Raw genomic sequence first — 72089 nt, forward strand, 5'->3', positions numbered from 1 at the left:
TTGAATAAGTTCACAAGCAACAGGCACCTTCCAGACACAGGAAGAAGGGCAGACAGAGAGGAAGCCACGCTCTATAGGCCCAGACACAGCCCTCTCGTCCTCCTTGCGTCGCCATGGCAACGCGGCACCGGGGCCGGCCCGGATTGGCCGGGCCCAACATGCGCGGGGCCTGCTGGGAGAGCATGTCCACGCTGCAGCGCTGCCGGTTTGAACTTGGCGGGCTAGATGCAGGATGTGTGGCAGTGGAGTGTTGCTTCTTCCCCTCCCGGCATCCTGTTCTCTCTGGACTGCAGTTCCGAGTCTGAGGCCTCCATGGCCTCCTTCTCCGTCCTCATGAAGGGTCCCCGGGGGCAGAGGCTGGGGTGGTGGCGACGTCTATCTGATGGTCGCCGCTGCCTCAGAGCTGCAGCAATTCCACCATGTCACTGTTGTCTCCCCTCGGCCACCAGAGCTTCTCGTTTGACGATAAACATGGTGACGGAGAGGATGACGAAGATGTGGACGAAGATGCCCATGACGTAGAGGCCGAGGTGTTGAGCCTGAGAGGAACGGAGTTACCAGGGCGCGCCAGGTAAACCTGAGACTGCCCGACCGATACAACCGGTCCCAAGGTTCCTTGGACCCTTCCAAGTACCTTCAGCAAACCAAAACAATCTCCTGTCTTCCACCTTAGAGGCTGAGCAGGCGCCTGCATCCTTAAATGCAGCCCTTTCTGCAGAGAGTCCTGGGCCATTTCTTAAAGATGACATGTTTTCTGATTCTTAGCCCTTTAATTGCTGCTATCTCAGTTTCCTTAAAAATGACCCGTATATAGTCTCCAACACACAAAACTGCTTCTATTTCAGGAGTTTTACGAATCCTCAAAAATCCAGATGGTGAACTGAAGAACTCTTGTCCATAATCTTAGTTCCAAAATGTGTTTTATGTAGTAGGTTGTAATAGTGTAAAGAGCTGAAGCACAGAGATTAGTCCACCACAGCATGCAGAGGCAGGGTTGTGTCTCATCTGAGGACGAACTTTCAGTGGAATAGTTATTGTTGTATCAAAGAATATTTGAAGCAAAGGGATTATTAAAAACCATCATAATGTTTATTTCTACAGAGATTCAGTCAGCAAACATCTATTTTTTGCCATATATTAGTTTAGGTACTGGGGACCATAAATAAAATATACAAGATTTTATTAAATTAAAGCCCAGCTCAGTCCACTCATTTTACATGTGATAAAACTGCATCACAGAACACAAATAAAAAGTCTGACTCAAAGGCATACACCAACTTATTAGCAGACCTGGGCCTAGTAGTGAGGTAAACTGATCAGGTTCCCTCTTATACAGCATGACTATTTTAGGGTGTATAGAAATAGAAGCAAAAGGCCTATCACTATAATAATGTAGGTCTATTTTGGGGTAAACATCATCTTCAGAAGCCAATTTACAAGTTTCTAATCATCAAACTATATAAGGAACAATACAGGAGATCTAAAAAAATGCAGACCAGAGAACCCATACTTTATGTGTAAGTGACAAGATGGCCCCTCTCTGTATAAGGAATGAATGAATGGAATGTGGAACCATCTGAAATGACCCATACATGGTTACAAAAGTTACTCTTTTAAAGATGAGAGGTATGTTGGTGGAAATGGAAACCAGGAAGAGTAACCATGCAGGCTGTCCAGGCTGCTTGAAAAAACAAGAAAGAGGCATCTCATATTAACCCCATAGACTCAGTGGTAAGAGGTAGGGTTTTAGGAGACCATTTTCAACTATGTTTTGTAGGGATTCTTTAGGACTTAGTGGGTATTAGATATTTTTAAAATGAATTTTAAAGATGTGTGAAATACCTTCTGAGGTATTAACAGGACTAAACAATGTAGACATAGTTTATCAGCCTGAGGAATAAATGCCATGAAAAACTGCAGCTCAACTACTGAGACCCTGCATTAGCTTCCACAAGCCAAAATGCTAATCAAACTGAACCTGCCAAGGGAGGAGCCAGACCTATCTATATCTCACCCAAAGCCTGAATGAGCTAATAGGGCTAAGGCTGCCTAAGCACATTTCATTCCCCATGAGTCAAAAGAATACTGAGGATGTGGGTCTAGAAAGAGAATTTGTTAGGTCTTGTGTGTGGCAAGTGTCAGATTCTAATTAGGTACTCAATAAATATGTGTTGAATGAATTCCTGTTTCTCCTTCTTGGAGAATAGTTAGATACCATGATTATTTTCAAATGGTTCAGAAAAACTAGCACTTCTTCTTTTTTTTTTAGATTACTGTGTTCCTTTAGTTGTTGTTCTGGATAGTTTGTATGGGATGAGATGAGGGAAGGCAGCCTGAGTCATAGCCCAGCCATTGTTTTGGGCTATCAGCATCCTCTGTAAAGAGAAACCAAGAGCTCTGGGATTTTATGCCTCTCTGTCCCTTACCAGCTACATCTAATTATGGCATACCATTAGAGTAAGGCTTCTTTGAGATAGACTCAGGCATTGGCTGCACATATCTCTATGTGCTCAGATTTGTGTGTGTGCTGGGCCTCATACATGCTAGGCAAGCATTATGCCACTCAGCCACACCCCAATCCCTCAAGATAATTTTCAGTACAAATAGACTTATGCTTAAAAGATGGATTGACCTTCAAGTGTATTGGCTGGGATTGAGAAGATGATCAAAGATGACCTCAAGACAAGATAATGAAAAGTATTTTTCTGGAGTCTTTTATAATATGCTTTGGGCCTACTGCTTATCTATTTAGTTCTTTTCTGACTTTCATATAACTACAGTTAGGAAAGTTGTGCCTTAATAAGTTTCTTGTCATAAATAGCTAATTATGAAGCCTTTCTTTATTATGGGTATACCTGTAGTTTATATGCTATACATTTTGAACATGTTTGCTAAAAATGTTAAGGCAGGAAGTAAAGTGTTATCTAAAAAAAAAAAAAAACTGATTTGACTAATTTCTTCTTTCAGCAGTGTTTCATAATCTAGACCCTCAGTCAAGACCTATTTGGTTTTCTTCTTTCCTTTTTTTTTTTTTTTTTTTTTCCAGTACTGGGGATTGAATCCAAGGTGCTTTAATCTATAGCCTACTAATCTACAGCCCTAAACCTTTTAATTTTTCCAGGCTGGCCTCAAGCTTACAATCCTCCTGTCTCAGCCTCCTACATTGCTGGGATTACAGGTCTAAGCTATCACAACCAGCCATGTTCTTATTTATTCATTCATTCATTCATTCATTCATTCATGTTCTTTTCTTTAAGGAACTCATGGCCTGTGGCAGAGGGAGATCAGTGACAGGAAACCCAAGGCAGTTAATCCAGAAGTTTTTAGAAAGTTTCCCAGACAATATAGTATCAGAATAAAATCTTGAAGGAAGAATAGGAGTTAGTTATAGTAATAATTATAATAAATGGCATACCATATACTTACTGAGGACCCAGAACTATACTAAATGCTTTAGCTTCTTCATGCAGCTACTCCTGTCATCTCCATTTTACAGATGAGATCTCTTTTTTAAAGAAATTTAAATATGTGCACAAGCTAGGAAGAAGCAGATACAGATTTTATCCCCAGGCTGTTTTACTCACAAAAGTAAACTCTTAATCTGGCCATATGTGGAGGTGAGGAAAGGCATTTCAGTTTTAGGCAAAAGCTGCAGAGCACAACACCATAATGCATTTACCAACCCACAGAAGTTCAACATGACTGAAATGTAGAGTCTGGATCACCCATTTATGAAAAGAAAGACAGGAGTCAATTTATGGATATCAGGCTAAGGAGTTTGGATTTCATCCTTTGCGCAAATGGGCCCCTGAAGAACTTTGAGATGAGAAGTTACATGTTAAAAGGATGCATTGGAGGGGCAAATCTGGCAATAGGTTTAGAGAATGATTTAAAAGGGAAGGCTAGAGACTGTTTATGTTTGGAGTGATTGAAAGGTTGGAGAAGAGAATCACTTGAGAAAATTGAAGGATGTAGAATTGACATGACCAGTGATTATATGGGCATGAGGGTAGGGGGAGTCAGACATGGAGGGGGGAGCGGGTGGAGTCAGATCTGGATTTCTGGATTAGGTAACTGGGTGGATGGTGGTAACATTCACTTAGGATTATAAGAGGAGTAAACTTTTTCTTAGTGGGGAAGAAAGAGGGGGGTGGATGCTGGAAAATGCTTAGATTTTTTTTTTTTTCAACTGACTGAGTTCAATATCATGGATCTGTCTATCAAATGGTTGGAAATAAGTCTAAAAAAATCTCTAAGATAGAGATCTGGCCCAGAATAGCTGATCCAGATATCACCAGCATATAGTGATAGTTGAAGCTGAGAACAGATGAGATCATAATGCAAGACTGAAAAGGAAAGATGTGCCTAAGAAATAATATATTAACAATGTCTCTTTTCCACTTAGAATACAAGTTCTGTAAAGACATGAATGGATGATTAAATAACATAAACCCCCCCCCAAAAAAATTAGGGAAACTGAATCTATGAGATAGAAAAAGTGGTACAAAGCAGTTGTAAGGCAATTATTTGTTAGAAGGAACAATGTTGAAGATAAACACACCTGAGTCTATATAATAAACTCGCCCCTGGAGCTGTGTTGGGTACTGAACAATCTTCCTATCCATGAGTGCTGATTGTTAAGTTTTCCATAAGTTTTGTGAGGCTTATGTATCCAGCCAAGTCCTTCTGTTCTTTATTTACTCATATAGTTAATTTTCTGTATACCCGGAAGAGTCAGACTGACAGAAGGTACAAAGTGGAAATGAGGACAATAAGAGATAACCAGATTGGAGAGTCTTGTATACTCTAAGAACTGGCAAAAGGTCGTCAAACAAAATATTAAATGTTGAAGGAGAGAAGGGCCACAGCAGTTGTGGGTGTAGCTCAGTTGGTACAGAGTATACTTAACATGCATGAGGCTCTGGCTTCGATTGCCAGCACTGAAAAAGAGAAGGGTATATTTTTTCTATAGCTTTCTATTTCAAAATAATTTCAAATTTAAAGAAAAAAGAATATAAAAAACTTCTATTCATCCTTTATCCAGAATTCCTAATTATTAAATTATTTGCTTTTTATCATTCTCTCGGTATATATGTACACATTACTTTTTTTTCTATGCTATATAAGGGAGGGAAAGGGAAAGGTCTGCCCCAGGATCTGATTAAAGTTATGTGTATATGTGTGTATGTGGTAGTGGGGCTGGAGATATAGTTCAGGGGCATGTCTAAGGCCCTGGGTTCAACCCCTGGTACCACACACACACCTACAAAAGATTATGTGTACTAGTAGTAATTAGTGATTACTTGTATAGATAGAATTTTTAGGAATAAAAAAAATAAAATTTTAGAAATAAATAATTTCCTCAAGTGACCTTGAGGCACATAGGCTGGGCTCAAGTTATTCCATTGGGTTTTTAAATAATTTGGTTTTTGAAGGGAGTGGCATAACTAAATGAGTAAAGTCATTCAAAATTAGATTTCCTTTTCCTGATTTTTCATATTTTTGCTTTATATAATTGATTCATGTTTTTAAAATAACAGTATCGAAAATATGATGTTAGATTTTGTTTTCATTGTATAGTTAAATGATTTTTGACTAGTAAGAGAAGTATTTCGTGTACAAGTTCTACAGTATCCTTTCTTTCATAGCAGTAAAGTTGAATCAGAAGATAACCAAGAAGAACAGAAACAGGTGCACTTAGGAGAAAGCAGCCTGACACCATGGGAGGTGTGGTTTGTTGGCAAAGAAAAAGAAGAACGTGACCGGCTGCAACAGAAAGCTCTGGAGGTACAACTAGACAGTATTCTTTCTATTTGATTCTGAGCTCACAGAGTAGAGTTGCTGTTGTAAATTAAAATGTTAATCTTATTGTTCCTGAAAACAATGTGTGTGCATTTGTTTGTATTTGTTTACTATATCAATTTTAATAAATCTAATTATAGAAGCAGTATGTTCATTAGAAGAACATTCAGAAAATATAGCTAAATATAATTAAGAAAATGAAAAGCTCTTTTAATTTCACCACCTAATAATAATCTTTGTTAATATTATGGAATATAGCCTTCTAGACTTTCTTCTACGTAAATTTTTTTAAAATAAAAACAGTCATCCTAAGTATCCAAGAGGTTTGGTTCCAGGACTTTCTTGGATTCCAAAATACTCAATGCTCAAGTCTTTCTATATAAAGGCATTTAACGTATATATATCTCCCCATCTACTTTTAATCTTTTCTAGATTACTTATATCACCTAACACAATGTGAACACTACCAAAGTAGTTATTATACTGTATTGCTTACAGCATAATGACAAGAAAACAATGTGTCCCTGCTCAGTATAGGCACAGTAATTTTTTTTGGCGTATTTTCAATCTAGGCTTGATTAAATCCATGGTTGCAGAACCCATGGATACAGAGGGCTGATTATATGTACAAATGTATATCTAGAATGTATACAATAGAATTTTGCACTTAGGTAAATTCAACTATATACTCAGGAAAAGTTTTAAGAAAGAAGAGAAAAATTGAAATAGAGACAGGAATCTATTCTACCTACCAAAGAGCATGTGCCCTAGCAAGTAAATAGATTTGTATAACTTGCCATGTCCTAAGCTCCCTATCCAGACTCACTCTCTGATTTCTTTTCATCACAGAAATGGTGAAAGATACTTCTTGTTTTTAATGAAATAGTTTCAATCTTTTTCAATCTGTTTTTTTTTTGCCTGTTATATTATTAATATATTTCCATGTCATTTTATGTTTTATTTTTTATTTTTTGGAGTGGCATTGGGGATCTAACCCAAGGCTTTGTGCTTGCTAGGAAAACACGATACCACTGAGCTATACCCCAGCCCTCATTAAATATTTTTCAACATCACTTTAAAATGATTGCTTATTATTGGCTGGGGATATAGCTCATTTGGTATAGTGCTTGCCTCTCATACACAATGCTCTGGGTTCAATCCCCAGCACCACAAAAAGAAAAAAAAAAAAAAAGAAAAAAGAAAAGCAAAGAAAAGAAAAAGACTGCTTATTATTAAAGTATATTTAACATGTATTAATGTATATTAAAATATACTAAACTGGTACACTATGGTTGGATATTTTAGTTTATTCTAGTCTGTTAGTAACCATGTTATTATAAAAAATCATGGGGACTAAAGCTTTGTACTTTCTTTGCCCTTTATGATCTTCCTTGAAATTTTTCATATTGCTTTTGAAACTAGTTGTTATTTTTGTGATGGGTTTCTACCAGGTAGGCAATCATCTGTTCAGGAGACTTGGAATGATTCAAATGATTGTGTAAATTAGTATATTCTAGCATTTCCCTTTTACATGATACTTTGTATTCTAGAATACAGATTTATTCCTGGAAATGTACACTGTGAGAGTAGTACTTATTTCCTCTTAGCAAGCACAGGGCTTGAAAAAGACTTTGTGGTTTGGTTTCAGCCAGGCTTAATAAAAGCTCTAGTTCTAGTCTTTTTACTTGCTGGGTGATCTTAGCCAAGTTATTTAGACTTTTATACTTCAGTTTCCCCATCTGGACAAGGTGGGAAAAATAGTACCTGTCATAGGATTTTTGTGAGGATTAAATGAAACAAAGTATAAAGATAGCTGATTTTGTTTTTTATTGGTATTAGCATTTCTATCATTGCTAGTCATAGCCTTTGGAAAAGGTTTTTTTTTTTTTTTAATTTGTTTTCAGAATTAATGTTTATTTTTGAGATCCCAGACTCTTCCCTTTACCTCAACTTTAGATTTTAACATTACTAATTCTTTTAACATTACTAGTTCCAATGTTTAGTGTGGCTTTTATTTTTCTTGCTTCTTTTTTTCTTGGAGTGCTAGGGATCAAACCCAGAGCCCTGCACATGCTAGGCAAGGGTTCTACCAATGTTCATCAGTCCTTGTGTAGTGTTTTTGAAAAATATTTGTTCACAGTGAGAAATCTATTTTTTTCATGTTGAACATAAATAGAAACCTATGCATAGATGTATATATACATATATATTTGAAAAAGTATCTTAATTTATTCAAAACATGGTATTCTTTTTTATGAAAGTCAATTATAATCTGTTAAATTGATTTTAGACTCACAACTTGGAAAACACTGGTAGAGTAAGTTAGTGGTAAAGCAGAGTTCATTTGCATTTTTTCTAGCTACTATAGAAGTCACTTGTAAGGAGAGTCACTTTATCAGTGAAAGGGGGAGAATAATATTTACCTCTTAGTGTTATTATGAGGTCTAAATGAATATCAGGATATGGCCTACTATATAGAAAGAACTCAATACGAGTTAGTTATTACATATGAAAGTATATAATAACTACTCTGAAGATTTGTTTCAAGAATGGATTAAAATAATAAATATAAAGCCCTTACCACAACCATTAAGCATATAGAACGGTATAATTATTTGTATGGATTAAAGCCTTTTCATGTTTTGAGTAATTTGACATTTCTTGGGACTACTTCATTACTTAACTTTGAAGCAATTAAGATATTTTTGAATGAATCTTGCCTATCAGTCATCAAGGAATTGTACCTATCAATCATAACATATGGGTCATCTACTCAATATTTTGTTAGCTTATTTTGAGCTGTTATGGTCTTTATATTTTATTTCTTTTGAGTGAAAACTTTATTTATTTATTTTTTTCTTTTAAAGAATACTGCTAAAAACTATCATAGCTTTCTGCAGAAATAATGTTTAACTTCTGTCATCCAGAAAGTTTAAATTGGAGGTACTTCCATTGGAAGTAGGATCAGTTTGCTTTTGCAGGATATACAAGAGACATTTCATGTTGGGGGACTGATGATATTGGTAGAAAACAATACAGAATTAGAAGATGGCTTATCATATAAACTTTAGCCAAAATCTATTTGGATTTTCATGCCTTTCTCTTTATTTCCTAAGTCATGCTTTCCCTTATTTTTCTGTCCTTATTTACTCTATTCCCTAATTTGCTTTCAAACCATGTCATTAAAAGCACAGATTTTTGACCATAAGGAATGGTTCATTTCAGATCCTTATAAAAGCTAAGAAGCATGAAGGCCAGAGAAGTAACTTTGCCAAGGTTTCGGTTAGTGGCAGAGCTGGAACTGGTATTAAGTTCTTTAGATTTCCAATTTATGTTCTTTTTCCACGATATCAAGAAATGTTTTAGAAATAAATAGATCAGACTTAGTATTTGCTTTTGAACTTATTCTTGCTTTCTTATTTTTTTCCTTTAACATTTAAAGGGAATTTTTTTTTTTCAGTACCACGCAGTGGCACTTAACCACTGAGTCACATCTCCAGTCCTTTTTTGTAGTTTATTTAGAAACAGGGTCTCACTAAATTACTGGGGGCCTCACTAAGTTGCTGATTGCTTTGAACTAGTAATCCTCCTGCCTCAGCCTCTTGAGCTGCTGGGATTACTGGCGAGTGCCACCATGCCCCACTTAAAGGAAAACTTAAAGGATAGTTGAATCATTAAAAAGCTCATTTCATTCATAAATTTGATTTCAGTAACAGACATTTAAATTTGTTTTAGACATCTCTGTGAGATTGAGTTAAAAAATTGTTTTAACCCTTTATAGTTACCCTATTAAAAATGTTATACATTTGTAATATTGTTGAAATGATAAACATGGTAAACACTGAAAATTAACATTGACATTATGCAAACTAGCATATTTGTTTTGTAGGTTATTAAATATATTTACATTTTTATTATTTAAAATAATTCTTTAATTCTTCTAAGTTCTCTGTGGTCTTTGGCTAATTCTAATTTTTAACATTTGTCTTAATATAATCTGTTCAAAATTATAAAAATTATTTATTTTGTGACTAGTCCAGGTACTTTTTTCCTTTTTTTTTTTTTTTTTTTTTTTTTTAACCTCACCATTTAATCTTCAGCTATTTAATTTATCAGCCCTTAAGGAAGGAATAGGGTAGGATATAGAGTTGGTGAAACTCAAAATTGTCAGTTTGTTTTTTGTTTTTGTTTTTGTTACCTTCAATAGTAAAATATTATTTGAAAATAGGCAAATGTATTGAAATAATGATGCATGTTTAGGACCCTCTTTGGAGTTTGGTTTTCCATAACCAAATGTTTACTCTATGGGAAAATAGCTAAAATCCTGTTGAAATTCAGTGGTGTACCAGAAGACCACGCAGGGGCTTTTGGAAAGAAGACTCCTGCTATATCCTGGAGGAGGCCTGCCCCGGTGGTGAACAGATGGAGCCATTCAGCATGGGAAATTCTAAGAGGAGCTAGCCTTGGAAGAGAGGGTAGTATCTGAGAATGTGATGTATATTCTAGGTAGGCAAATACTTAGACATTCTAAGAATACAGTACTATTCAGGTCAGTGGTAGCATTTTCTAGGTTCTTTTGGATCTTTTCTTTATTATCCCCTATATCAACATTAACTAAAATTTGGCATTCATAAAATAGTAATGCAACATCTTAATTTTCCACCTTTTGAGTTACCGGAAGACTCTTAAAAAGTATATAAATATAATCAATTATGCTTAATCATACATTTAAACTTTTCTTTAAAAGAAAATTTAGAACTAGTTTGGAAAATTTCAAATGTATAGTTGTCAGATTTATATCTAGCCTTTTACTATATGTATATTTATACACATGTATATACATATAATACACATGCGTATCTGCACACCCCCACACACTCTGTGTGTTTCTCCTTTTACTTGTTTTCTGGCACAAATCCAGACTGTCTTCCCCTTATAGAGTATATTGTAGTAACCTAGTCAATCTCCCTCAGAATAGTACTGATCATTTCAAACTCAGCCTTCAGTCTTAATAAGAGCTCTAAATCATCCCTTTTGACTTGTATTCTTCATCATAGTGTTCAATTTACTCTGTCTTCAAAAAACCTCTTTCTATCTAAAGAGGAAATTAGTACCACACTTTAAATTAATTATCATCCCCACCCACATCTTTCACTTCTTTTAAAGTCATCTTCTCTCACTATTTTAAGAAAGTGCTCATTTCTGACTATCCTGGTTCAAACCATTTCTCTTTGTCTTCCCTTTTCGTTCTTTTCTCCAAATTCCTGTTTTTATACCCAGTAACTCACAGTGTAGCACTTTATTCTTTGGTATATACAGAAAAGATTAGATGAGAGACTTCTAGGATTTCATCTTTCTGTGTGTGTATGTGTGTGTGTGTGTGTGTGTGTGTGTGTGTGTGTGTACACACACAGTTCTTGTTAGATCAATATCAGGCACTCAATTAAAGTGTATTGAGTGAGTAATGAAGGAATAATAGCTATGAGGTAGTGAAGAATCCTATCAAGGTGGATATTTGTTTTGTGGAATAGGGTATTTCAAAGTTTGAAGATTTTCTAAGCGAGATAGGGCAACTATTTTCTTTGCAGTGGAATTTTAAGATCAGAAGTCATGGTAAGCAAGTATCTTTTGATTAGTTTTTCTAAAGTGTAAAAAAAATATGTTCTTGGTGTAAAGTTTTATCTTCATTTAAGACCCTGGAATTAACCTGAGAGTTGGAAAATTGCCCATTGAGGTAAGTGTTTGGGGAGAAAGGAAAGATGGGAAGGAGAAAGGGGGACCAATGGAAGATTCATAAATGTATCTGATTATTAGTATCTAAGGAAGGAAGAAAACTAACCAGTAATTATGATTGTAGAGTCCTAGAGAAGTCTAGTTTGAACAGCTTTCTCAACTAATGCCATAATTTAGCTGATGAGTGACAGAGTGGTGGCATTCAACTTGTAGTTTTATTTGGCCATACCTTCCACATTCTTTCTCCTGAGGAAATGCCCAGACATGTAGATTCTGGTGACAGCAAGGCAGTTAAATAATCTGGGGTATGAATGTGGTTTTGTTTTATATCCCAGCAGCTATAAAATCTGTGAAGAAAACTCTGATTCTTTTTTTCTCTATGGAAAACTGATTACCTTCTTTACATTTCTTCTTTGGTGTAACTCTGAATTAAAATTTTAATTTAGGGATTACTTAATTCCTATTCTTTATCTTCAGCAAGAATCTTGAAGCTTTTTATAACTGTAAAAAAAAAGTTGCAATTCTCTTGAGCTACTGCCAGTAGCTTACAGTGGTGCCAAAATTTATGTGTGGGAAAGTTGATTTCAATGAGGGTAATTTAGCTGAAGTTTAGTCTAAGAAACTAGTGTTTTGCTGCCAAGCAATTATTTGCATTTCTAAAAAATGACTTATACTTTTTACCAATGCTTTCTTTCATTGTAGACTAGTTACTTAAGTAAGTTATTATCAGTAGTGGTATATATTCTATAATGGAAACTATATTCTTGTTTAATTTGGTTAAGCTCAGCCTTTTTTAAAATATGTGATTTGGGTACTTCCATTAAACATTGCCTTTTGTTTAAATGAAATCCACAGGAATTAAATCAACAACTAGAAAAAAGAAAAAAAATGGAAGAACGTGAAAAAAGAAAGATAATTGCTGAAGAAAAGCACAAGGAATGGGTTCAGAAAAAGAATGAACAGGTAAAAAGGAAAAAAATGCATGCACATATCCTAACATCTCTTTTCAAAGTCTTTCTTCCAATTAGTCCTTAGCTAGGTTTTTCTTATATTTCTCTTAGGTTCTTTCTTCTTTGGGGTTTTGCTTTTGTTTTTTACCCCTACCCTCATGAATATTTATCAAGTCTCTGTCTTCTGCCCTTTGCCCTTTACTCTTCTTTTGTTTTGGGTACTAAGGATTGAGCCCAGGCATACTTTACCACTGAACTACATCTCTGCCCTTTTTATTTTATTTTGAAACAGGGTCTCACTAAGTTGCTGAGACTGCCTCTAACTTGCCATCCTCCTGCCTTAGTCCCCTTGAGTCACTGGGATTAAAGGCATGCACTACAGAGCCTGGATGCCCTCTAATTTTGTTCTTTTCTGTCCCTGTGACCTCTACTAGTGTCTGCCTGCATTCAGCAATTCTAAATATTTTTTAATATATTTTTTTAGTTGTATATGGACACAGTACCTTTATTGTATTTATTTATTTTTATGTGGTGCTGAAGATGGAACCCAGCACCTCACATGTGCTAGGCAAGCGCTCTGCCACTGAGCTATGACACCAGCCCTACCAAGTCTGAATCTTTAGACTTGAATTTTTTGAGTCTTGGATTTCTATCCATTAGGTCAGCAGGCAACTCCAAATGTGTACACCTAAAAAAAAGTACCTTTGCCCTATTCCTCTTCATAGACTCTTTCCTATTATTCCTTTATTTCTATTACTTCTACTGTGTCTTCAGTCACCTAAGAATAATAAGAATTCTGTTGCTCCAAAACATCCCCTCCTTTACTATATATAATTGCTGCTTCTCTTTTATTTTCTGAATGGTCTCATTACTTCTTTCAACTTTATTGTTTACTTCTCCACACTAGGATATAAGTTCTTACAAGATCAGGAATTTTGCTTCTTTTTTTTCAGTTCTCCAATAGCTTTTCCATTACCATACATTAGAGGTACCCAGGAATATTTGTCAAATGAATAAACCCTTCCTGTATGTCTCTGCCAGATTAATCTTTGTTGAATAGATCTGACTGTCATTCCTTAAGTCTAAAAAAATTTTTTCATGTTCCACACCTGTACTATCTTCTGACTGAGATTTTAACAACTCTAGACTGACTGGTTAAGGAGTCTCCACTCTATTCCCTGAGCCAAAGTAGCATTTCAGCCACGTCTACCATCTGTTTTCTCTTTATTCTATGCTGTTTCTTTTTACTGGGATTATTTAGGGAGCACACACAAGATAATCACAGCCGCCCCCCATCTTCTTGGAGTATTAGTTTTACTGGAAATTTTTTGAGAGGAAAATGTTATATTTTTATAGTAAAGCAAACATAGGTATATAAAGAAGTAGACTGTAAGTTTTATTTTTATTTTATTTTTCAAAGTGTTGATGATCAAACCCAGGGCCTTGCATATACTAAGAGAGCACTAAATTTTTTTACATTATTTTTAAGATACAAATAAATTTCCTAGAAATCTTGAGCTTTCGGCTGTACTGCCCAGGCCTCAAGAGTATGTATTCTTGAGAAATTTTGAGAATACTTATCTTCTTACTATTTTTCATTTCCTAATTTTTACATATGATATTTTATCAGGATGGGATCTCATCATATCCTCTGTTCTACTTTTCCATTTGTCATCCAACTCAGATTATTTCCTTCATGCAGATTGGCTGTTCACATGTTAGAGATTCTTTCCTGTGAATTTTTGTTCAATTTATATTAACTTTTATAGCACTTTATCATATGATGCTTTGTATTTTGTGTGTTTTATAAAAAAGAAAAAAATGGCTATTTTGTAGTATGTATATCCCTTTGCTTTCTGGTAATTTTAAGATCCTTAAGAACAAGAATTCTTTTTTATATTATTTTTTATCCATTACAAGGTTTATAATTCTTTGTATATAGTAAGCATTTGTTAATTGAATGAGTGAATGAATTTTCTTTTTTCTTTTTTTTTTTTTTGCAGTGCTGGGGATCAAAACTAGGTTTTCACTCATGCTGGGTTTTACCACTGAGCTATATTCCTATTCTTCCTTTCAATTTTATTCTTGTTGTTGTTGTTGTTATTATTATTATTACTTTTTAATTTGTGGTGCTAATTGAACCCATGGCCTTAAGCATGTTAGGCTAGCATGCAACCATTGAGCTCTCCTTCATATCCCTACTTTCAATTTTAATACATTCTTATGTTGGATCACACATTAGAATTTTTTTTAAAAAAGGTCTTTATTTTGTTTATTTATTTTTATATGGTGCTGAGGATCGAACTCAGTGCCTCACATGTACAAGGCAAGTGCTCCGCCACTGAGCCACAACCCCAACCTGACACATTAGAAATTTTAAAATAGCTGGGTATGGTGGCACATGCCTGTTGACTCCAACTACTTCAGAAGCTGAGATGGGAGAATCACAAAGTTGAGGCCAGTCTGGGCAATTTTCTGAGACCCTGACTCAAAATGAAATGAAAAAAGGTCTAGGGGAGGGTGTAGCTCTGTGATAGACTGCTTATCTAGCATGCACGAGGGCTTCAGTGGAATCCCTAATACTGCCCCCCAACCCCCATTTAAAAAAAATTTACTCTGCTATCATTTTTTTTAATTGTGATTTTGTATGTTTAGAATGATACTGATTTTATTATTAAAATATAACTATGAATTTAGATAAATGCTCAAATTATAGGAAAAAGTTTTAAATTTTTAATTATAGTTTTTGTCCTTACCTATTGTTGAATCTGATGCCAAGTGATATTATTATGAGTATCAAATAATTTCAGTAAGTTGAAGATAACATAATCGTCATCATCCAGGCATTAGAAGAAGGAAATTGGTTAGAGAGGTGTCTGTGTGTATGTGTGTGTGTATTATAACCATAAAAGTATTTGATCCTTACTTGGATTGTGTTTGTTTAGAAATCAATTACTATGGATTGTGTTTATTTACTTCATCCCCAAAAGAGTACTTTGAATAAATGTCACAATAAAAATAAGTCTATATGACCATTACAAAATTTTGGTTGACACCTTTTTGAAGTTTATATGAAAATAGTTCTCCATGTATGGTGTGCTCTCTCCTCTAGAAGCTTTCTCTTATCTTCTAACTTCATTAAGCTAATTTTTACCATGCCAATCAAACATAATTGTTGTTTTTCTAAGAATGTAAGATACTTCTGAGGGATACATGATATATATTCACTGTTTTAGTTAGTGGTAGTAGACCTAATCCAATTATTTTTGAGGAAAAAATTCTTTTGGAGTAGGTGGCTCGCCATGACATAAATCACTAATTATTGAAAGCAAGATTCCATAAGGTAGAAAATGATTCAGAGATGAACCCTGAAAAATTAATTTACCTATTCTGCAGCATTCTTGTGCATGTTAAAGAATAATTGATCCCTCCTTTTTTTTTTTTTCCTTAAAAACTATCAGATTTCTTATTCAGCCTTAGTTACATTTACCTGTATTTGTAAAGACTGCTCTCCTGGTTCTTCTCTTCCTGTCTGGCATCTAGCTTTCTGTTTACATTTCATGGTGTGTGGTCCTCTGCTGCCTCCAGCTTCATTTTAGTTGTTATCTTGGGCTGCTATTTTCTCTAAGTCATTTTCACTGTGTTTTATCAAAAAATCAGACAAAAGAATTTATGTATACATTAGTAAGATTGCTTTCTTCTAATATGACTGTAAATTGTAAAATCCTTTTAAAACAAATGGCTTATCTCATTGAGTACACTTAATATTTGTGTTGCTATGCTATTTATTTTCCAGATTAATTTTTTTACACATTAATACAAATTTTGAAAAAGGCCTCTACTTTCAGTGTTTTAAAAAGTTATTTAAAAATAAAATTGTTTTTAATTCTCAAAACACACTGATATTTTATTTGAAAGACTTAATTCAAATCAATAAGGTGTATGATTGATAACACTGTTATCAGTGTATCATTCATGCTTTCAACAAATGTTTACTTAGCTTTTTCTATGTGCCAAGTAGGCCCTATTAGAGGAATTAAAATAGAAAATCAAAAACTTTAAGTAGCCAGTTGTTCATTTCTTTTACTTGTAAGAAACAAAGGTTCTTTCAGGGCACCATTTTAGAAAAGGAAGATTAATTATTGTCCTCTGCGATATAGAACCAGTGTGCTAGAAAATCCGAAGCCACTTAATGGCTGACTGCTCTCTCAGTAGCAGTGACTATTCTGACTGCCTGCTGTGCAATAAAATACACCTATTTTAAGTTTATGAGTTTGACAGATGTACGTACCTGTATGATTAATAAGCACCACACTCAAGATAATACAACATTTTCATCACTCCGGAAAGTTCCCTTCACATCCAACCCCCATTCCCCTTCCCATAGCCAGCCCCAGCTCTAAATATCTTGGTTATCTTTCTATTCTGTATATAAGATTGTACTTTCTATACTTTCTTAAAAGCAGAATTAAAGAATTGTTGGACTTCTTTGTGTTGGACTTCTTTTGTTTTTAAATATATCCTGATATTTCATATATTGTTAATTCATTTTTATTGATGAGTAGTCTCCCATGGAATAGCACAAATTGTTTATCCATTCACTAGTTGATGGTCAGTGGATTGTTTTCCATTAGGAGATATTATGAATAAAATTATCTGACCATTTATATACAAGTCTTTTGTGGACATTTGTTTTCATTTGTTTTGGGTAAATGTTTAGGAGCTGAATTGCTGGGCTATGTGGTAAGAATGTGTTTATGAGAAATTGCCAAAGTATTTTCTAAGGTGCTTATACCAATTTATATTCTTATGACTATTGTATAAAAGTTCCAAATATTTTACATCTTTGGCAAACCTGGTAATGTCAGTCTTTCATTTTTGTTCTTCCAGTGTGTGTATAGTATATGCCATTGTTTTAATTTTCATTTCCATGAGATCTAATGCTGTTTCGCATCTTTTTATAAGCTCATTGTATTAGTCTTTCAGTGATGCCATAACCAAATACCACAGACTTGGGTGGTTTAAACAACAGAAAATTTTCTCACATCCCAGAGACTGGAAATCAAGATGAAGGTGTCTGCAGGTTTGGATTCTCTTTAGGTCTCTGGCCTGCAGATGGCTTGTCTTCTGGCTTTTTCTCTGTGCACACATATCTTTGGTGTATTTTCCTCTTTAAAGGACTTCAGTCTTATTGGATTAAGACCTCATTAAAGTTTGATTTACTATTGGAAGGTTTTATCTCCTCACACTGGGAGATAGGCCTTCAACATAGGAGGTGAAGGGACATAATTCAGTTTATTATACTTGTTGACCATAGTAGGCAGCATTCTACAACTGAGCTACATTTGTTGTTAGCTTCTTTTGGATTTGTTTTGTGTCAGTTTAAGTCTTTTGCCCATTTTTTGAAGGGGTTATATGACTTCTTATTAAGATATAAGAATTTGTAAGAATTCACGGTTGAGTAAAACTTAGTGGCAGAGAGCATGCTTAGCAGGCTCTGGGTTCAGTCCTCAACAAGTCTCCTTTCTCCATCAAAAGACATGTAGGAATTATTCTTTCTTTTCTTTCTTTTTTCTTTTTTTTTTTTTTGAGATGAGGATTTCGGTGATATCACTTTGTTATCCCGGTTGACCTCAAATTCCTGGGCTTGTCAGGTGATCCTCTTGTCTGAGTCTCCCAAGTAGCTGGGAATATAGGTACATGTGACACTGGGTGAATTTTGTACATTTCTCTTCACTTTTTCTTTTCTTTTTTTAATGTGGTGCTGGGGATTGAACTCAGGGCCTCACTCAGGCTAGTCTAGCACCTATCAATGAGCTAATCCCCAGTCTTTGAATTCTTTATATATTCAGACCACAAGTCCAATGTCAGATAAATGCATTGCAAATATTTTCTCCCATTTAATTTTTTTTCTTTCTTTTTTTTTGCCAAGGACTAAATCCAGGGATTTTTAACTACTGAGTCACATCTCCAGCCAGTTTCTTTATTTTTTGTTTTGAGACAGGTTCTTACTAAGTGGCTTAGGAGGGCCTTGCTAAATTGCTGAGGCTGACTTTGAAATTGAAATCCTCCTGCCTCAGTCTGCTGAGTCATTGGGATTACAGGTGTATGCCATCACTCATGGCCCATTTAATTTTTCTGAATACTATATTTTAAAGAGCAGAATGATCTTCCTTCCTTCCTTCCTTCCTTCCTTCCTTCCCTGGGGATTTAACCCATGTAGACTTTACCACTTAGATATATCCCCATCCTTTTTTTTTGAGACACAATCTTGCTAAATTTTGTAGGGCCTCCCTAAGTTGCTGAGGCTGGCCTTGAACTTGTGATCCTCCTGCTTCAGCCTCCTGGGATTATAGGCACGCACCTCTGTGCCCAACTTAAAGAACACAAGTTTTAAATTTTGACAATATTCCATATTTAATTTTTTCTTTTATGGTTATGGTTTGTATGTCTTTATTTAAGAAACATTGTGTAATTCAAGAGTATATAAAATATTTATCGTTTTCTTCTAGAAGTTATAACTTCAGCTTTACCTGTATGTTTATTTTGAGTTCATTTTAATATCTGGTTGAGTTAAAGGTTGGGGTTCATTCATTTGCATACATATATTCAATTGTTCCACTGTTAATTGAATAGATAATCCTTTCCCTATCAAATTACCTTGGCACTTTGTTTAAAATCAATTGACGATACACACACACCCACACACACACACACACACACATCATATAGATCTATTTCTGAATTCTATTCTCTTCTATTGATTTATATCCTGTGTCAGCAGTAATAACTTGTTACTACAGCTCTATAATTATTGAACTTATAGTTTTTAAAAAATAGATATATAAATCAACTTTTGTCTTCTTTTCCAAACTTATTTTAGTTCCTTTGCACCTTTCTATATGTAATTCAGCATCTGATTATCAGATTTGCTAATTATGCCTGCTTGAATATTGCCTGGCACTATTGGGATTTTGTTAAATGTGTAGATCGTTTTGGAGAAAATGGCTCTTAGTAATATCAAATTTAAAATCTATGAATATGTTTTTCTTTCCATTTATTTTTCTTATTTCTCATCAGTTTTATTTAGTTTTTAATGATGGTATTATGCATCATTTGTTACATGCATTTCTAATTATTTCACATTTTGGGCTATAGAGCAGTTATCTTGCCTTGTTTCTGATATTATCTTGTAACATAAAATTAATTTGTGTAGTCATTTCGTATTATTTCTTCCTTAAATGTACATTGCAAACTATCAATGAAGCTATCAGAAGCTAGAGTACTTTGTGGTAAATTTTTAAATTTTGAATTTTTTATAATAAATGGTTATCCAGATACTATTTCTTCTTGAATTAATTTTGAGAAGTAGTATGTTTTAAGAAGTTTTGACATTTCACTTTGGTTTAAAATTTTTGGCATAACATTATTTTTAGCATTCCTCCATTTTGAAGTCTTTGTGATCTATAGTGATCTACTACTTACTGTGTGATCTTAGACAAATTACTTACCCTCTTGTGCCTTCCTTTCCTCCTTTGTAAATAGGATAATAATAGTACCTACCTCATACTGGGATTGTAAAAATCAACTGATGGTCCATATGTATAATAAAGTACATAGAATAGTGTGAGATATAGATACCAATGAAGTGTTAGTTTCTGTCATTGAAAACATTGTAGGGACTGGATGATTTCTTGCTGGTGAGGTTAGGCAGAAGAGTCATAAATCATACAGATTAAGAGAGATATATTCCAAGACCATTTTCAGTTTGTAGATTTTCTGTCAGTGAGGAGTAATTAAAACCCATTATTGTTCCATTGGCTACTGAGGTTTTGTTATGAAAAGATTCCTTTTCACAGCTATTGGCTGCACGGCAAGAAAGAAATATATCAACTTGAGGAATGGTGCAAGCCCTGATTTTCAAGACTTGCTTGTGCTGCTCAGCACTGAACAGGACATATATTGTATGTAACTGATGTTTATTAATTGGGTGTTAATTTATATTACAGTATTTTACAAGATACTTTCAGGGAAGGAATTTCTCTTTTGGGATCATCTTTCTTTTCTCCATGAAAACTGACATGTATATACATTTGTATTCCATATTCCTTTTATACCTTTCAGGTTAATTTCTAAAACTTTGATAAAGTGAACTCTCCATGCCATTATTTATTTAAAATTTAACTACAGTTGGTAGGTTATCATTTGAGTAAGGAGAAGAAAAGCATTGAGTTATATTCTATGTCAAAAATTATTTTTTTTTTTCTGAAAAGGGCCAGATCTTAAACATCTCAGGTTTTCTGCCCATGCAGTCTCTGTGGCAACTATTCAACTTTGCTATTGTAGAATAAAAGAAACCATATACAAATGTATAAGCAAAATGAGTTGGCCATACTTACATAAAATGTTGTTTACAAATACAGATGGCCTGTGGGCCGAATTTGACATTTAGCCTTGTTTGCAAACCTCTGATCTATATAAAACAGTATACCTAAATATTTGCCCAATTATGTCCTTATATGCAATCTTCAGCAGGCATTATTCATTTGAACTCTATAACACACTTTTTGTGAATACTTATCCAAGTATTTGTATTGACAAATTGTCTATCTAGGAAATGTTTATATACATGACGGTAAACATCCATTAAAAATACTAGGATTCAGCAGTCTAACAGATAGTAATATTTATTCACTAATTTATTTAAACAGTATTTATTGAGCACCTGTTATTTACTCAGTACTATCCCAGTCGCAGGTATATGTTGGTGAGCAAGATCTTTGTCAGTGTCCTAATGAAACTTACAGCCAAGCAGTAACTACCTGTTATTGACATTGAACAGGTAATTATATATTCTCATGTTATATATTCTCATAAACCACGTTGTGCCAACCACTGTTACACCACTTATTTTAAGAATAATAGAAGTTTAGAAAATTATTGCATATAACAATCCTTCCTTATGTGAGAATAATTACAGGTATTTCAATTAAAATTTCTATTTTTATTTAAGAAAAGGAAAGAAAGAGAACAAAAAATGAATAAAGAAATGGAGGGGAAAGCAGCAAAAGAACTAGAGAAAGAACATTTGCAAGAAAAAGCAAAAGAAAAATATCAAGAATGGTTAAAGAAAAAAATTGCTGAAGAATGTGAGAAGAAGAAGAAGAAAGAAAAGGTATTTTTATTAAAGTAGCCAGTTAGAATATATGTTTTTGGTGTTCATAGGTGCCAACTATATTTTAGAAAAAAGTATATGATTAGAAAATTGACCGTATCATAGCATAAAGATATGAAACTATCCTTACTTATATTATGCTGTCTTTAAGCTTCAAAATGAATTTGTATTTTTGGTTTCCTTACATTGAGTAATTTCAATAAGCCTATATATTTTTCAGTCATATTCAAAATTATTGTTAGTTGTTTTAAATATTTTTTCAATATACTTTTATCTAGTCATGTTACTGTATAAAAAATTACTTTAAAAAGAAGGTGGATTCCTTTCTTTTTCTTGGGTTTGATATCTTATTGTTTAGAGGAAGACACATTAATATCACATCCCTGATCATGTTCAATTTTACTCTCAAATTATAGAAATATAATTCAATATTGTGGCCAGTAAGCCATTGAGAGAGGAAACAACTGGGAGAAAAGACTCAGTAGAATTTGAATGGAAAGTTTAGTTATAGAATATCCTTGGGAATGCTTTGGTCTTGTCATTTTAAGGAAAAAGAAAAACAACGGCAAGCCAAATTACAAGAGAAAAAGGAAATAGCAGATAAAAATTTTAAGGAATGGTTGGAAAATGCAAAAAGTAAACCTCGTCCAGCTGTAAAGAGCTATGGGTATGCCAATGGAAAACTTACAAGTTAGTTTTAATGTTATGTGGCTTACATAAGTATGGTTTGCAAAAGCAAATTTTATACATTTTGTTTCTTTTTCACAGAAATAGAAACTTATAAAATGGTTGTAGAACTGCAAACTTACACTTTTAAGCAATGATTTCTAACATTTGGAAATAAGTTAAATTCTCAGGAATGGAATTGTAGTTCAGTCACAGAGCATGTCCTTAGCATGCATACAGACCTGGGTTCAATTGCTAGCATCCCTGGTAGTGCTCTTACATTCTTGGATGAAAAAGCCTTACTCAGGATGTTTTTAATGGTTCATCTTGCCTACCCTTTTTCTAACCTTCTCTAAGGCAGAGCTTCCAGTGTCTTTGGCACATTATTTTTACAGGGTGGGATATAGATAGCACATGATCTAACAGAACCAATTGGCCTTTAGGCTTGGTCTGATGATAAATGGCATTGCATGTTTTTCGTTGTGCTTTAGGTTGAAAGCTCATACCTTGATGACAGCTGCCTTCACTTGTTTAAATGATTTATTATTAAAAATACTCCCATTCTGTTTTGTTCACACAATGGAACATATTCCAGACTTTGTTTTGACCATCTTGGTGAAGTGTGTGTTGACACTGCCAGGGTCTGAAAGACACATTCCTGCTGTCAGGATTAGGCCTCTCTTATATGTCATAGAGGTCATCCATTATCCATTTTAGCTACTGAGGATGGCTTCTTCGTTCTCCTTCTCCTCCTCCTCCTACCCCCACCTTCCTCCCTGCCACCCTCCCTTTCACTCTTTCTTTCTTGCTTAAAAAAAAGGTCAATAAGCAGTGATTTTAACCTAATGATTAGATAGTAAAGCTAAGACTTTAGTTGGGAATATACATATTGACTAGAAATTAATTGCTAAAACAATGGACTATTTTATTAAATTACTTTGCTTTTTAAATGAGTTTAATTCTTTTTTATTTTATTGGTTCTCTTTAGTTACACATGACTGTAGAATTCATTTTGATATAACTAAACAAATATGGGACATACCATTCTTATGGATGTACATGATGGTGCAATTATATACATCATATGAAAATTATTTTAAATTCATTTCACTCTTTTTCTTTTCCTATCCCCATCCCTTCCCTTCATTCTAATAAGCATCATATTTGTCTACATGCTGTACTTCCCTTAAGTCTTTATTCTTTATCCTATCATTTTTATAAATTATGAAATAAAGGAATTTGTGTGCCTATAATGACCAAAGGATTGGAAGATAATTTACAGAATGTTCTACCTTCACATAGTTATTATTGTCAGGCATCACAATTTTTAAACAGTATGTTCATCAAAAGATGCTCTCTAATTAGTAATAAAATTACACTGATTCTGTGAAATCTTATTAATTTGAATAACAATAAATCAAAATTCCCTGGTTCTAAACAAAAATCTTGATTCACTTTAACTGTATAAGCAAAATAAATTTTTCTGTAAATTTTAGTCTCTGACAAGGGAAACTAGTTCACAAATAAGTCATTTCCTAGACAGGGTTAAGAAAATGAAGGTTTTATTCAATTTTATGGTTCTGAAATTAATTCCATATTAAAAACTTTGCAGGTATTATTATTTGCATAGATTTTAACAATATTATTTGGGTTCTCAGCATTATTTTTTGTATATGTTTTAACTATTTTTTGGCTTCTCAGAATTATCTTTTACTACATTGCTATATTTGAAAGTGTTAGTTTTTTAAAAGTATTCAGATTAGCTTGGTGTGTCAGTGAGAGTTCGCCTTTTTGACAGTTTAACATTTTCTAGGAATTTTAAAATAAGTAATTGTTCTCAAGAAGTTTAGTTGTTTTGTTTTGTTCTGATTTTTCAATGATTGTAGGTTTTTACAGTGGAACTTCCTATCCAGAACCAGCCTTTTGTAATTCAATTCCATGGAAACCAATTCATATGCCACCTCCCAAAGAAGCTAAGGATCTATCAGGAAAGAAGAATAAAAGACCTGTGATAGGTCAGCCACACAGGTCATCTCTGGTAATTCATAAAGCCAGAAGCAATCTCTGCCTTGGAACTCTGTGCAAAATGGAAAGATAGTATATGTGGAAAATACTATGCTTTTACCTAAAGCTACTTAATTTTGAAATCAAAAAGATTTTTTACCTCTCAATCAGCAAGTTAGTACTTGATGTGATTATTTTTGTATTTTATATGGAGTCTAAATGATTAATTGAGAAAGGTATTTTTTATGTTTTGGTTTTTCTTTTAAGATTGATCTTGGCATATTGTTTTGCATGATAAATCTAACAATTTTGCTTATGTTTAGCTTGTATTAAAACCACACTGTAATACCCATAAAACCGAAATTTTTTCCTGTATTATTTCATACTCTATATTGTTTGCTGATGTTTATGTTCAAGAACATAACATTAAGATTAATTTGTCTAAATATGCATTTCTAAACTGCATGCTTTTCTAAATGGGTTAGAAACCAAGAATAATCAAAAACAGTCTTTGTTGATGTCTTTTAGTATACTTTTCCCATTTTTGATATTTTAAATAACTGAGTAAAAGTTTCTTTTGTTACAGATATAAGAGTTGGGACTTCCAAAGGAAAATCTAAATACATTGTTTTATGCTCTGCATCTTAAATTGATGTGTCATCATCTTGAGACCTTAGTAATATTGTGCTTTACTTTGTAAAAATACTTATACATTAATTGTACTTCTTTGTTAGCTTTGAAATTGGGATTGTCATTGCATTATTTTTTAATATTGAAAGGTTAATTGTCAAGTTTATGTTGCTGAGGTTGAAATCACAGATCTTATTCATAAACACATTTTAAGTATAAAAGTTGAAGTGATTACTAAAATAGCACACAATTTGTATTAAATTTTATTAAATATACTTTTTAGGAAAAGCCTGTTATCTTTTTTTAGGGCCTGAGACAGATATGAAAATTTATTCATTTGAAAGTGATTTCTATTTAGAATATATTCCATATTTTTTTCCAGATTAGTCACCGGCCAAGTTTCTGGTGATCAGGTAGTATGTTGAACAATGCAAGGACAACAGAATTTTTTTAAGTGTATTCATGTAATCACAACTTTAGAAAAATGCACTTCTAAGCATAGAACAATTTGTTAGCAATCAGTAGGGTTTGTTTTAGTCAAAATGTTGGTGAGATTTGGTTTAGTTTGTTTGTTTGTTTTTGTGCGGTACTAAGGATTGAACCTAGAGCCTCACACTCACTGAGCTATGCTGAGCTATGTTTTTGGCCCTTGTGACCCTTGACCATATTTCTTAGAACTCCTAAAATAATGATACTTCCAGTTAATCATTCTATTTGAGTAAATTTCCCTTTATAGAGAAAATGTAGAATTTTTCAGGGTAGCAATATTTTTCTGTTAAAAAATATATGTGCATTTTCTCTATAAAAGCAATTTTGGCTTTATATAACTCTGTGTGTGTGTGTGTGTGTGTGTGTGAGAGAGAGAGAGAGAGAGAGAGAGAGAGAGAGAGAGAGAGAGAGAGAGAGAGAGAGAGGTATTATCCTGAGATCAATAGATATCAGTAGTTTGAATTTTATTCTTTCTCTTTTTTTAGTACTGGGGATTGAACCTACAGGTGCTTTACTACGAAGACACATCCATAGCCCTTTTTACTTTTTTTTTTATTTTGAGACATTGTCTCACTAAGTTGCTTAGGCCTCATTAAATTGCAGAGGCTAGCCTCAAACTTGTGATCTCCTGCCTCAGCCTCCCTTGATGCTGGAATTATAGCTGTCCACCACTGTGCCTGGATTTAATTGTAATTGCCTCTGAAGATTTTAAACAGGGAATTGATAAGGTCTGGTTTATTCTTTGAGATTACATTGGCTGCTCTGAAGAAAATTACTTAATTGGGAGGAGGGGAGAATGGGAGGAGGGAAATGTTTAGAAGATTTTTTTATCATCTAGCAAAGAGATCATGATAACTTGGATTAAGATGGCAGCAGTAATAAGAAGTAGAGATGTATTTGAGTTATATTTTTGAGATGAAGCAAACAGGCCTGCTATTATTTGGATAACAGTTTGAGAAGAAGGAAGAATCAGATATATGACTTCTAGTTATTTGGCCTGATAACTATGTAAATAATGATAATTATGACAGAAACAGAAAGATTAATAGAGCAGATTTATGGGCTAAGATGAAGAAAGAGGGAGGTCTTTAAGAATTCAGTTCTGGATTTGTTAGGTTTTCAGTACCAACTTAATATCCTAGTGGAGATGGTAGTTAATTATATGTGTCTGATGCTCAGAAGAAAGCCAGGATTGGAGAAATGAATATGAGCAACATCAGCACATAGATGGTATTTAAAAACATGAAACTTGATCAGAATACCTAGGAAGAGTTTAGATAGTAAGAAGGGTGGGCTGAATATTCTAAGTTTTAGACGTTAAACAGTCATCAAATCCTGAATCAGCAACCAGTAGAGTAGAAGAAACCCAATAGAGTGTGATGTCACAGGATCCATGAATAGAAGTGAGTTGTGAACTCTGTCTACTGCCTCTTGAGAACTAAGACAAGGAAGAGCCTTCATTATTGGATTTGGTAAGATGAAACAAGGTTCTTGTTGAACATAATAGTGAACATGTATTGAATTATTTCTACAGTCCTGGTATTCTTATGCTTTCATATGTGCTATTTAATCCTCACAATAATCTTATGAGATAGTTACTTTGATTATTTTCATTTTATACTTGAGGAAACCAAGATACAGAGAAGTTATATTGCATTTATTGATAGTAAATCATGGAATATGAATCAGAGCCCAAGAGGTTAAGGTTCAAGCTTAACAATTAGATTTGTTTCCTTTCCTATATAATAAATATGAAGAAAAACTGGAATGAAACTATAATGAAATAGACTTCATAGAGAATCGGAGGTAACTTTTTGCAAAAGTTTTATAGTGAAAGGAGAAGCTAAATGGGATATGAGCTGGAAGGAAATGTAAGGTCAAGGTCACTTTGTTTTGTATTAGATGAGTGATATTAAATGTGTTTCTGCTGATGGTAATGCTATATTTGAAAGACAACTTGAAGATTTAGGAGAGATTAGATATGATTTGAGAAATGCAGATCTTAAATAGCAAAAATGGTGGCCTATATAGAAGTAAGGACATTTCTTCTATTTTAATAGAGAGCACATTGTTCATAGATTCAAATGTAGCTGGATTGAGAGTATTATAGGAAATTGATGTAGGTAATTCTTGCCATGTGGTTTCTTGCTTCTATATGAGGTATGAAGGAAAGGCAAGATCATCTGCAGAAAAATGGAATAGGTTATTATAAGTTGGAGGAAAAGGTAATAGAGAAATAAGCATTTTAGAGATAGAAAAACAGAATTTTTAGAGAAATCAGAAGAGCCAATTGGCAATGGTGCTTTCCATTTGATATTTTTGGTTATAGGGTAAAACCAATTAGCATTGTTCTTTCATGTTTTTTTCCATTTCTGGAGAAGAGTTTAGCTATGTGGATTTAGGCCCAGAGTAAGGTTTATTTAGGATTATACAAGTAGACAGTTGGATGGAGAGAAAGAGGAACAAAGCAGTTAAAGTGTTTTCAGGGAGTGATTATAGTTCTGAAACATGATGTTTCACAAAGGATGGGTAAAGAGGGGTGAAAAAGAAGAGGAGATCTTTAATAGAAAGGTGTTTGTTAAGATGTCACAAAGGCTGGGTGAACTGGAAGGGGACTGGAGAGGCAGGAGCTTATGGTAGAGAGTAGCAGTGACTGTATCCAGAGTATAACCATGGCAGTAGGTGGTCCAGATAGAAAAAACAATATATATATATATATATATATATATATATATATATATATATATATATATATATAGAGAGAGAGAGAGAGAGAGAGAGAGAGAGAGAGAGAGTGTGTGTGTGTGTGTGTGTGTTGAGGAAATTAAGAATTTGGGAGGTCACAGTATGAGGAAGAGGATTATTATTTTTAAAGATGGGTACTAAAATTGCCGAGAATGTGGTACAAGTAGTGGAAAAGAGGAAGACAGTAAGCCAGGTACTAGAATTTCAGTGAAGCGAGGTCATGTCTTAGCCAAATGACAGTCAAGAGGAACAGTATGGGCTAGTGTGGTCAGATGAAATAATCTTCAGAATATCTGGCAGTTTTGAAGGAAGAAGGGGGGATGAAGTTGTTTGGAAATAATATTGGAAACAAGGTAGGTGGGGAAGACACCTATCTACCAGTATCAAGCCTCAAAGTTTCAGAGGGAAAACAGTATTTTCAGGAGGTTACTACAGGCATGAACAACTTTCAAAAGCATGCCTGTAGTAGGATGGTTTGGATTGGTAGAGACCAAAGGTAGAGCCACCAGTAATAAGACTGTGGAACTATTTCAGGGAGAGGTGAGTGAGGATCAGACAAGGCCAATAGGGTTGGAGAGAGATGTTTGAAAGATCCATCAGAAGCATAACTTGCAGGACTGTTTTAGAAAAAAATGGTAAGGTAATTGGTAATACTATTGGCAGAGAAAGCGAACACCTAAATGAAGGACAGATTTCGGGGGAAGAAACTGAAGATCTTTTTTTGGGAGGGTACTAGGAACAGAACTCTCAGGAGCGCTCGGCCAATGAGGCACATCCCCAGCCCTCTTTTGTATTTTATTTAGAGACAGGGTCTCACTGAGTTGCTTAGAGCCTTGGTGTTGTTGAAGCTGGCTTTGAATTCTTGATTCTCCTGTCTGGGACTCCTCAGCTGCTGGGATTACAGGTGTGCACCACCGTGCCCAGCTTTTTTTTTTTTTTTTTTAAGTCAAATAGTACTATTTTTTTTTTGTTAGGAAAACAATATTTTGTTTCACTTCTCACTCTCTCTTAGTGCTTCTCTTAGGAGGATATTATATATTTTTTTCTGTGGTAATTTTCTCCTATAATATTTTTTGTTCATTTCCCCCTTAGAATCCTGTTTGGCAGTTGTCAGTCTTTCTGATTTAATCCTGTATTTTAAATGTTGCTTTTCTTCCATCTTACTCCTACCACCATGAATCTCTACCTAGTGAGGAGACTATTTTCTGAGAGATTTCTTTAATATTATCTTCAAATTCTTAGATAACTTTTTGTGGTACCTTATTTTTAAATTCCAAGTGTTCTTTTGCTTATTCCATTTTCATAGCATCCTATACTTATTTATGGATATAACATCTTCTCATTTCTAAAGACATTAATTACAATTTTTCTTCTATTTTAATTGGCTCTGTTTGCTCTGTGTACCTTTTTCCCTTTCATTCTATCATATTCAGAAGTTTCCCTCAATTGTTTATTAATCTCTGACTTTATATTCACAATACGAATCCCTATATGTTGGTATTTAGCAACAGGTCATTAAAGAGCTGAATATAAGCAGTGTGGGCATAGGTAGGGCTTGTCAGTGGTGGATATTTTTGTTGTTTGTGGTGCCTCCAAAGTGTGAGAAGTCATTCCCCCTGGAGCTGTTAAGTTTCTTAGAGAAGCAGCTTCTAATTTTCTAGGGGGACATAGGCCTTGATCCAGGGCCTGGTTCCAGGTTCCAGATAAACTGACAGTCCATAACATATAATGAACTGTGGTTCTGTGTCTCAGAGTTCATTATATGTTATGCACTGTCAGTTTATCTGGGTTTCTGTCTTGCCAGTGCATAAACTGTGCTCTCCTTGGTTCTATAGGCCAAATTAGTTGTTGTTCTCCTCCTTCTCCTCCTCCTCCTCATCTTCCTTTCTTCTTTCTTTTAGTAATCAATGCTTAGAAAACTTTAGATGGTTAATGAGAAAAGCAAGGAAAAAGGCACTCTGTGGAAACAACTAATTAAAAAGAAGAAAAAAATCAACTATTGTAATGTCCTTAAAGATGAGAAAAAAATACTGCATTCATACTGACTTCTAATTCAGACATTTCACCTCTATCTGCTTTCTTACAAAAGTTTGTTGGAATTTTTAGTTAACCACTGTATTCTCTTCTGTACTCTTTGTCCTTGTAAATTTGTATATTTTTCCTTCAGGAAATTTCTTAGCTATCATCCTAAGGAATGGGACAGAAAGGAAATACTTGTGTGTGATTAATCTGCTATGTTTAATTGGACTTCTTAAGTTTCATTTTGAACATATTGCTATAGCTATGCTTGTGTAGATAGAGGTTTGTTGCCAAAGTTGAGAAATTTCACTTAGTGATAGATATTTAGACCTAATCAGATTAATATCATTATTGAAGCATATCCCGAGGCATCTGAAGCATGACATTATTTCATTTATTCACTCAACATGTAACTATTAAGCATCCAATGTGTGCTGGCAAGAAGTTGACGGACTAGGATGGAATGTGAGGAAGGAGCTAGAGGTAAGGCAGAGGGAAAGAAGCCATTGAAGAGCACAAAAAGTGGTGGGAGGAGGACATGAAGAGAGTTCTCCTATAGTGAGAGTGGGTACTTTCAGAAAGGGTGAGCAGAAGGTGTTCTGTAGCATTAAGTAAAGCTAATGTTCAGGGAGAATGAGTGAGTGAGTGAAAACTTCTGCTATTTACTGCATCCCTAACATGGTACTAGATTCTGGGTGAACAAGACTGTCCTAATCTGAAAACTATAAGAGCTTAATACATGCCAGCAGAGATAACAACAATTAATCTTATACTCGCCCTATGAGGAGTTGGCCCTCAGAGTTATTAAACAGACTCAGGATGAGCCACACAACTAAACAGAACTTTGAAGAATTAGTAATAGACTCAGAACTCAGGTGTATTTCCACATATAATCTTTTTTTTTCTTTCAAAGAACAACCACAGATGATATGTAAACTTTTGAACAACAAAGGGATTTTCAGAGGGTTTGCACACATTGACACATTAATACAAAATTACAAAGGAAATTTGAAAATTATTAATCATTTGTAAAGAAAATCTTAAGTATTTCATGGGAAAATATACTTTGAGGCTTTTGATGTTAAAAATAGTATATTTTGTAAATATAAATACTATATTTCTTTGACCTCAAAGTCTGAGGTGACAAAAATGGTCTATCTATTTGAAAAACAAATTGCCAGTGAACTAATTGGCAATTCAGTGTTTACACTCTCATGGACTTGCTTACTATGATACCCATGACCCAGGTGAATAACAAAAGTATGGAGTAGTTTACACCAATTACACTTTAAAACTAAAAACTAAATTTTCTTTATTCAATCAGAAAACAATATTTGTGTTCTTACTATTGCCCATTAATATCCTAAATTAAATCAAATGTTGGCTTGAGAAAAACATGCCCCCCCAAAGCTACTTTACCTACCTACTGTTAATAATGGCAGTCTGCCTGAGAGAAAATATTTTTCAGAAAGGACAGCAGTGTCATGGATTTCCTCTTAAAACTGAGAATACATGTAATTATCTGTCAACCATAAGAAAGCTGTGCTGTATGTGCAGGGGCAAAAGTTGGCAAGGAACACTACCTTATTTTTTTCCTAGAAATTGCAGAGCCCTTCCACCCACCCTGTTTCCCTTTTCTCCTTCATGTTCTTCTAGCTGATAAAATCAGCACAGATCTTAGAAAAAGGAGAAGCCTCTCCAGCCTACCTTTTACAGCCCTGGGAAACACCTGAAGGCCAGAGGGAGATGAAATCTCTCATTGTTCCTTTTTAGTGGCAACACAGGATGGTGTGGGAGCGGAATGTTTTCTTAGTTTGAATAAATTTACCAAAACAACCACCTAACACCTACCTGTCTACAGCTCCCACTCCCTTAGCAAAAGGCTTTCCTCTCTTGGTGTAGGCTGAGATGCAAAGTGCTCACACAGATAAATCTAAAAGGTGAATCAGAGAAAGTGTCTCTCAGTAAAATGCTCACCAGTTTTATCTGTTCAATAAAGACCCTATCCTGGATGATCTCAAAATCTCTTTTGTATGCTAACACTTTATTATTCTGAGTGATTAATTTTTGTAATTTTACGGTGCAGATGTTGGTTACTAATCTCTACTAAGGACAGTAAGCATCATTTCCTTTGTAGAAGGGTATGTGTGAAATAAAAACAGCTTCCTTCAGGGAGTCTTCCTATGGGCCATGCCCAGCTTCTGCTGGGAGGTAACAGGACTCAGGAGAGCAGTAGCGACTCACCAGAGTTTGAGTACATGTTTTGTGGGGACTTAGACAAGTCTTAACCTCCTTAAGCCTCAGTTAATTCTTCTAAAAAATGGGCCCAATAAAGCTTAGTCCGTAGGTGGATGCAAAGATTAATCATGTAAAGTACCTAATACAATGTTTGGCATATGGAATTGCTTATTATGTCATTTGACTGTAATTATTAATAATGGAAGTAGTATATGCCCTTCTTAGTTTGAATAAATTTACCAAAACAACCACCTAACACCTACCTGTCTACAGCTCCCACTCCCTCAGCCAAAGGCTTTCCTCCCTTGGTATAGGATGAGATGCAAAGTGCCCACACAGGTAAATCTAAAAGGTGAATCAAGAGAAAGTATCTCTCAGTAAAATGCTCACCAGACACACCCATGTACAATTTTCCCAATGTTTTGTGCAGTTACAGAGAATTCGCCATTGTTTCCTGATCCCAGTGTAGACCCAGCCTCAGTTTGCAATCACAAGTCCTTTTGAAATACTGTCAAGTATTTGACATTTTCTTCACTCAATTGTAGTGTCATTTTTCTGTTGTTTTGTAAAACATTGGATCTTTGGAAGTTGCACGATCAGATATCTATCTGTAAATAGGTGATGCTTTAAGGATTGACTATCTTTTAATGATGTAGATAGAACATTTAGTATAACCAGTTTCTTTGTTTTTATTTTGTAGAACCCTTCCATTTGAATTCCATGAAGGAATTCAGGAACATTTTGGTTTTCTCTGGCTAGGTTGTTTTACCTCATTAAATTTGATGCTTGGTTAATATGTCTCTTGGAAACTCATGTAAGTTGTCTTTGGTGGAAATGATGGGAAATTATTTCTCACATTTCATAAGAATGAATTAGAAAAAATTCTAAAAATTTATCACTTTATTATGTCTGATTTGATCATAATATTAATCATGCAAGAGGTTATTTGGGTCATCGCCTGGGGGTAAATGGGAAAGAAGCCAATGAATGCCAAGAGACCATGATGCAAGTTTGGCCCCTGTGGAGGAGAGAAGAGAAGGATTACAGTTGGGTAGTAAGAGTCTTATTATAATGCAGTTCTAAGAAAAGTCTGATGAGTTTTCCAAACAAAATTGCAGAGGAGTCCACTTGCAGTTATGGGCCTGCTTTAGAATCCGTTCTGTGCTGAACCACAATCTAGAAGTAGGCCACTGGCAGGGTGGCCTCAGATAAAACACAGCAGTGGATTCACCGCACGTCATTTGGGGTCTTTGGACACTTATGCTTCTGTAGTAGATATGAGATCCCATTTCCATGGCCACTACACTTTTATTGACTGCCATAGCCTATGATACAGTCTTATGTTCTATGTAATGAATATTTTCTTAGCTGTTGGTTCACAAAATTATTGAGATACTTGACAGTATTTCAAAAGCACTTGTGATTGCAAACTAAAGCTGGGTCCACTCTGGGATCAGGAAATAAAGGGGCAATTTCTGTGTAAAGAATTTGAAAATAATAAAGCTGACTAAAATATTCTGGTCTTTTTATTATCACCATGTGCTGGCAATTCTAAGTGATGTCACTGATAAAAACTTCACCCCATCAGGACAGACGACTCCAGCCATCATACCCTCAACCTTTAATATCACTGCCAGGCTTCCTTTTTCTCTTCTTTTTCTTTCCAGCCATGAAAGTGTGCCAAAAAAGTTGTACAGTTTTTCTCTCCAGATTCCTGAGAGGAATGTACTTAAGAGCATCTTTGGGAATGCTAGATACTGAAGGGCTTTAATGTTGCAGTACTATATGGTTTCAAAAAGTGAAGACATTATTTTATTTATTTATTTATTTATTGTTGTAGTTAGACACAATACCTTTATTTATTTATTTGTTTGTTTGATTGTTTATTTTTATGTGGTGCTGAGAATCAAACCCAGGTAGGTGAGGGCTTTTGTTGCTGAGCCACAACCCCAACCCCAAGACTTTCTTAAAGAGTGGCCAAGGAAGCCCTCAGGCGCCAGGCCTAGATTTTGAAAGATGGTAGATTTTGGCTTGGCAGAAAAAGGCACATGGTAGGCTTGCAGTGTATAGGTAGAGTATTCAGGGCTCAGAGGATAAGGAAGTATAAAATATATTTGGGAAATCATCAAAAAAAATTGGTGTCATACTGGGCATGAATAGAAAGTAGGACTAGAAAAGTAAGTTGGAATCAGAAAGTTAAGATTTTTGAATGCCAGTTTGTGTAGTATGTGCAGAGAAGTTTAGAAACTACTGTCTTAAAATTTTTCAAATATGACTTCTCTCCATACCCACTACTATGACACTAGTCACAGGTCACTTGAATTACTTCTTATTCAGTCATTGTGCTTCTAATCACCCCTCATAGTTATCCTCCCCACAGCAACCTGGTGATCTCCCAGCAATTAAATATGACCATGTCAAATGCTTCTGCCTTTATCTTTTCCAACATCTTCAATCCTTTTTTACCCCCTGGCTCCACAACATTTACCAGTATAACATAGGCAGGTTCTTCGATGAGTATTGTACATGGTGATTTTCAGCCTACTTGGATATATACCCCTTGGTACAGTGTTTAGAATCTTGGGAAAGAAACTCTTTGTTCTTTCCACCATTTCTTTTTTCCCCTGTCCCCTTTTCTCCATTCTGAGACATATTCTTCTACCAAAGGGCTTGACCCTTAATATGGAATACAAAGCCACTTTATGAAGTAGCCCTGTTTCTCTAATCTCATCTTTCACCAAGCTCTATTTTGTTACTTTAACTTCTCATACTCCAAACTTCTGAAAATTTCCAGAAAAGACCAATTATTCCTATATTGTGTGCCTATGCTTAGTTCTCTCCTGTCTTTTTAGAATGCCTCACCATTTTAGCTTCTCCAGTGTGCATGCTCTCTCTCTCTCTCTCTCTCTCTCTCTCTCTCTCCCTCCCTCCCTCCCTCCCTCTTTGTTGTAAATGGACCTTTTATTTTACTTATATGTGGTGCTGAGAATTGAACCCAAGTTCTCACACATGCTAGGCTAGTGCTCTACCACTGAGCCACAACCCAGCCCACTCCAGTGCTCTTAAAAAAAAAAACTTGAAGTTTTGAAAGCTATCAACAAATCTCTCAATGTGGGGATTATCTCTTTGGAGATTTCTCTGACTCCTTACTGTGCTGGGTTGGGACTCTTCTTTTATTATCAAGGTTCCTATGTATTTTTCTTACTAAGCTTGCTGTGTTATACTATAATTAATTGTTTTAATATGTCTATAATTGTTACCTATGTCCTCTAGATTTGAAAATTTTATAATACTTTGATTTAATTTAGTCTTTTGACTTCAAGAAATTCAGAGAATTATTCTTAACAGAATACATCAATATTGAAAATAATTTTATATATTTTTAAGGAAATTATAACTGCTACATATAACGATATCTATCTATCTATATATATATATATATATATATATATATATATATATATTTATGGGGTACCATGTGATGTTTTCATACACACACACACACACACACACACACTCTTTGTGTCATGTTCAAATGGAGGTAAACATATCTATTTCTTCAAACATTTACTATTCCTTTATGGTGAAAATATTTAAATCTTCTATCTTTTTAAACTGTATAGTACATTATTGTATAGTCACACTACTATACAATAGCACATGAGAATATCTTTCTCTTATCAAATGGCACTTAATATCTGAAACTTTCCCCATCCTTTCCTCTCCCCTACTCTCCCTGGCCTCTGGTAACCACCATCCTACTATCAATTTCTATGAGATTAGCTGTTTTAGGTTGGACAGAACTAAAACAAAAGTAATTCATTTTGTTCAATCACAAAAGTGTGTTTTATACTTGCTGAATTTGGGGAGGGTGCCATCTATCCAAATGGAAACATTGCAACATGTTTTAAAAATATGAAATCACACTACATGCTGGAGAACTTAATAAAATGGTAGGTGAAACTCCAAAAATAAAGTATGTATAGGAAGAACAAAGGACTGAAGACCAAAATCATTAGGGCAACATCTGCCTTTAAAAAGCAGAGATTAAGGATTTAAGTAGACAAAAGATTTGTAGAAAGAGAGTCAGCATAATATATAAAAACCAGAAAAAGGAGTGTTTTGAGAAGCACAGATGTGATGGAACTAGTATTCCAGGTGGCAAGTGGTCTTGTGAAGTTTCTCTTTGGTGACACCTACTCTGGGAAGCAGCATCCACAGAGCAGGAACCACAATCTCCAGGAATCAAACTGGATAAATTTATGGAGGCGCCAATCCCTTTAGCCATAATCTAAACCCAAGTAGTTCTTGGCATTTTTGAGACACCTGGGTACATATACATATGCAATTTCACTTATAATTTCTCATGGTTCACTCTACCACTACCCCTAAACCATCCCCACTCAAGCTTTTAAATGGACTTCCACATTACAAGTATGGTTCCACCATCAGATCACAAACAATGCTTGGGTTCTGAGGATAGGTCATATGATTGAGGATTAAGAATTATTATCTCTGTTCAACACTTAGTAAGTTTAAACTCATGGAGGCCTTAGGAGAAATCCTCTTTTGCCTTACCATTCTAAGGAGCAATGGACAGAGAAGAAGTATCCCTTGGTGCCTGCTAGTCTTTCCAGCCTGCCAATTGAGCATTTTCTGGATTTCTACCTATTGACTAACCAAATCACTAACTTAGGCTTCTAGCTACCATGGTTCTGCAAGTCTTGGCTTCCTAAGAGGTCTCCTTTAGAATTTTAACCAGCAAATAATTTATCTCATGCATGTCTGTCTTTTGACACCCCTTCTTTTAAATGACTCACCTTCATTTATTCACTTTTTGAATTAAAGAATTTAGGAAAGCAATGAAAACATTCTGGCTTCCAGAAATAGAAAAATAATTGTTTAAATTTTTAAAGGAAAGGGGAACTGAGTCATAATCAACTTTTGTCAATCTTAGCTCAAGGAAAGAACAGTGATGTGGGAAATTCAGAGAACTGGACAATAAAAAATATTATCTTTGTGATTTATATTATGAAGTTGTTTTTGTATGTATTTTCTGATTTTATTTTCTCTGAATTAGCATAAAAATATTTTTGCAATAACTGTTTCAAGAGTGAAATCAGATGTGTTTGGAAATTGTTTTGGGATTCTAAGTGTATTTATTTGATCTATATGTGTCATTAGTGATTAAGTCTTGATATCTCTTCAAGAGAGAATTTTAGAATTTGATAAATGGAGATTCCTTTAAGTAGAATATGATATTTTGTGAAAAAAACTAAATGTAGTGAATGTGAAAGAATATTAGTCTAGAAATAATTATTATAGTCAATTTTATATTTGATTTTTAAAGAGATAAAGTGTTTGCATAAAAATCCTGCCCCATTTTATAAGGGGGTTTGGGGGTGATGGGCTAGTCTGGTGCCATGCTGTTGAATTACATGACTCTGCATTTTTCAAAACACATAGAACTGTATACCCCAAAAGTAATTTTTCTTGCATGCAAATTTTAAAAATTAACCAGGATGGAAAGCAGACTAACAAATGGATCTAACTGTATTTCAAAAATAACCTCTCTGGTAGGGACATGGAATAAAGGACTTAACCTAAATAACTTTAGGAAACAATGTTTCATCTAGATAGTACAAAGGATCCAGAAGGAAAGACTAAGAAACTATCGCAGATCAAAGGAGACTTAGGAGGAAGATAAAAGAAGTATAGTAGCCCAGGATAATATAGGCCATCGATGGAAAGACTGCAGAAATTCAAATGAAGTTTGTAGTTGAGTTAACAGTGTTGTGCCATGTTAGTTTCTTAGTTTTGATAAATGTGCCTTGGTTATATAAATGTTTATACATGGTTATGTGTTAATGCACCATGGTTATAACTAAGAGGAATATGGGTGAAAGGTGCAGGGAAACTCTCAATAATAGTATGTGCTCAACTGTTGTAAGACCAAATTTATTTTCATATAAAAAGTTAAAAAGTGCTGCCTCAAAATCCATAAATTTAAAAGTTAGGCTTTGTTGATTCTAGTAAATACTGGATATTTTGGTATTCTTCTACTTTAATATGATAAGTTGTCATTTGGTAGAAGACCATTTAAACATAGATATAAATGGAATTTATTTAAAGAAAGAACTTTATTTTTAGGTCTTAAATAGAACTAAAACCAAACTGAATAATTTATCAAGGCTAACACAGGTTATGAATGTGCATGGGTGACTATGTTTCATCCAGCATAATGCTTTTGCCGAACAGAACTAGTGTTTGAAATATTTCCAATAGAATATTATTCACAGATAACAATGCATGATTTCACATTAAATGCATGAAAAGAAATTGTAATTTCATGGTGTAAGTGGGGGAAAAACCAGCCTATTGTTTATGTCATGGTATCTTCTATTTTAAAAACACAGGGCTGGTGATATAGTTCAGTGGTAGAGTGCTGGCCTAAAGTGCACAAGGCCAGAGGTTCCATCCCCAGCCCCCCACACAAACACAGACACACAGTTCTTAACACTGCCTGTTGCCTCCCATCCAGGCAGTGATAATTACTTTATTATTCTGCCACTATAAGCTTGTGAATTTACATTATCTGGTATGCTGTTATGGTTTGGATATGGAATGTACTACAAAAGCTTTTGTGGTAAAAGCATGATCCCCCATGCAACAAGGTTCAGGGGAAGGGTTTTATAAGCAAAAAAAAAAAAAAAGATTAAAAAACTGTATCTGGCCCTGGCCCATTCCTCCTTCCCCACTTCTCCACTCCTGCCATCTCCTTGAGCCGAGCAGTTTTTCTCCAATATACTCTTCCACCTGATGTTTCTGCCTTGGAGCTGTGGACCATGGACTGAACCCCAGAAACCATGAGCCAAAATCAATCTTTCCTCCTCCAAGTTGTTCTTGTCAGGTATTTTGATCTTGGGGATGAAAAGCTGACCAACACACCTACATAATGGGAATGGGCATAACTGTTTCCCTTCAATTCCTGCAATTTTGTTCAGTATAAAACTTAATAATTTTTTTACTTAAATTTACAATAACTTTATTTTAACTCTACAATAGATTTGTTTTTTTCCTCCTTAGAAGTGGTAATTTTCTGATAAATACTGAGAACAGATGAGATTTGTTTAAATTTTTGAATTTAAAAAGTTGTACAGTTTCAGATCTAAAACTAGAGATAGAGCTTTGTCCCTTTTATACTAATCAGTGACTGTATATATGTCTGGGTTTGATTATATTTGGCATCTCTGGATTCTGAGACAAAATATGCATTGCTGAGATGTCATGTCTTTCTGGCAGTCCAAAAGTATAATCTCTCAAATACATAATGACTCCTCCAGCTTTTTTGTAACCTGGTCTTAAGGTCTGCCTTACCTCCCCCTCTCTGCCCCCATACTCCTAATACCCCCTCTGATTTCTCATTACTTACCATTTAATCATTTACTCTAAGTAACATGACTTAACTTCTGTATGGTTGTATCTCCCCTCCCTTTTTAGATTGTAAAGGCCTACTGAACAGAATCAACTTTTTTGTTTATTTTTTAAATGTTTTAGTGCAGAAAAATGGAATATGTGCAAATATTTGAATTAGTGACTCAGCAAACCAAAATATCACCCTTTACATTGTTCCTAATTTCTCAGTATTAAAAAGTTGAACAAATTTTAAAGTCTTTAATTTATTTTTCTAGTATAATACAATTAGGATGAATAAACAGTAAGTTGGAAAAGCAAACTATTATGTTATGGCAACTAAATTATTTTTCAAATCTGATCAATATATTCATGTATCTTGATGATTCTAAAAATCTTTCTTACAACTCACCTGCATCTGTATTGCCTTGGTATTGTTTAAAAATGTAGGATTTTGAATTTCAACTTTGAATTTATACTCTAATACAAGAATCTGTATTATTGGTTGAGCCCAGAAATCTTTATTTTAAAAAACTGGAATGGGGCCTTTATGTATTCTAAATTTTGAGAATCACTGGGATTGTTGAAGAAATTATACCTTAATTTGGAATGATTCAAGTACATTAGAATTTCAACTTAAGTTGTACAGGGGAAAATAAACAGTATAAATTATTAGTGAATAATAATTTCAGTTTGATGTTTGGGAAGTTAATATCTTTATTAGTCTACAAATGAACTTCACTCATGTTATATAGTTTAAAAAATTCATTCAACTGTGGAAAGAAATTTGACAAATCCCACCTAAGCTGAGAATTACTGAGATGAAACAATAAAACCATTGAAAAGCAGTTGATGATGGTGCTGATGGTAGTGATAGTGGTGATGGTGATGGTGATAATGGTGGTGATGGTGATGGTGATGATGGTGATCATGATGATGATAATAATGGTGATGATGGTGATGATGGTGAGAGTAAAGATATTGAACATGAGATCATTACTGAAGGCATCAGCCATGTTGATGATGATAATTAGGATGTCAGTGTTAACATGGACCGTGATGATCCCTGTGAGGACGTTGAGGAGGAGGAGAAAATTATGATTATAGCTGATGTTTACAATGATGGATTAACAGGTAAGTTACTCCTAAGAACATAGAGAGTAGATAACTGACAATCATAACACAAGGAGTGTACTTTTTTTTCTGCATACCTGTAATCCCAGATGTTCAGGAAGCTGAGATAAGAGGATCACAAGTTTGAGGCCAGCCTGGGCAACTTGGTGACACCTTGTTTTAAAATAGGAAATGAAAAGGCCTGGTGAAGATGATGGGGGTGATGAAGATGGTGATGGTGAAGAAAATGATGATGAAGCTGGCAACAATTATGGAGATATGAGGATGATGATGGTGATGATGGTGGTGATGGTGGTAATGGTGGTGATGGTGGTGATGATGATGATGATGGTGGTGAAGAAGATGATGATACAGGTATTGATTATGGAGATATGAGGATGATGATTTTGATGGTTTTGGTGGTGATGATGATGGTGGTGAGGTAGTGATGGTGATGGTGATGGTGGTGAATGTGGTCACAGTGATGATGGTGGTGGTGATGGAGGTGGTGATGGTGATGATAAGGATGTCGACAGTGAGATAGTCACTGACGGCATTGGCAATTGCCACAGTCTGTCTGGGCACAATTCATGAGCCACTTATTAAGCAGGAACAAACTTTATTTTTTGGATGCACACGCACCACGCGAGCTCTTCAGGAATTCCCTCAGAGCCCAACTGCCACCACCGGCTCTCTCCCGGTCAGCCTCTCAACCGCTCTTGAGGCCGATTGGCTGGGTCATGTGGGCAAAGCCAAAAGAGTCCCCCAATGAGCAGCTCCGTGGTCTGAAAGGGCAGGAAAACAGCCCAATGAGCATCACCGCAGAGGAGCCAATCAGCTGGTGCTAGGGCCGCGGTGAACCAATCAGCTGGTTGCTGGGGCTGCTTCAGCTAAGGCTCTCAACATCTCCCCCTCTCTGTTTAATTAAACAACAAGCATGTGGCTTAGGGACTGTGCCTGTCTTAGGTTGTCCAATACTGCATATGGTCCTTACCCGTCATCGGATGAGCTGACCTCAAGGTGTCAGCCTCCTGTCTTAGGTTGGTACCATTGCAATTGGATCTTACCTGTCATTGACTACCTGGCCAGCATACAGCCACACCTGTGGATAGGCCTTTGTACCTGTGGGGGGTGAGGTTCTTTGCCTCACCTCTTTTGGCCCTTAAATTTTAGCTAAACGACCATCACAAGCAGAAGGGAGGAGGATACAACAAGCCAATTGACGGCTCCTTTTGGAAAAATTGCACCACCTATGACACCATCAGCAAAAATACCCCGGCACTACCACAAGACGCTGCACCAACAGATAGTTCACAATGTGTACAAGTGATACATAGTCCAGGCAAGTTCTGCAAGCAGTTGTGATACTGGTCCAGGCAAGTTCTGCAAGAAGTTCAGTGATAGCTATGGTAGAAGCTGTAGTTTGGTTTTATCTTTGTCTTCACCGGCACTGGGATGATGATAGGAATTCTGGCAATGATGGCTAAAGAAAAAAATTATGTAACATTACAGCAGGCACTAAAAGAAAGCAATTTTCTGAACAATTTACATTATCCTGAACAGAATTATTAAATATAATGAAAAGGAAAGCTGAAAGTAAATAAACAGATCTGTTAAACTCCTTTTTTGTTCACATATTAAAACAATCCTCAACAGCTGTTTACCCAATTTAAATTAAACCATTCAAATCACGTGAATAAGAAAAAAAATATTTGGATCCATTTTTTCATGAGCGTTCATCATATATGATATATGGACATACACACATACAAGCATACAACACAAAACACAAGTGTGCACACATAATATAATACATAAAACACATAACATAATAGTAAAGGTCTTGTAACTTTTTACAGGTGAAATGTCCATTGCAATGTTTAAAAACTCCATAGTCAAAAACAAAAAATAGAACTGATCAGCAAAACATTAATCCAGGTCTGTATGAGCTCAAAAAACAAAATAGAACTTTATGATGTGGGAAAGAGCAATAATAAAATAGATATTGAAAAAAGCATCCTGGTTTCATTAGCCTCCAGGTGTGGGAGAACCACTGTCACAGATGTAATGATAGCCAAACTGGAGTTCTGGATATCAGCTGTTATGGATTTGAGCCAAATCATCTTCTTTTTGGTCTGTACAAATCACTGTTTAAAAGAGGTAGAGGTATAGCCAGGACCATTATCTGTTTTTAATTGTTTTGGAATGCCCACAGTGGCAAAATTTTGTAAGCAATGAGCTATAATATTTTTAGTTTTTTCTCTGGCATGAAGGGAGCCTATCAAAAATCCGGAAGAAGTATCAACTGTAACATGCAAATATTTTAATTGTTCAAATTCTGGCAAGCGTGTGATGTCCATCTGCCAAATATGGTTAGGTATCAGTCCTCTAGGATTGACTCCAAGATTAATTTGTGGTAAAAAGGTCACACAATTTTGACATTGTTTTATTATTTGTCTAGCTTGTTCCTTATTTATTTTAAAATGCTTTTTAAAAGTATTTGCATTGACATGGAAGGATTTATGAAAATTTGTAGCTTTGTCTAGTGTAAAGAAAATATGTATGTCATGTGTAGTTTTATCTGCTAAATCATTGCCCAAACTAAGGGCTCCAGGGAATCCTGTATGTGCCCTGATATGTCCTATAAAGAATGGATCTTTTCTGTCCCAGATTAGACTTTGTATAGTGGAAAACAGTAGAGGAAGGGGAAATCCTACCAGCATCTTCAAGCGATAATATAGCATGAAATATATACTATCAGAAAATAAATTAAATACAGAATCTTTAAACATCACAAAAGCCTGTAATACTGCATTAAGCTCTACCTTTTGAGCTGATTGTTTGGGTACTAAAAATGTAAAAGTTTGATCAGGGGTAACTACTGCTGCTGTACCATTATTTGACCCATCAGTGAATATATTTGGAGCATTCATGATAGGTGGTTTTCTTGTCATTTTTGGAAAAACTACAGGATGCAAAGACCAAAAAGACAACAAAGGATTAGATGGTAAGTGGTTATCAAATGAAACATTAGATTTGCACATGATTATTGCCCAAGTATTTAACTCATTAGCTAACTCATCAATTTGATCCATAGTATATGGAGTAATCATTTTATTGGGAGAAATTCCAAACACTCCCTTTGCTGCTTTTATTCCTTTGAGTATTAAGTGTCCTACAGCTTTAGGATACCTAGTAAGAATAGTATTAGGAGAATAAGATAAATGTATCCATAATAATGGACTTTCTTGCCAAAATAGTCCTGTAGGAATATTTTTTGTTGGTAGTACAATAAATAATAAAGGCAAACTTATATCAATTCTATCCAAATGCATATTTTCCATATATGTTTCAATGATTTTTAATGTCTTACGTGCTTCAGGCATTAACATGCCAGTTGAATTTGTATCTGATGGACTTTTTAGGATATCAAACAAAGGTCCCAATTCTCCTGTTGGTATACCTAGATAAGGTCTTATCCAATTTATGTCTCCTGATAACTTTTGAAAGTCGTTAAGTGATTTGAGTTGATCTACTCGTATTTGAATTTTTGGTGGACGGACCATGGTTGAGGATAATAGAACTCCTAAATAGTTAATTGGAAAATTTAATTGTACTTTATCTATTGCTATATTTAGATTATAATTTTTTAATAAGTTTGTAAGTGTGGCATAACATTCTAGCAATGTGTTTTTATCTTTGTGTGCTAATAATACATCGTCCATATACAGAAATATTTATAGTTCAGGATTTTGATTTCTAAGTGGCTGGATTTTTTTGTTAACATAAATTTGACACATAGTTGGGCTGTTAGCCATCCCTTGAGGGAGTATTTTCCATTCATATCTCTGATCAAGACCTTCATGATTCAGTGCAGGGATAGTGAATTCAAAACCTGAACTATCCTCAGGATGAATTGAAATTGGAAAAAAAAAAAAAAAAACAGTCTTTAATATCTATAGCTAAAACATACCAGGTTTTTGGCAAAGCAGACATTTGAGGAATCCCTGATTGAGCAGGTCCCATAATAACCATCTCATTATTAATGGCTCTTAAATCTTGCAATAATCTCCATTTATCAGATTTCTTTTTAATGACAAAAATGGGAGTATTATGGGGAGATATGGTGATATATACCCCTTTCCAATTCCCTCTTTTTGCTTTAGTAAGTACATTTTAATAGTTTGATGAGCTCTTTCAACTATGCCTTGTCCCTGAGGATTGTATGGGATTCCTGTTATATGAGTAATGCCAAATGAGGAGCAAAATTGTTTAAAAGAGGTAGAAGTATAACCAGGACCATTATCTGTTTTTAACTGTTTTGGAACGCCCACAGTGGCAAAATTTTGTAAGCAATGAGCTATAACATCTTTAGTTTTTTCTCCGGCATGAAGGGAGCCCATCAAAAATCCAGAAGAAGTATCAACTGTAACATGCAAATATTTTAATTTTCCAAATTCTGGCAAGTGTGTGACGTCCATCTGCCAAATATGGTTAGGTATCAATCCTCTAGGATTGACTCCAAGATTAACTTGTGGTAAAAAGGTCACTTTTTTTTATTTGTCCAAACCAAGAAACCCGAAGTACCATGACTATCTGTGACTCAAACAGCCTCATGTTTTCCCCTGAAATTTTAGATACAATTTGGAAACTTGAACATCCCCAAGCACTAATGACACTGCTTAGGTTTTTGCCAGAAAAACACTGGAAGATTCACTGTTGCTCAACATGTTCAATTCTCATATCAATTCCATAACTTGACACCTTTTATTGTGGACATAGCTAGATAGACCATCTCTTTTCTCACTGCTCATCATGAAGATCACTGTGACACTTCTGTGTGAAAGTTGCCTTAAGAAATGCTTTGGACTGAGTACTGTGGCATTTAGTGGCTCCTTATTTGGAGTCTTTACTGGCCCTATCTCATCTAAGTTTTGGGACAGTCTGTTGTTGGGAGTGGTGAATGAATTATGGGTCTTTGAACTGCCCAGAGACAGAGGCTGAAAACTCCCTTGGGAATCTCTTCATACAAAGGCACCAAGAAAACTGTGTACAGTGACACACCTGTTAAAAGAGAAATTCCATGGTTCCCATGAAGTTTATCAGTTCAGGGAGTTTATCGGTTCAGGCACCAGCACCCTGTGGTGGAGAACTGTGGGGACAAGCTAATGAGTGTGTAATTGGGCTGTTCAAACTTTTGAACTCAGTTCTGTTTTAATGTAAAACCCTCTATAATAAAAGTGCAGAGCCTGCTCATTGTTAGTCCTCCACCAGAGGTCACCTGAACCACTGGGTCCTGCTCTTCTCTACTTTTATGTTTGTTGTCTTTTCTAATCCCCTGATGAGTCAGGTTTGGGGGAAACTGAGTAAACATCCTGCTTGTAGTGACAATCTCTTCTTGGAAATTCCCTGCCATCACTCTTGCAGTGACCCGAGCTGTGGATTTTGTCAAACAAAACAGCAATATCATCATATTAACAAAACGAAAGGAAAAAAAAAAACACATATGATAGTCTCAATAGATGTGGGAAAAAACATTTGACAAAATTCAACATACTTTCATGATAAAAATATTTAATCAAGTAGGAATAAATAGAAAGTACCTCAACATTTGTGCTATGGGTGTCCTATTGAGGAATTTGGAGCCCGACCCCACCGAATGTAGATCGTAGCCAACTTTTTCTTCTATCAGACGGCGCGTCTCTGATTTGATATCAAGCTCCTTGATCCATTTTGAATTCACTTTTGTGCATGGCGAGAGAAAGGGATTCAGTTTCATTTTGTTGCATATGGATTTCCAGTTTTCCCAGCACCATTTGTTGAAGATGCTATCCTTCCTCCATTGCATGCTTTTAGCCCCTTTATCAAATATAAGATAGTTGTAGTTTTGTGGATTGGTTTCTGTGTCCTCTATTCTGTACCATTGGTCCACCCGCCTATTTTGGTACCAGTACCATGCTGTTTTTGTTACTATTGCTCTGTAGTATAGTTTGAAGTCTGGTATCGCTATACCGCCTGATTCACACTTCTTGCTTAGCATTGTTTTTGCTATTCTGGGTCTTTTATTTTTCCATATGAATTTCATGATTGCTTTCTCTATTTCTACAAGAAATGCCGTTGGGATTTTGATTGGCATTGCATTAAACCTATAGAGAACTTTTGGTAATATCGCCATTTTGATGATGTTAGTTCTGCCTATCCATGAACAGGGTATATTTTTCCATCTTCTAAGATCTTCTTCTATTTCTCTCTTTAGGGTTCTGTAGTTTTCATTGTATAAGTCTTTCACCTCTTTTGTTAGGTTGATTCCCAAGTATTTTATTTTTTTTGAAGATATTTTGAATGGAGTGGTTGTCCTCATTTCCATTTCAGAGGATTTGTCGCTGATATACAGGAATGCCTTTGATTTATGCGTGTTGATTTTAAATCCTGCCACTTTGCTGAATTCATTTATTAGCTCTAATAGTTTCTTTGTAGAGCCTTTTGGGTCTGCTAGATATAGAATCATATCATCTGCAAATAGTGATAATTTAATTTCTTCTTTTCCTATTTTTATGCCTTTAATTTCTTTCGTCTGTCTAATTGCTCTGGCCAGTGTTTCGAGAACTATGTTGAAGAGAAGTGGAGAGAGAGGGCATCCCTGTCTTGTTCCAGATTTTAGAGGGAATGCCTTCAGTTTTTCTCCATTCAGAATGATGCTAGCCTGAGGCTTAGCATAGATTGCTTTTACAATATTGAGGTATGTTCCTGTTATCCCTAGTTTTTCTAGTGTTTTGAACATAAAGGGATGCTGTACTTTGTCGAATGCTTTTTCCGCATCTATCGAGATGATCATATGGTTCTTATTTTTAAGTCTATTGATGTGGTGAATAACATTTATTGATTTCCGTATATTGAACCAGCCTTGCATCCCAGGGATGAATCCTACTTGATCATGGTGTACAATTTTTTTGATATGTTTTTGTATCCGATTCGCCAGAATTTTATTGAGGATTTTTGCATCTAGGTTCATTAGAGATATTGGTCTGTAGTTTTCTTTCTTTGAAGTGTCTTTGTCTGGTTTAGGTATCAGGGTGATGTTGGCCTCATAGAATGAATTTAGAAGTTCTCCCTCCTTTTCTATTTCCTGAAGTAGCTTGAAAAGTATTGGTATTAGTTCTTCTTTAAAGGTTTTGTAAAATTCTGCTGTATACCCATCCATAGCACAAAAGTTAATAACTAGAATCAACAAATGGGACTTACTCAAACTAAAAAGTTTTTTCTCAGCAAAAGAAACAATAAGAGAGGTAAATAGGGAGCCTATATCCTGGGAACAAATCTTTACTCCTCACACTTCAGATAGAGCCCTAATATCCAGAGTATACAAAGAACTCAAAAAATTAAACAATAAGATAACAAATAACCCAATGAACAAATGGGCCAAGGACCTGAACAGACACTTCTCAGAGGAGGACATACAGTCAATCAACAAGTACATGAAAAAATGCTCACCATCTCTAGCTGTCAGAGAAATGCAAATCAAAACCACCCTAAGATACCATCTCACTCCAGTAAGATTGGCAGCCATTAGGAAGTCAAACAACAACAAGTGCTGGCGAGGATGTGGGGAAAAGGGCACTCTTGTACACTGCTGGTAGGACTGCAAATTGGTGCGGCCAATTTGGAAAGCAGTATGGAGATTCCTGGGAAAGCTGGGAATGGAACCAACATTTGGCCCAGCTATCGCCCTTCTCGGACTATTCCCTGAAGACCTTAAAAGAGCGTACTATAGGGATACTGCCACATCGATGTTCATAGCAGCACAATTCACAATAGCTAGACTGTGGAACCAACTTAGATGCCCTTCAATAGATGAATGGATAAAAAATGTGGCATTTATACACAATGAATTATTACTCTGCATTAAAAAATGACAAAATCATGGAATTTGCAGGGAAATGGATGGCATTAGAGCAGATTATGCTAAGTGAAGCTAGCCAATCCCTAAAAAACAAATACCAAATGTCTTCTTTGATATAAGGATTGCAACTAAAAACAGAGCAGGGAAGAAGAGTATGAGGAAAAGATTAACATTAAACAGAGACGAGAGGTGGGAGGGAAAGGGAGAGAGAAGGGAAATTGCATGGAAATGGAAGGAGACCGTCATTGTTATACAAAATTACATATAAGATGTTGTGAGGGGAAAGGGAAAAAAACAAGGGAGAGAATTGAATTACAGCAGATGGGGTAGAGAGAGAAGATGGGAGGGGAGGGGATGGTGGATAGTAGGGGATAGGAAAGGTAGCAGAATACAACTGTCACTAATATGGCAGTATGTAAAAACGTGGATGTGTAACCGATGTGATTCTGCAATCTGTATACGGGGTAAAAATGGGAGTTCATAACCCACTTGAATCAAATGTATGAAGGATGATATGTCAAGAGCTTTGTAATGTTTTGAACAGCCAATAAAAAAGAAAATAAATAAATACACATAGAGAATACAAAAATTGAATTTAAAAAAAAGAAAGAATCACATTTAATAATATGCTATCATATTTGTAAGAATTTTATAATTAATTCAAGTTTTCTCCCTTGCAAAGTGCTATCAGATAAGTCAGCAGTAAAAAAAAGAAAATCTCCTTTTTATTTCTACTGAAATAATAAAAAGGATCCACCCCTTCTTTCCATCTAGGATATAATACCTCAGATTGTGGAGTTGTTGTTTCAATTCTGTATTTTCTTGCTTAAACTCTGATACCCTCTTTTTTAGCTCATGAATCTCATTTTCCAGTTGTGCATTTTTTTTAACCCGAAGTGAACACTGTGTGCAGTGACCTTTGTTGTGTTTTATTATTCTTTGAAGTGATAGAACTGCTTTCTGGGTCTTACACAGGCTTACAGAATCTGTCAGGAAAAAAAAAAGAAGATAGAAATAAAACATGTGACTAATTTATATATATGGATGCTGTGTATTTCACATGTATTATGTATACACTAAACCAATGAGTGCATAAAACATGTGACACAATATGCTATACTCTGCAGACATAGCAGATGAGATGAGAAAGAAATTAGACCAAAACTAACTGTAACCCTACACTAGCTCTAACCCTAGCCCTAAAACTAACCCTAACCCTAACACTAAGCCTAATCTGATTAGAAAGCCATTGATCCTAGGAGTCCCAAACTTGGGGAGCCTAATGGGACAAGTGAACAGATGTACCCTTTGCAGTATCAAAGCAATATGACTAAATAATTGGGAGATTCATTTCAGTAACTGAGTATTTCCCTGTTTTCTCCTAGGGTGCTCTCAGATAATGTTATTATTGTGTGCTTCAGCTTAGGGCTACTTCAACAAAAAACAAACCAGACAATGCACAATGAGGACTAATTGAGTGTGTGAAGTTTCAAGCAGCTAGCACACACCTTGTTTGATTTCCAGCTCAAATTCCATTCACCGATAAATGTCACAATGAAGTGAAACCTGAACATACAAACTGTTTCTGACAGCAAACTGTTGATACTAGAAGGGCCACTCTTAGCGAGCATACATAGGCCAGTTCAAAGATGAATCCTACCCAGCATCAATGAAATTAGACCAAAACTAATGCTACACTTAACACTAGTTCTAACTCTTGTTCTAACCTTATCTGAACCCTAATCACACACTAACCTGTTTTGAGAACCATTGATCCTAGGAGTTCCAAACTTGATGAGTCTAGTGGGAAAGTGAATAGATGAATCCTGTGCAGTATCAAAGCAATCTGACCAAAAAATTGGGGGAGGTATTTCAGTAACTGGTTATTTCCCTGTTGTCTCATAGAGTGGGCTCTGATAAAGTTGTTTTTGCATCCTTCAGCTTAGAGCTACTTCAACAAGAAACAAAAGAGACAATTCACAGTGAGAACTGAATGAATACATGAAGTTTCAAGCAACTAGCACAAACCCTGTTTGATTTCCAGCTCGATTTCCATTCAGCCATATAGGTCAAAATGCAGTGAAACATGAAAATTCAAACTGTTTCTGACAACAAACCATTGATCCTTGAAGGCCCAAACTTGGTAAGCATAGTTAGGCTAGATAAAAGATGAATCTTGCCCAGTATCAAAGAAATTAGACCAAAACTAATGTTAACCCTAACACTAGCTCTAACACTTGTCCTAACAGTATCCAAACCCTAAATGTACACTAACCTGTTCAGAGAACCATTGATCCTAGGAGTTCCAAACTTGGGGCACCTAGTGAGGCAAGTAAACAGATGAATCCTGTGTAGTATCAAAGCAATCTGACCAAATAATTGGGGGATGTATTTCAGTAACTTGTTATTTCCCTGTTGTCTCCTAGAGTGCTCTTGGATAAAGTAGTTTTTGCATTCTTCAGCTTAGGACTATGTCAACAAGAAACAAAATAGACAATTGACACAGAGAACTGATTGAGTGTGTGAAGTTTCAAGCAGATAGCACAAACCCTGTTTGATTTCCAGCTCGATTTCCATTCACCAATATAGGTCACAATGCAGTGAAATCTGAAAATACAAATTGTTTCTGACAGCAAACTGTTGATCCAAGAAGGCACAAACTTGTCGAGCATAGTTAGGATAGGTAAAAGATGAATCCTGCCCAGTATCAAAGAAATTAACACTAACCCTAACACTAGGTATAACCATAGCCCTAAACTACAAGAACCCCAACACTTACCCTAACCTGTTTAAAGAATCATTGATTTTAGGAGTTACAAACATAGGGAACCTAGTGGGGCAAGCAAACAGATGAATCCTGTGCAGTATCAAAGAAATCTGACCACATTATTGGGGAAGTTGTTTTTGCATGCTTCATCTTAGGGCTACTTCAACAAGAAACAAACAAGACTATGTGCACTGAGAACTGATTGAGTGTGTGAAGTTTCAAGCAACTAGCACAAACCCTGTTTGATTTCCAGCTCTATTTCCATTCACCCATATATGTCAGAGTGCAGTGAAACCTGAAAATACAAACTGTTCCTGACAGTGCACAGTTGAACCTAGAAGGCCCAAACTTGGCAAGCATAGTTAGGCTAGATAAAATATGAATCCTGCCCAGTATCAAATAAATTAGACCAAAACTAACTCTATCTCTAGCACTAGCTCTAACCCTATCCCTAACCCTAAAAATAACCCTAACCTGATTTGAGAACTGTTGACCCTAGGAGTCCCAATGTTGGGGAGCCTAGTGGGAAATGCGAACAGATGAATCCTGTGCAGTATCAAAGAAATCTGACCACATTATTGGGGAAGGTATTTCAATAACTGGATATTTCCTTGTTGTCTCCTAGAGTGTGCTCAGATAAAGTTGTTTTTGCGTGCTTCAGCTTAGGGCTACTTCAACAAGAAAAAAAAAAACAGACAAATGTGCACTGAGAACTGATTGAGTTTGTGAAGTTTCAAGTAGCTAGCATAAACCCTGTTTGATTTCCAGCTCGATCTCCATTCACCCATATAGGTCACAAAGCACTGAAACCTGAAAATACAAACTGTTCCTAACAGTGAACCATTGAACCCAAAAGGCCCAAACATGGTGAGCATAGTTAGGCTAGGTAAAAGATGAATCCTGTTCAGTATCAAAGAAATTAGACAAAAAGTAACTCTAACCCTAACACTAGCTCTAACCCTAGCCCTTACCCTAACAGGAATATTAACACTAACCCTAACCAGTTTAGAGAACCTCTGTTCCTAGGAGTCCCAAACTTGGGAAGCCTAGTGGTGCAAAAGAACAGATAAATCTGTGCAGTATCAAAGAAATCTGACCAAATAATTGGGGGAGTTTTTTCAGGAACTGGGTATTTTCCTGTTTTATCCTAGAGTTCTTGGAAAAAGTTATTTTTGTGTGCTTCAACTTAGGGCTATTTCAACAAGAAACAAACTAGACAATGTGCACTGAGACCTTATTTCACGTTATAAGGTGACATGGTATGTCTTCTTTTTCCATTATATTGAAGACTGGTTCATTCTGCCACATGTTGACCAAAGCCCTAATTGCTGATCTATTTTTTAAAAGTTTTCATTTGCTTTCAGGAGTTATACATGATAGTAGAATGCATTGATGGACTTTGATAGATCCTATATCATTTGGGTTTGTTTTTAAAAGGCCCCTGTGGCCACGGGTTAAGGAGCAGAGTGAGGAGGCCTAGTGAGGCCTGGGGAGTGCCAGGAGGAGGTTCCCTCACAATGCTGGAGGCAGGATGGAGCCAGGCCTACCTTGGGCTCAAGCTCTGCCCAGGAGCCGGGACCCAAGGAAGGTCCAGTTTCTACCTGACACCTCCTGACGACTTTGCAACCTTTGGCTTGCCCAAGAACTGCTTCTGCTCACCTGCAGAAATCCTTGGGAGCTCAGGATCCACCCAGATCTTCCAAGACAACATGAAGTGATGGCCTTGCCAGAAGGTAGTCTCAGGTCCAACCCGCCTCAGACTGACCCCATCAGAGCTCAGACTCAGCCCAGGAATGATTCTGCCCACATGTCAGATGCCCTCCAAAGTTCAGGCTTTGCCCCGCACTGATTCCACCTACTGGAAGACACCTGCCAGAGTTCAGGCCCAGCCCAGGTTAACCTTGCTGACAGGCCTGGGAGCCTGGACAAAGGTAGGTCAGGCTCCCTCCCACCACCAGGAGACCCTCACCAGAGCTCAGGCCAGACGCAGGGCTGCCTCTGCCCACAAGCAAATACCTTCCAGAACTCAGGCTCCTGCCTGATCTGCCAAGGCCAGCTGCGCAGGAGCCTGGGCAAGGGTAAGCACAGTTCCATTCCCCCACCAGTCGACCCCTGCAGAGGTCAGGCCCAAGCTCATCCTCCCACTGAAGTGCACTGGAGTCTAGGAAGAGGGTACTCACAGGTCCATCCCGCCTCAGGCTGACCCCTGCAGGAGCTCAGACTTACCCCAGGAATGACTCCACCCATTGTCAGATGACCTCCATAGCTCAGGCTCTGCCCTGCACTGACTCTGTCTCCTGGAAGACATCTGCCAGAGTTTAGCACCAGCCCAGGGCAGCCTGGATGACAAGCGTGGGAGCCTGGCCAAAGGTAGGCCTGGCTCCATCCCACCATGGGCTGACCTCTGCCAGAGCTGGTGCTCTGCCCTGATCAGCCTATTCCACCTGCCCGGAGATCCTTACCTAGGGTAGGCCTTGGTCCATCCCCCATCCAGCTGACCCCCACCGGAGCTCAGAATCCACCCAGATTCAGCCTGCCTGAAGTGCAATGGAGCCCGGGCACAGGGTAGGCATGAGTTCATCCTGCCCCCGCCAGATTGCCACTGTAGCTTAGGGTCGGCTCAGGACCACCTTGCCCTCCTACATGGCAACTGTGACCAGGGTACACCAGGTTCCATCCTGCCACCAGATGACTCCTGCTGCCACTCAAGCTCTGCCCAGAAGCTGGGCCCCAGGGAAGCCCCAGGTTCTACCCAACACATGCTGAAGTCTGCAGATCCTTAGGCTCTGCCCAGGACTGCTTCCACTCATCAGCAGACAACCTTGAGAGCTCAGGATTCATTCAGATCTGCTAGCCCAGGCACAGGATAGCCACCATCACCTGGTCACCTGCCAACCATTGTCAGAGCTCAGGATTGGCCCAGATCCACCTCACCAACCTGCAGTGGAGTCGGGGCCTAGTGTAGGTCTGCATTCCTCCTGCCACAGCAGAACCCAGCCTGAGTCCAGACTCTGTCTGTTCATAAGGCTGTTTTCCTGGTGGACTGAGCCCGAGCACACCTGTGGGCTTCTGCATACCATTACAAGATCCCAGTACAGTCATAATCTGGTTTTCTGAGTTTGGACATGACCTGTTGATTCTCTGTCGTGACACCTAGCTGAATTCTCGAGTTGGGTCATGCTGGTTGCAGCAGCCTTGTCATTCTTCCTGGGCTGAGAAGTCCTCAGGGCTATCCAAGAGAGGAAAACCAGTGAGTGGCCAAGCAATTTACCAAAGACACCACAGTGCAGAGAACCTTCAACATCGTTATGAGAACTGTGTGATTGCCACAATTCTGGGCTCTGAGGACACTGAGCATTATCCCTATCCTCATTGAATCCAGATGACATCCTTGGAGAGGAAATGGTGGTACTAGAGCCCTAATGCCGCAAGAGAGTTGACATGGCCCTGCAGTCTCCCAAGGCAAGCTATGGAATGAGAAGTTTCCAGTGGTCCCTGTGGGACCTCATTGGGCTTTGGGTTTTATATGGAGCAAGATGAAAAATCACTGGAAAATTTCACATTAGAGGGTGACATGGTCTGTCTTCTTTTTTCCATTGTATTTAAGATAAGTGTATTCTGGCCACATGTTGACCAAAGTCCTAATTGCTGATCTACTTTTTAAAATTTTTAATTTGCTTTAATTAGTTACACATGACAGTAGAATGCTTCGATGCACTTTGATAGATCCTATATAAATTGGGTTTGTTTTTAAAAGGCCCTTTGGGTTGCTGTTTAAGGAGCAGAGTGAGAAGGTCTAGTAAGGCCTGGAGAGGGACAGGATGAGGTTCCCATGCAATTCTGGAGGCGAGATAGAGTTAGGCCTACCTTGGGCTCAAGCTCTGCCCAGGAGCCGGGCCCCAGGGAAGGCCCAGTTTCTACCCGACACCTCCTGATGACCTTGCATCCTTTAGCTTGTCCAAGGACTGACTCTGCTCACCAGCAGACATCCTTGGGAGCTCAGTATCTCCCCAGATCTCCCAAGATGACATGAGGCAGCACCCTGGGCAGAGGGTAGTCCCAGGTCCAAACCGCCTTGGGCTGACCCCAGCCAGAGCTCAGACTCAGCCCAGGAATGACTCTGCCCACTATTAGATGCCCGCCAGATCTCAGGCTCTACCCCACATTGACTGCACCTACTGGAAGACACCTGCCAGAGTTCAGCCCCAGCCCAAGTCAGCCTTTCTCACAGGCCTGGGAGCCTGGCTGAATGTAGGCCTGGATCCCGCCCCCCCCCACCACCACAAGCCAACCACCCCCAGAGTTCAGGCCAGGTGCAGGAGAATACCTTCTAGAACTCAGGCTTCTGCCTGATAGGCCAATTCAGCTGCTCGGGAGCCTGGGCAAGGGTAAGCACAGTTCCATTCTGCCACTAGCAGACCCATGTGGAGGTCAGGCCCAGGCCTGATCCTGCCCGCTGAACTGCAAGGCAAGCCCCCTGGCAGAGGGTAGTCACAGGTCCATCCTGCCTCAGGCTGACCCCTGCAGGAGCTCAGAATAAGCCCATGAATGACTCCACCCACTGTCAGATGTCCTCCAGAGCTCTAGTCCTACCCACCACTGACTCTGCCTACTGGAAGACATCTGTCAGAGATCAGCCCCAGCCCAGTTCAGCCTCACTGACAGGAGCCTGGACCAAGGTAGGCCTGGCTCCTTCCCGCCATGAGCAGACCACCAACAGAGCTCAGGACCTACCTGGGACCCCCTCTGCTCACAGGTGTACAACTTGAGCTCTGGCTCCTCCCTGATCAACAGCCCAGGTCAGCTGTGTGAGAGCCTGGGCAAGGGTAAGCACAGTTCCATCTTGCCATGGGTGGAACCCTGCGGAGGTCAGGCCCAGGCCTGATCCGCCCCACTCAACTGCACTCGAGCCTCTTCTCAGGGTAAGCCCACCTCCATCACACCACTGGCTGAACTCTGACAGAGCTGGGGCTCTGCCCTGCACGGGAGTCCTTACCTAGGGTAGGCCTTAGTTCATCCCACCACTGGCTGACCCCAAGCAGTGCTGAGACTCAGCCCAGATTCAGCTTGCCTGAAGTGCAAGGGAGCCCGGGCACAGGTTAGGCCCAACTTCATCCTGCTCCCGTCCCTCCACCGCCACCTGCCGACGACTGCCAGAGCTCAGGCTTAGCCAAGATCTGCCTCCCCAACCTGCAATGGAGCCAGGCTCAGTAGAGCCCTGTATTCCTCCTTCCACAACAGAACCCAGCCTAAGTCCAGGCTCTGCCCAGGACCGTTCTGTCCATGGGCAGACACCTGCTAGACCATTGGAAAACTTTGGACTTTGATTGCAAATTGAGAAGAAAAACCAGAATTCTCAAGCCAGCAAAGGGCTCTCTGAAAGGGGAAAAACTGTTGCCAGTTGCTAGAGAACAGTATTTTGGGGATGCTCCTATGGGTGTCTGCACAGTTCACCACAGCTTAATCACAGACTGAGCTCATCCAAGTCAATAAGGAAAAACAACTAGCAGATAAAAATGGGAAAACCCACTTTCGGCTGTTTAAAAGATGACATACCAAACATTGAGATGACTTTCCACAATACAGTCAATCCACAGTAAACATAAAGTCATCCACAATACAGTCATCCACAGTAAACATAAAGTACATGTGTGTTTTTGCCTAACAAATATAAAGAATAAAGAGAGTGAGAAAAATCTAATGTCAACAGTGTTGGAAAATGGAATTGTCATGCTCTGAGAGCTGCCATACAAGATTGTCACAACTCTTCTGCAGAGAAGTTTCAGAAAATAGGCCAAAATTGAAAGTGCATGCTTATCTTCAGCCCAAGAATTTCAATTTAAATAAGTTATTCATTGTTATCGTGTCAAATTTTTAAATTTTACCCTGAAGTTGTCCATTGTAATCATTTTACATGCATATATATATAAAATCTATTTTTATTATTGTTTTTTGTGGGGGATGTAGTTGGACACAATGCCTTTATTTTATTCCTTAATTTTTCTGTGGTGCTGAGGATCAAACCCAGGGTCTCTCCCATGCTAGCCAAGTACTCTTAACACTGATCTACAACCCCAACCCCTCTAGTGTTTTATTTCTTAGAAATACTTTTTACATATCTGTATACATAACCTTATATAATTATGTCTCAGACACATTTTTCAAAAAGTTACCACATGAGCTGGGACTGTAGCTCATCTGTAGCACACTTGCCTGGCATGTCCAAGGCACTGTGTTCCATTCTCAGCCCCATTTACAAATATACAAGGACAGCAGGAAAAGCAGCATGTATGCCTTAGATTGTGGAAATGGATCCAAAGGGTATTCTTGTATCTAAACATACCCCTACATAGGATAAATGTGTGCCAGTGACCTGCCCTGAGAGGTTTGGCTCCTGGAAACCTCTCAAGCTGATGACTTCTGGTGTGACAGAGAGCCCTATCCAGGTTCCCAGGTCTTTCCTTGAAGCAAATGTCACCCTTCGAGTGTTGGGTACAAGACATGCCATATCTTTATCAGCCTGGCTGAATGTGACCCACCACAAAGGCTCTCCCTCTCTGCCCCCTATCCTGTGTATTGTATTTACTGGAGTGAGCAGCAGCAGTTTCTCTGCAGCTTGTGAAGCAGGGGTGACTGGACCACAGACAGCATGTATGGTTATGGGGGTGGGGTGGGAGGGAGGCTAAGTTTCATAGTACTGTCATTGCCACTGGGGCTTGATTTGGGGGAGTGGCAAGGGACGCTGAGGTGCCTCCACCTTAGAGCCATAAAAAAAATACTATTCCTTGGTAACCCATTCTGTACAGAATACACTAAACTATTTTCTAAATCCCAGTCCTTTGGTAAATAGGATTTGTTTTTCACTGATGCTCTTAGGACTTTTTGATCCTTATAGTTTTAACTTATTGACTGAGCATGACCAGTGGCTTGAATTGTTTATAGTTCAAGTCATTGGTACTAAGGAAATTCTAAGAGTTGAGCTACTTTGAAAGTGAGTTGTCTTGCCTTATTAATGTTCTGTAAAAAGTCAATGGCTTTTCAGAATTTGGGTATCACTGTCAAAACAACTAACCATGTGAAGAACAAGATTTATTCTCTTTCTTCAGCTTGCCCAGTAGCCACATGTGGTTTACTTGGAAAACATCTACTAAGTAATTATCTGTACATCTCAGTGACAGCTGGTCACTTAGGGCTCATCTTCCCCCAGAATCTTCAGATCTGTGAGTTGAGCAGATCTCCTGTTGCAGATTCACCTTAAATGCAAAGGCCATGCTATCCTCAAGTGACTTTTTTTCTTGTCTCCATGTACTTTAAGAGTTGATAGTGTAATCTTTTGTTTTCTAACCAGAAGATTCAGAGAAACTGAATCAGTTATACTCCCAAACAACTGAATATAAAACACCTTTAGCCACCTGTTGAATTCCATGCACCTGTTTATTTCCAGTATCTTTCTGTAAAAGTAGGCAAATATTGTTTGGATTGCTGTTTCACATTCTCCCAGGAACTCTACTGTTTCAGAGGGCTGTGGTTCTAGCTGTGTTGCTGGCAGTGTGGCCTCAGCCCTTATACTCAAATAATAGAGTGTTGTGAATTTGTTTCATTTGATGTGGATTTCTGTAGGAAAGAGTAGAAGAAAGAGGTGGAAGGCATAGGTGATATTGCCTGGAGAAAAAATAAATAAATGTATTAATAGCTATTTATGTCATCCAAACATGGGATGAAATATTTCCTGCACCCAACTCCTGATATAAATAGTTGTGCTATCTCTAGCTTTATTTTTGTCCTTTTTGTGAGAAGAGCAACTTCACCTTATGTACAAATGCATTAACACCATTTACTTAAGGCCACAGAGCACTATTTGCCTCCTTTTACTATTTATAGGATTCCTTTTTTCACAGAACTTTTCATAAAAACTAACTGTAGAAATAAACACATTAAAATTTGCCCAGCTATCATCTAAGCCCTCTTGATTGACTTGGCCATGTGGCAGTAGAGTTCTAATATCTATAATAAAGTGATTTACTACTATAGGTGAAAAGTGTTGTCCCTATAAGGAAACAATATGTGCCTTTCCCTCTTGATGCACATTAGGTTATAGAGACCCAGAGTAAAGAAGTATTTGTTCCCAATTTTTAAAATAGTATGCAAAAGAAAATTCTTGATGAGTGATTTTTTTCCTTAAACAGAAAATATAAAACCCCACATGCTGCTGAAAACCTGTTGTAAAACCTGACACAGGCATAATACCATGCATTTCCTCGAGGGCTGCAAATATTACCTTATTATAGTTTTCCTGGCAGTGTGGGGTAAAAAGCCTTGAGGGCAACCTAAAGCAGCTCTTCAGGCCTTTCAGTTTGAAATAAATTCTAGGTATGCAAATGATGATTTTCTTAGAAAAGTTCACTAAATAAAATTTATTCATAGCACAATAATGTGTGTGATTATGAGTCACATACTCTTGTAAATTACATTGTAGCAAAAAGTTGATTATTATACAAGTCTTATTAATAGTATTTTAAGTGTTGTACCTGTTACAATGCAATCTGAAGTACATTACCTACGGAAACACATCCTGGAAATTGAACACTAATAAAGAATTATAAAAGACTTGATTACAGAAAAAGTGTTAACATTCTCAATTATAAGCAATTTGTAAGAAAAAAGCTTAAGGTGCTTTTCAAAGGAATAAATCATTCCAGGCCAAAATGGCAATATAAGTTTTTGTGGTTTAGTTTAATGAGAATAGGGAAAATTTTGGTTCACTAATAAATTCTGAATAAATTAATGGTGAAAAAATATAACATTTTAATGAGACACTACAGAGTGAATATGCTCATTACAAAGTAAATGTGGTGCAGAAAAATTCTTGCATCTCCATGCATAAACTGTTAGTCAAGACTGACTTGGTTTGCTGTTTCTGTATTTCCATATAATTCTTTAATAAAGATTGTATTAGTAGCAACTGTGGTATAAAAATGATATTTCCCCTAGAAAACAATAGTGAGTAAACAATATTAATGGCTTAACTTTTTTCTGTTGATTAATAAATGCAATAATTGCTTATTATCGATGAGATGTATCTAAACACTTCTGAAGATTTTAAATTCCCTAATTATGGCAGTGACCAGTAAAATGAATGCAGAATATTATGTACCTACATAGGATTTTGAGATTTTTTTACTATGATTTGAAAGGTTGAATTTACACTTGATGCTGTTAATTAATGAAAATTATAGTTTGTTTTATCAACAAGAGTGAGTGTTCCATGTCTCTCACTATGCTATACCCCATATCATCTTTATCTCTACAATCAAAAAGGCAATAAACAAATGTGGGCCTTTGAGTTGGACTTTTATAACCAAGAGACAAATTAAACCCTTTAAAAAAAGAAAAGAAAAGAAAAAAGAAACACTGCTAATAAGTTGTATTGTTTATAGGATAACAGGAAATGAGTATGTATACTGTCCAAAAAACATATCATTATACAATAAATTATATAAAGTGTGAGACATAATAACAGTTAGTAATACATTAAATTTATAGAAACATATAGATCAATATACCTAATCAATAATTAAAGAAATCACATTTTTCCTCAAGGGTACACAAAACATTCTTTAGGAAAGATTATGTGTTACATCCGCAAAATATTTTAAATATTTAAGAATTTGACACTGTATATAATGTATGTTTTTTGACTACAGTTGAATGAAACCAGAAACTAATAAAGGAATGAAAATGGGAAAATCTATAAGTAGAAATTTATAAGTAGAAATTAATTTAGAATTTATAAGTAAAAATTAAACAGCATACTCCTGAACAACAAATGTAGCAAATAAGAAATCAGAATGTGTAGTAGAATGTATCTTGAGAGAAATGAAAATCAAAACCCAACTCAGAAACTTAAGAGAGGTAGCAAAACCAGGAAGTTTAGAAAATTTTGTCAGAACAAGTAAATTCAATAAATTTACAAAAAGAAGAGAGAACATACACAGCCAACCTAATATTACTATTATCATCATTTTGTGCAGTGCTGGTGATAGACCCTAGATCCTCACATATTTGGACAAACACTCTATACTGAGCAACATACCAGGAAAATAAGTACAAAGTCATTCATATACAAAATATAATTGAGCACAAATAAATAAAATGGAGAATTATAAAATAATAGAGAAAAAATTCAACAACCAGTGAGAGGTTTTTTTTCTTTCTTAGAAAGGTAAGAAAAACTAATAAAACTTACTTATATTAAAATAAAAGAGAGAAAAGAGAATACTCAAATAAATTAAATCAGAAATGAATGAGAAAACATTCTAATTGATTCCACAGGGGAAAAATCTTGCAGCAGAGATTACTATGAGGTTATGGAAAATTATACAAAAAAAAAAAAAAAACAGATGACCTAGAATGAAATGACAAATTTCTAAAAACATACAACTTTCCAATACTGAAGTATGAAGAAATAGAACATGCCAATAGGTAAGGGAACTAAATAAGAAATGACAACAAGTTAAACAGACAAATCCCAAGACCAGATCAATTAACAGGTAAATTCTCCTAATTTTTTAATATGCCAATTCTTTTTTAAACTCCTCTGGAAAAGTGAAAATAACATAACACAATTAATTTTATGAGTACAGCATTATCCTGATACTAGTGTTAGATAATTGTATTAAAATCAGATAAAATTACAGGTTAATATCCCTGATTAAAATAGATGTTAATCTCTCAAAGAATAACAGCAGAAAGTTATCTAATCATACATTGAAAGATTATACAAATGCTGAAACCAATTAACATGATATATCACATTTAAACAAACACATGATTAAGAAAGAATCTAAATAGATGTAGAGAAAACATTTACAAAATTTGGCATATTTTCATGGCTAAAAAATCCCATAATAAACTTAGTAAGTAGGAATTTAATACAATATAATTAAATCAATATATGAAAAGTCCACAGCTAATATTATAATCAACAACAAAAAAATAAAGTTTTTCTTCCAACATCATGAGCAAGACAAGGAGGCCCACCTTTATCACTTTCTCCCATATAATACTGGTAGTATAATTCAGAGAAATAGTGGAAGAAAAGGAATAAAAACACCTGCATTGTAAAGAAGTGAAAATACCTCTGTTTTCATATGACTTAATCTTCCTAAAGATTCTTCCTAAAGAGTCTACAAATAATTTTGTTAAAATAAGTGAATCCAGTAAATTTAGAAGTTATGAAATCAACAAACAAAATTCAGTTACATTTCATATGCTAATAATAAACCCTAAAAGCAAAAACTTAAATGTCATTTACAATAGCCTCAAAAACAGTAAGATAATTCAGCATTGACTTAGTTAAAAGGTGAAAATTGTACACTGAAAACTATGAAACATTGATAAAAGAAATTAAAGCAGGGACAAATAAATAAACATCCTGTGATTTTGTGTTAAGAGTTGATATTGTTAAAATATCTCTAACACCCAAAGTAATTTTTAAATTCAATAGTATCCTCCACACAATGCCAATGGCCTTTGCTACAGACATAGCAAAGGCAATATTTATTTTTATACTAATTCATATAAAACCACAAAAGCCACAATTTTCCAAATTATTTTGACAATGAATAATGTTGAAGGAGGAATCACAGTTCTTGATTTCAAAATATACTACATAGTTTATTAAAAAGTTATTTCCCTTGCATAATGACAGACATATGTAACACTGAACAGGGAACTTAGAAATAAAACACACATATATGCCATGTGAACTTCAGCAAAGTTTCAAAAAGACATAAAGGGGAAAGGACAATATTTGTAACAAATGCTAATAAGAAAATTGAATATACACTAGTAAAAGAATAAAATTAATTTTTTATCTTACATCATTAAAAAATCACATCAATAGACATTAAAGACTGAAATATAATACCTGCACTGTAGACACCAAAAATTAACCACTGTAGAAATTAGGAGCTTTTTGTCAGTAACTTTTCTTGGATATGATTTCTGGGTTATAAAACCAAAACCACAGACAACAAAAACTAAAATGGAGAAGTGGAACTAAAAAGCTTCTACACAGCAGAAGAAACAATCAAAACAATGAAAATGCAATTACAAAATTAAAGAAAACAACTTCAAACCACATACCCAATAAAGGATTAATATCTAAAATGTATTTTAAATATTTTAAATCTTTAAGAACAACAGCCACACAATAAAAACATGGGCCAAGCTATCCTTTCTCCATTCCATGTTTTTGGGCCCTTTGTTAAGAATCAAATGAATATATATGTGTGGGTTTGTCTCTGTATCTTGTATTCTAGTCCATTGATTTCTGTGTACACTTTTTGCGATTACCATGCTTTTTATTGTTGTTGTTTTGTATCTTCAGTGTAATTTGAAATGAGTATTGGGATTCCTCCAGCACATTTTTTTTGCTTAAGATTTTTAGACTATTCTTGAGGAGAACTTCAATTTAGATTGCCTGAGTTTCACTCTTCTCATCCTTCCATAGATTAGCTTGCCCAGTATTCTAAGGGTGAGGGTGAGAATTGAAGCATGGGATGACTTGGCACAAACTTGGAACTGATTCAACATTAAGTTTCTTGAATTTTGTGATTAAACCTTGTCACCAGAGCAGATGGACTGGTTATTTCCACCACAAGACACATTATTTGACAGACATACAAGAGAACTCAAAAGTTTGTTGAAAGGATAACAATAAATAAAGAACTTAATTACTAAGTGGTGACATGGCTTCTTTCACTTAGCAAAATGTCTTCCAAATTCATTCATATAATTGTAAATGACAAGGAACCTCAGCAGTCATGGCCAAACAAGCAATCATGTCACCATTACCAGGTCCCTGGATCGGTGCCTGCAACTTTCCCACTGCCAAGTTAGGCTCCAGTTATTTAGTGCCTAGCGCTGCATTGGCCAGAAGGCAGCCCTCCCACGAGTTGAAGCCAGGAGGGCTCTGAGTGCTCTCTTGGCTCCAAACAGCAAAAGGTGTGCATCAATCCCAACCGCTACCACCAGGGTACTCCGTGCTGCCTCCTGCGCTCTGGCAGACAGGGATCGTGGCCCCTAGAGCTGCTGCCTGGGCAAATTCTGCAGCGCCTCCCTGCAGTGGAAGCGGCTTGCGCAAGAGAAGCCATCCTCCCATCCTCCAGGGCCCCCTGTTTCCTGCTCGACCTGTGTCCACCAGGTGGCCTAGCCCCAGTATCACAGGGCACAGCCCCGCCCTCGACTCACAGGCGCCCTTAGGACATACGCACAGATGCATGCACCGACACACACACTGACACACTGACGCACGCAGAGTCGCACCGCAAACTGCTTCGGCACAGTGGGTTTCTCGTGGCCTAGAAGTGTCCCTGAAGATGATGGAGAAGCACGTGTCTTCAAGTAGGTGAGATTCTTCCTGCAGAAGCCTGCCCGGGCTGCTGTGCTCCTGGCCACGCAGCTTTGTCACCCTCTGGTAAGATGTAGCGGCTGTCCTTACCACTTCGAGGTTCCTGGTGAGAATTTGAGGCCTCCCAGTGGGACATGCTGGTGCTCACCCACTATGCTCCTGTTGGCCATGGTGGATCTTGGAGGAGAGCCTCATGTAGGGAGGGTGCCAGTGTGTCCAGCAGTTTGTGGGGTGCAGCCCCGGCTGGAGTGGCATCCTGGGTCCAGAGCTGTGTGGGGTATTGCATGGAGAGGAGGCACACTGTGTCTCTTTCTGCGAGGTGGTTCATGGAAGGGGCGACTTGCTGAGGCCTGTGGGGGATGGGAACCTGGCTGAAGAGTTCTTAGGGAACCAGGAGCAGGGTTGGGTAGGAGGTGGGGGGCGGTAGGAGGTAGGTAATGTAGGAGCTCCCTGGGGTAAGAGTGGGTAGGGTAGTTCAGGGGAGGGGATGTTCTGTGCCTGCCCCTGGGAGGCAGTGACTGAAGGGGTGACTATGCAGAGTCTGTGGGAGAAGGGCCCGGGCTACAGATGTTAGGGGACCCAAGCTGGGTGGGATAGTGTATGGGCAGGATGCACACTGTGACTGTTGCTGCTAGGCATTGTCTTGTAACATGCCTGGGAAAAGCTCTGCCTTCAAGTCACAGGTGCATGCATGATGCACAAATGCTTGGGTGGGCATACAGCAAACTGCTTCTGCATCATGAGTTTCCAGGTGGCCAGACATGTCCAGCAGACAGTGGAGAGGCATGTTCCTTCAATTCCCCAAGACCCTTCCTGATGGCCTGGGAAGAGAGCCTCAGGTAGGGAGGGCTCCAGTGTCCTCAGTGGTGTGTGATGTATATGGCACTGGCTGGAGAGGTGTTGGGGGACTGAACTGGGGGGGTAAGTGCTAGGTGGGTTAGTGTGTGAGTAGAGGGTGTGCTGTGCCATTTTCTGTGAAGTGGTGCCTGGAGTGGGTGCTCATGCTGAGGCCTGTGTGGGGGGCACTGCCCTGGCTGGAGAGGGATGGGGTACTGGACCTGGGTGGTTTAGGAACTGGGTGGGGAAATGTGTGGGAAGGGGGTACGTTAGGCCTGTCCCTGTGAGGTGATGCCTGGAAGGAGTGCTCTTGGTGAGACTTGTGGGGACATGGCCCTGTCTGAAGAGGTTTCAGGGGACCAAAGCTGGGTGGGGTAGTAGCTGGGTGGAGTAGTTTGTGGGGAGAGGGCACACTGTGTTTGCTGTGAGGAGATGCCAGGAGAGGGCATTCTTGCTGAGGCCTGTGGGTTCAAGGCCCTCACTGGAGGGCACCAGCGGCTGGATGGGGTAGTGAATGGGGAGGGCTCTCGCTGTGCCTGTCTGTGTGAGGCAATGCCTAGGTGCTTGTGTTGAGGCCTATGGGGGTGCATCCCTGGCTGGAGAGGCATTAGGAGACTGGAGCTGAGTGGGGTGGAGCTTAGAGGGGTAGGAGCTGGGTGGGGTAGTGTGTGGGGAGGGGATGCCCTGTTCCTGTTCTTGCTAGGGGGTGCCTGGAGGGGGCGCTTGTCCTGAGGCTTGTAGAGGCGCGGCACTGGCTGGAGAGGTCTTAGGGGACCAGAGATGGGTGAGGTAGTACCTCTGGAGGGGCGCACTGTGTCTGTAGCTGAGAGGCAGTGACTGGGAACATCCCTGCTCACAGCCCCGCCCTTGAAACACATATGCATGCAGTTTGCACACATTCACTGATACATGCAGGGACTTAGCCCAAACTGCATCTGCACAGTGGGTTTCTGGGCAACCTAAAAGTGGCCTGTAGATGATGGAGAAGCTAGTGCCTTCAAATCTCAGAGATACTTTCTGCTGATGGCTGCCTGAGCTGCTCCAGTACTGCCCCCACAACTATGTCACCCTCTGGGAAGGTGCTGTTGCTGTTCTTTCTCCTTTACAGTTTCGGATGAGGATGTGGAGCCTCCCACAGGGGCAGCATGGCTCTCACCACCACCTCCTGTTGGCTGTTGTGGACTTGGGAGATAGTCTCAGGTAGGGAGGACTCCAGTGTCCCCAGTGGTGTGTGGCATGCGGCCCTGGGTGGAGAGGTTTTGGGGGACTGGAGCTGGGTGTGGTAGGAGCTTAGTGGGGTAAGGTGTGGTGAGCGGGTGCAGTGTGCATGCTGCTGAGAGGCAATTATTGGAGAGGGGGCACTCATGCTGAGGCCTGTGGGGGTCGCAGCCCTGGGTGGAGAGGCATTGGGGGACTGGAGCTGGGTTGGGTAAGAGCTGGGTGGAGTAGGAGCTGAGTGGGGTAATGTGTGTGGGGAGGGGGCATGCTGTGCCTGCATGATCTGAAGTGGTGCCTTGAGAGGGCCCTCTTTCTGAGGCTTGTGAGGGTGAGACCCTTGCTGGAAAAGTGTCCTGGGACCAGAGGCTGAGTGGGGTAGTGTGTCGGGTTGGGGTACACAGTGCCTGTGGCTGTGAGGTGATGACTGGATCAGACCCATGTGGTGAGGCCTGTGGGGGCACAACCCTGGCTGGACAGGTGTAGGGGGACTGGAGGCTGGGTGAGTTAGTGTATGGGGAGGGTGCACACTGTGCCTGCTGGGAGGGAGTGCCTGGAGGGGGCACTAGTGCTGAGGTCTGTGGGGGCAGGGAAGTGGGACATGAGTTAGTGTGCTGTTCCTGGGTGCTCTTGGGGGCAGGTGGTGGGTGTGGCATAGGTTGCAGGGCAGTGGGGCAGAGGCATTTGGGTACTGTTTCTGGGTGCTCCTGGAGGGAGCTGAGTTTGTGTGGTGGAGGTTGTAGGACCGGTACATGGCTTTAGTAGTGGAACCCTGTCAGGGGAGTGAGTGTGAAGAGAAGCTTTGGGTGGGGGCTGGCCTGAATGGGGGAATGTTGAAGGGAGAGAGCACAACACCTGGTTTAAAGGGGAGTACATATGTACCATTTTAAAAGCTGTGTCCTGTGTTTTCTTTTGTTTTTTTTTCTCCCCCAAAAGAGTAACTTGCAACTTTTCAGTGTAAGTCTATTCTCTACACTCAGTACATATAATTTACGCATTTTATTTGTACCTTATATTTTATTGCAATTAACTGATGTGTAATGATTCATATTATATTAATAACTTCCATATTTTAAATCAATCATTTTTACGGAAACCATTTTTGTAAGTCCTCATTTAACTCATTTTTTAGTTCACTATTTCCCAATAAGTACAATTTTCGCCATTGGCATTTTCCTTTTTTTGCTGTGCAAAGTGTATATTTATTCTGAAATACTTTGAGATATATTTTGTCCAGTGTGTCTTACTCATGCCTCATGGAAACTTAATTATCAGTAGGTTTTGTCTTAAAATGAGAGATAAACTGTATAGCTGAAATAGTCAGGTTTTTAAGGAATTTTTCTAATGCCTTCTGATGACATTTTGCTCTGTTGAGTTGCATTTAGTGAGTACATGTCTTTGTAATAACACACATAGTTTGTGTCAATTATTTTTGTTCATACAAACAGTTATAGTAAAAAAAAGTTTTTCTGTCTTTTCACTTCATCATTTGATATGGTTGAGCATCAGTTCATGTTCAATAGGTGGGAACTTGTTAAATATATGATCACCATTCTGATAAAAGAAGCTGGTAGAAAAGTTAGGGTTAATTTTCATTTTTACCACAAGGTCATATGTCATAACTAGGTTTTACTTAGGGGTTTTACAAGTTAACATCAGAGTAGGCAATTAAGAATATTAACATTCACAAGCACCATTATAATTAATTATTTTTTGCTTTTGGGATTTCATGGTGAGATTGAGAACTACATGAAAGAGTATCATATCATAGAAGTTATTTTAAGTGTAGCAGCTTTGCAAATATGCCTAGATGCAACCAAGCTTACATATTTTAATTAAAATATTAAATCCTGAAATCCTGGGCTGGGGTTGTGGCTCAGTGGTAGAGTGCTTGCCTGGCATGTGTGGGACACTGGGTTCAATCCTCAGCACAACATAAAGATAAAGTAAGGATATTCTGTCCACTTATACATACATACATACATTATATATATATATATATATATATATATATATATGTATATGTATATATATATGTATATGTATATACATACATAGGTATATACATACATATACATACTTATATAGAGATATATGTGTGTGTGTGTGTGTGTGTGTGTGTGTATGCCCTGAAATCTTGTCACCTTTTGATTTTTAATTATTTGGAGTACCTTTCTGAGTGTTGATTATATTTGTATAAGTTCATTTCATAGTTTTTCCCATTTAGAATACCCCAAAATCTAAATTAGGGCTCTCATGAGGAAACTAAATGTGTAAATTTTGGTTTTCCCACAGCAGTTCTTTGGCACATCCCAGGGCCTCCAATCCCCTGCTAATGGTTTGGTTTAGGATGATGGTGGTAAAAATGGAGAAAAGGGTTGCATACTTAATTGTTTTATTTGTTCATATGAGTTATACATGACAGTAGAATGTATTTTGACATATCATACATAAATGGAGTATAACTTCTCATTCTTCTGGTTTTACATGAGGTAGATTCACACTGGTCAGGTAATCATATATGTACATAGTGTAGTAATGTCCAATTCATTCTACTATTCTTCCTAACTCCTTACCTCTCTCTAATCCCTTCACTCTCCTCTGCCTTATCCAAGGTACTTCTATCTTCCCTAGAGGGCATCCTCCTATCTCAGTCTCCCAACTTATGGGCATTACAGGTGTGCACTACTGTGCCTGGCTTTTCTTTGCATCTATTCTGACCTCCCAGGCAATATTTCTTCTCTCAAAGATTTATTTTAACCCATGGTATGTACATATTAGTATGGTACAATGTAATCACTTTGATTCATGGGTAATATCTACCTCACCTTTTAGCATTTCTTTATTGAAAATATATTTTAAAAATCTTTCATTTTAGCTAGTTTCAGTTATGCAATGAGTTATTTTAGCTGTATTCACCCGCCTCTGCCATAGAACTCCAGTTCTTATTCATCCTAACTGTGATGGTGTTCTGGTTGACCAATCTCTCTCCATCCTCCCACCCTCCACCCTCTTCCCAGCTTCTGGAAACAACTATTCTCTCAACTTCTATGATATTGACTGTTGTAGCATTCACACATAAGTGGAATCAGATAATATTTGTTTTTCTGTGCCTGGCTTATTTTATTTAACTTAATGACCTCCATGTTCATCTCTGTTGCATATTACAGGACTTCATTTAATTTTGTGGTCACATAATATTTCTTATATCACATTTTATTTATTCATTTGTCAGTTTATGGACACATCTGTTGTTTTCATTTCCTGGCTATTATGAACAGTGCTGCAATCAATAGGGTAGTGCAAGTGTTTCTTACCATGCCCATTTCATTCCCTTTTGTATACACCCAATAGTGGAATTTCAAGCTTATGTAATAGTTCTATTTTTAGTTTTTGGAGGGCTCTCCATACTTTTTTCTATAATAACTGAACTAACTTACATTCCAACCATCACACTCTTCAAAAATGTTTTTTGTGTCTTGCCTACCATGTGTATCCCAATATTTCCATAACATTATGGCATTCTAAGTATAAAAATATCTACCTAGCCAAACAGTTATCTCACTGTCTTCAATACTGTCATGTAAATAAAAAGTTTTCACAACTGTTTCTCAAACAAACAATAACAGTTTTTGTCTGGAACTTTACTAGATTTTTATGCAACAACATCTTTGACATTCTCAATCATTTACATAGTTCATTCCAGTATATTTAATTTTAAGTTTCTACTGTGTTATTATAAAATTGATTTGTCATTTTTATTTAGTATATTTATTAATAGTACCTCAAATCTACCTTTATATCCCACACTATATAATATATATATATATATATATATATATATATATATATATATATATATATATATTTGGTGGTGGTGGTGGTGGTGGTGCTGGGGATTGAACCTAGGGCCTTGTGCATGTGAAAAAAGCACCCTACTAACTGAGCTATACCCCAGCCACAGACTATATTATAAAAATGGAGAAGTTCATAGATACTGTTGAATTTATGTATTGAGATGCAAGAATGAATAAAATGACCATGGGAGTCATGAATAAACAAAAAGAAAAATTTGAGATTATTTAAAAATAATATCAATAACAATGATATAAAATTAAGATATTAATAATAATTAAGATGTCTATTTTTATAGTACTTAAGACAAATAATCAACCTAATCACCAAGAAAATGAGCATATGTATTATTATATAGGATATATATGTATTCCATGTAAAGTCTAAGAATTTTTAGCTTTTGTTGGTGCTAAAGTTAAGAAAAGTCACACATTACTATTGCTGCATTATTTAAATAAAATTCTTTTGGTTATTCTTTTATTTTGGGCTGGGATTGTAAGGATTTCTAGTAGACTTAATGTATTAATTTATTGAGGTTTCTGCTTAACTTTCATCAAAAACTCCTCAAGATTTACATTTAATTTGTGAAAATATTTTGACATGCATAATCTATTTTTAATTTATCAACATAGTCTTTTCTTAAGTTATGTAATTATGAACCACACTAATAAAAATATTCTACAAAGGTTACAACAAATTACGAGAAGTAAAGCAATTCCATTAAACATATAATATTCTGTGTTCACAAACGAGCATCAAAATTCTTAATTTTCATATCTTGGCATTTTTTACCTTTATTTCCTAAAAAGAATTATATTATTCAATATATCGTATACAAAAATGTTTAATTCTTATTAAAAATGTTTTCTAGCTAAAGCGGAATTTTCTGAATATTTCTGTGTGTCTGTGTGTACATACACATGTATAACTCTGTGTGTATATGTGTGTGTGTGTGTGTGTGTGTGTATAGAGGGGGGGATAGAAAGACTATTTTTATATTAGGTAAATTTATATGTATTTGTCTGTATGGGTACTCTGGTATATTTTTGCTATAAAATCTGAACTTAAAAATGAAGTATATGACATTAAATAATTAATGAACAGAACAATGAAAATATCTGATA

At 37.0% G+C, this 72089-nt stretch overlaps 1 protein-coding gene across 1 annotated transcript; it reads left to right on the forward strand.

Moving 5' to 3' along the window:
• The first annotated feature begins 113 nt into the window (after positions 1–113).
• LOC124097454 (coiled-coil domain-containing protein 34-like) lies at positions 114–25150 on the forward strand. Its single transcript, XM_046451955.2, has 7 exons — positions 114–299; positions 384–571; positions 5649–5787; positions 12391–12498; positions 21499–21660; positions 22209–22350; positions 24213–25150. The coding sequence occupies exons 1-7, from the start codon at positions 114–116 to the stop codon at positions 24422–24424; spliced, it is 1137 nt and encodes a 378-aa protein (XP_046307911.1). The 3' UTR covers positions 24425–25150.
• Positions 25151–72089: the final 46939 nt, after the last annotated feature.

Source organism: Marmota monax, unplaced genomic scaffold, assembly GCF_021218885.2.
Source record: "Marmota monax isolate L192 unplaced genomic scaffold, Marmota_monax_Labrador192_F-V1.1 WCK01_AAM20220418_F8-fsc01244, whole genome shotgun sequence".
Taxonomy (NCBI): Eukaryota; Metazoa; Chordata; class Mammalia; order Rodentia; family Sciuridae; genus Marmota; species Marmota monax.

Excerpts from the sequence above, each read along its gene's own strand:
- LOC124097454 (XM_046451955.2), top strand. The coding sequence starts at position 114 with ATGGCAACGCGGCACCGGGGCCGGCCCGGATTGGCCGGGCCCAACATG. Across the intron at positions 5,788-12,390 it reads TGCAACAGAAAGCTCTGGAG|GAATTAAATCAACAACTAGA; the intron begins GTACAACTAGAC and ends TGAAATCCACAG. Across the intron at positions 21,661-22,208 it reads AGAAGAAGAAGAAAGAAAAG|GAAAAAGAAAAACAACGGCA; the intron begins GTATTTTTATTA and ends TGTCATTTTAAG.